A 69972-nucleotide genomic window follows, 5' to 3' on the forward strand; every position below is an offset into this window, starting at 1 on the left:
AACATTACTATTTTTAATCAGTTACCATTTGTTAAGATGCAATAAAAAATTTACCACTTTCTTGGCTCTTTGTTTTTTCTTTCTTTGAGGTCCATTTAGTATCATTTTTCTTTTCCTTGAATTACATTTTTTTTTTTTTAGAATATAGTAACATTCACAGCCTTGAACACATGGGCACAGGAGACCACTTCCTAAATATAACCCCATTAGCACAGACACTGAGAACAACAATAAGTGAATGACACCTCCTGAAACAGAAGCTTCTGTAAGGCAAAGGACACAGTCAATAAAACAAAACGTCAACCTACTGAATGGGAAAAGATCTTCACCAACCCCATATCAGACAGAGGACTGATATTCAAAATATATAAAGAATTCAAGAAACTAGACATCAAAATACCAAATAATCCAATTAAAAATGCGGTACAGATCTAAACAGAATTCTCAACAGAAGAATCTCAAATGGACAAAAGATGCTTAAAAAACTGCTTAGCATCCTTAACCATCAGGGAAATGCAAATCAAAACGACTGTGAGGTACCATCTTACACCAGTCAGAATGGCTAAGATCAAATGAAAACACCAATGACAGCTTATGCTGGAGAGAATGCAGAGTAAGGGGAACACTCCACCATTGCTGGTGGGAGTGCAAACTTGTTTAGCTACTTTGGAAATCAGTATGGCGGTTTCTCAGAAAATTGAGAATCACAGTGTAGTTTATGTCATATATATATATGTATATATATATATATTTTTTTTTTTTGAGTGAGTAAAAATAGCGTAAGCAAAAGGAAATACTGGGAACTAGTAGAAATCATGAAGTCCAGATACAAGATCAACACAATTTGTAATCTTTAGTAGATTGACCAACAAAAAAGAAGACCAGATTGCCAACATCCAAATAAGATGAAGGCTGGTGAAAAAGCTCAGAGCTTAAGGCAAGGGCCACTGAGCCACTGACCTAAGTGCAACCTCTGGGGCCCTCGAGGTGGACTAGGGAGTGATTGCTACAACTTGTCGTCTGGCTGCACATGTGACATGTGCATACACACAAACACACTGAAAATGTAGGGAAGAGTTAACAGAAGATGATCCAGGTGAGACAGTACACTCCTGTAATTCTAGGGCTTGGGAAGCTGAGACAAGGGTTGCCTCAAGTTCAATGCCAACTTGGGCTACAAAGCAAAACCTTGTCTCAGAAACCAAACAAAACAGGAAATGTGAGCTAGTCTAAAACTTTAGAATTCACATATTTACCCTCCAAAGAAATACTCATTTCCTAAAACAGTGCAGTGGCACATGTTTTTAGTAGCTTTCCTTAATCCTTCTAAAGGGTCCTAGCGAAAATCTCCTTGGTCATTGTTGGACAGAAGGAAAAATCTGTCTTGTTCAGGCCATGTTGCCTGCAGCAATTTCCCTCCCAACCTAGGGTCATTTTTTGGTTTGTTTGTTTTTTTTTTAACAAGAATGGTGGTTTTATAGATCATTGGTTTAAAAGGAGACATAAATTTATAAAAGAGAAAGGACTTCAGACTCAGCCCAGGGAAATTTTCTCCCTTCTCTGTGGCTGCTTAGAGAAGGCACAGAGCACAGCAGAAGAAATGCTCATCTGGGCGGGACTATTTCCCTCTTCCTGTGTGCATTCTGCTTAGCTGTCATGGGACCCTGGATGAGAGGAACGGCCTTTCTTGACCTCCACACAGGGACCAACCCTGACCCTGGATGAGAGGACCGGCCGGCCTCTCTTGACCTCCACACAGGGACCAACCCTGACCTTGAGCAGGAGTCAAGCAACAAAAGAAGCAAGTGTTCCTGCTCTCAGAGTGGGACAGGTGGGGGGTTTTTGGGGTTTCTCTGGGTAACCTGGCAGAGCCAAAAGGATTTGGGTCCCCAGTAGCACAGGTGTTAAGCCAGGAGTTCTCACATCAGATAAAGCCAGTGGTCAATACAGGAATACAAAACTGACAGAAATACACAGAAAGAAACATAGAGACACAGTAAAGACAACCACAGGTGGCCACCACACACCCATACACCTAAACAGACAGCATCCAGGGACGTCTCACTTAGATCCTGCATACTGCATCAGCAGTGTGTTGAGCTCTCCTGTGTGTCCAAATGGAAGGCTCCTTAACCAGACTAACCCCTGGGAGGTGACAGACCAGGCTACTTTCTAATTTGCTTTTTTTTGGGGGGGGGGCTGGAGGGTCAGATCCCTCTTAAGAGTTAGGCAGCAGCTGATTTAAGGGAACCCTGGGGATCTGGAACATTTCAGGTTGCACACCCCCTAGAAGCCTCCTGACCGTTGTACTCTTCCTTACACCAAGGGATTCTGAGACCCCTGGTATCTCCAAGTCTGGTCTCTGGGGTCTCAGTGGAACCTCCAGAAATGTTGTGGGGGCCTTCACCAGAGAAGACTACTTGAACATGGGTTTCAGTCAGTGGAAAGTCTTTATTAGCTGGGCAGCAACTAGACTGGGTGCTAGGCATCCAGTGTAGCACTGAGCCTTTTTTAGAATGAGTTTTTAAGCATAAAATCCATGTTCTGGGTTGACATACTTCAGCTAATAAAACAATCGAAAGTGGAACAACAAAAGTTAAAAAATTTAGAGACTTTCCCAGAACTATGTGGACTTTGCCTTGTTTTGGTTTTGTCTACGTGCTGGGATGGGCTTTTGTTGATACAACTCTGAGTCATTTCTGTTCCTGTAAGTAACTCCTCACCCATCTTCCTGTAAGGACCCCAGTAAAACTTTCTGGTTCACCAAGTTGGACTTTTCTTTTTCTTTCTTTTCTTTTTTTTTTAAAGACAGAATTCACTATATATCTCTGGCTTGCCTGGAATGTGTTCTGTAGATCAGGCTGCCTGCCTCTGCCTCCCAAGTCCTGGGACTAAAGGTGTGCACCATCATCTCTGGTCCCAGGTAGGACTTTGTATTCTTACTTTTGTCTGTGTCTGAGGCTCCTTACTTGGGGTGAGTAAATGTTTGTTCATGTCTCCCAAAGAATGGTGTCACAAAAAGCTATGACACTCTTAAACTGTTCAAAATGAAATACCGCTTTATGGGACTTACTGTTCCTCTGGGGTCCTGACTAGCACGCTAATGCAATCCAGAGCCTTAACTGGTGGCTTCCCTAACTTTGCAATTTGAGTTCTAGTTCCTCAAATACTTTCTTGGTTTCTTATTAAAGGGCTTCTATGGGATTTTGGGCCAAAACAAAAGAATCAGATCAGGAGATAACCATCCCCAAGATTTACCTAGCTGAAGGAGAGATCTGACCTCTGCTATATGGCATGTGTGTACCTCACTACAAACACACACAAAATAAGGAATATCTAATAAAACATTTTTAATAAAAGAAAGAGGAGCATAAGGATGAGGTGGGAGAGGAAATTGTTCAGATATGTATGAAGTTAGTGTAGACTACTGGTTCTTGATTATTGTGATATGATTGTAAAATAGCCCTTTTAGGCTGCTCATGTGTTTGACTATTGTCGTCCAGTTCCCAGTGCTGTTTGGGTAGTTTGTGAAACCTTTAGGAGGCGGAGCCTCACTGCAGGAAGTGAATACTTCTGGGTTTAGAGCCTGGCTCAGCTTCTTATTTTCTCTGCTTCTTTCCTGAGGATGCAATATGACCAGAAGCCTGTGCTCCTTCTACCACACCTTCCTTGCCTCGTTGGAATTTATGCCTTCAAACTGTAAGCTGGAATGGACTTTGTCTCTTTTAAGTTGCTTCTGTCAGGGCATCTTATCCCAGCAAAACGAATAATGCAGCTTGTGCTGGCAAACATGAAGTAACCAAGCAAAGCTGCCAAGTCATGGCCAGTTCCTTCTGTAAAGAGGAGGAACAGGAAGCTAGTCCTTCAGAAGGATAATCCCTGGGGGATTTTATATACTAGTGATAAGTGGTTTGTTTTTTTAAGTCTTATTAAATATTGTTAAATGTGATCGTTTCCACATGATGGCCAGTTGTACCTTTAAATGAAAAGGTGAACTTTACCTTAAAGGTCTATCATTTGGCACATACACACACTCAGGAGACTGAGGCAGGATGATATCAACTTTGAGGATGATTTGGGCTTATAATAGGACTCTGTCCCCAAAACAAAACAGAAACAAATGGAACAAATTAAAAACTTTATGTTGCTGAAGTTTTTGCAGAAATATAGGTAGTAGACAAATTTCAAATTAGGTAAGACAGATCAAGGCAGAGTATGTGAAGTGTTATAAAGAGAGTTTGTTCAACCTACCCAAAGGTATTGAACTAGCATAATTGAAATGCTGGGAATGCAGGCAAGGGTCTATGGTTAGTGGGGTGTTTGTAAGTTTATGCCTTTGGTTTAAGTAATGATTCATTTCTAGAATGAACTTTATATGTGACCCAGTTGTTGAGGAAGTAAATGAGAGAGGCTGCTGTAGACTAACTTGGTCATTTGCTCTGAATTGTGTGGAATGATGACCTGAAGGTCAATGCCATCCATAAGGAAGGAAACAACGAGAACAGAAAGATCTCAAGTCTAGTAAACCGGATGGTGGTGTTCAGGCGAATCATTAGACTTGACATCCAAAAAGGAGGAAAGAGATGGAGTTACTTCTGAAATTTCAGAATATGATAATTTATGCCAATGTTCCACCTATTTATAGTCTGTTCCACCAACTCCTCAGATTGTCAAAGCACCATAGTAAGTCTCTCATTTGTTACAGCCTTGTTGAATTAAAGAAACATTCTGGGGGGCTAGAAAGATGGCTCAGTGGTTAAGGGCACTGGCTTAACTTCCAGAGGACCAGGGTTCAATTCCCAGCACCCACCTGGCACATACCTGTCTGCCACTCCTGTTCCAGGATACCCAATACCCTATGCAGGCAGAAACTTTCTGATGACACCCAAACAGAATCCGCAGTCTCTTTACAACAGTTATGATGGGGTGCATGGTGGGAAACGCCCGTGTGAGGACTGCTGTGGACTCCCTTGGGTCCCTGTCTCAAATGCACACATCAGAGAAACAAAATACCCAAGTAGGCAGTTGTTCTGAGCGTGCCATGCCTGCTGCTGTCTTTACAGTGTACTAATGTACAGTGTACATTTCTTTCTAAATGAACTAAAACAATAAAGAATGTGATGTGATGAAGGTCTTGGGCTTGAAACGAGGACCTAAGGGCATTTGTAGTGATCTGTGTAAAACAGTCGGAAGGTAGTGAGAAAACTTTAATGGTGTGATTAGACCACTTGAACAGTAATGTGTACACTAGCATTATTCGTAAAATCTAAAACAGTATAATCAAATCAAATGCATGGATAAGTATGAGTGGATAAATAAGATACGACATACAGAAATATAGTATTTGACAAGGGAGTGTGAAGTACTGATGCATGTTATATTGCATGGATGAATCTTGGAAACATTACGCTAAGTGAATGTAACCAAATAGAAGGACTACATATTATAATTTAGTCTTGTGACATATCCAGGATATGTAAATGTAAAGAGACACAGTAAATTAGGGACTCATCACTCTCTGCTTCCTCACAATTTTACCAGCTACCTCAAGCTTCTGGGACCACGGTTTCCATGCTATTAATGACTGTTCCCTGGAATTGTAGAGATTTTAGCTTGTGCCCCTCCCTCCACATGAGGCTCTCCAGGGAAAGATCAGGGAGCCTCTCAGGGGGAGGGACTTCCCCCTTTTCTTCCCTGAATTTCGCTGTGCTTCCCGCTGGAGACTTTGCATCCTCTATCCCACAAATTCGTACTGTGACTCTAGCCTTCAGAGGTATGCTAGCTAGGAGAGACTCAGTCCCTTTCTGAAGAGCTTACACAGAAGACTTTAAAAGTTGTCCAGTTCAGGCTTCTCTGAGATGTAACCTGGAAGAAATCTTTTTCTCTAGATGATTCTCTTTAAAATTTTTTAATTATTATTTGAGAGTCTCAAATATATATTATATCTTTTTAAATCTTTCTAAAAATTTATTGGCTGTATATATTCTGTGACTTTGTGTGTTAAAATCTTAAAATTTGGCTATTTTCTTTAAAGCTTTTAAAATTTATTTTTTGAGTTTGTATACATGCATATAATGTATCTTGATCATACACCCCCTTAGAGCCATGCACAGACCTCATACAGTTCCCTTTCCCATCTTCATGTGTCTTTCTTTTTTTCCCATAATCAACTGAGTTCAGCTGGTGCTGTCTGCATGAGTGTGGGGAACCTACAACTGGTCACACCTCTGGAAAAAAAGACTGTCCCATAGCCGCCATAAACTGCCTATAAGCTGTTCAGTTGTGACCTTATGAGCCACTTCCCTGTCTGTGCTAAGAATGTTGACTGACTTAGTCTTATGAGGTCTTGTGCAGTTAACCACAGTTGCTATGAGTTCATGGGTTCAATGTCCATTTCAGAAAACATTTTACAGCTTTCCTCCTCATTTTTTAACTCTTATTTTCTTTCTCTCCTCTGGTCCATGATGTTCCCTAAGGTAAGGTTGATATAGCTGTCTCATTGAGGGCTGATCATTCTCAGCCGTAAGGTGAGGTTGATATAGCTGTCTCATTGAGGGCTGATCATTCTCAGCCCTAAGGTAAGGTTGATATAGCTGTCTCATTGAGGGCTGATCATTCTCAGCCCTAAGGTGAGGTTGATATAGCTGTCTCATTGAGAGCTGATCATTCTCAGCCCTAAGGTGAGGTTGATATAGCTGTCTCATTGAGGGCTGATCATTCTCAGCCATAAGGTAAGGTTGATATAGCTGTCTCATTGAGGGCTGATCATTCTCAGCTACTCATCCTGAGAACTTTGACCCAATGAGTATACATGGCTTCTACCCTCTACAGAAGGAACTTCTTTGACCAAGACCGAGAGCAGCACTAATGTATGGGAATAAACATTAATATTCAGAGAGCAGCTTGACAACACAACCACAGAGCAAAGCATCAGTAATATGTTTCTGCCCTGGTTGGCTTTGGAGGTCAGCTTGACACAGCCTAGGATTATCTGAGAGGAGAATCTCAGTAGAGGAAATTCAAGGATCAGATTGCCCTGTAGCCATGACTGGGGATATTGTCTTGACAGTTACTGTCAGAGGGCCCACTGCAGGCAGTTCCATCCCTAAGCAGGTGGTCATGATTTATTTAAGGCTAGCTGATTATAAGGTGGGCTGTGAGCCAGCTAGCAAGCAGCGTTCTGCACAGTGTATTGTAACAAATAATAAAAATGCAGAGACAGATATTGGGGTTCATCATGAAGATCAGAAAAGCAAAGCAGCCAACCACTAGAGAGACCTTTTACCTCTACCAAATCTTCAGACCTAAGGGACAAGATCCAGATCCTGTCTTCAGGAATCCTCAGACTTCACACTCCACTGAGTTCCTGTCTTTTCTCCTTTATATTCCTTTATATATATCTCTCCTGTTGCCACCTCCCTAGTGCTGGGATTAAAGGTCTGTGATCCCAAGTGCTGGGATCACCTTTGTGTGAGCTCTGTTTCTCTCTTTTTTTTGTTTTTTTTTAATATTTTTTAATATTTATTATGTATACAATATTCTTTCTGCATGTATGCCTGAAGGCCAGAAGAGGGCACCAGACCTCATTTCAGATGGTTGTGAGCCACCATGTGGTTGCTGGGAATTGAACTCAGGACCTTTGGAAGAGCAGGCAATGCTCTTAACTGCTGAGCCATCTCTCCAGCCCGAGCTCTGTTTCTCTTTTAGACAGATTCAATCTTGGGCAGCCCAGAGTGGCCTTGAACTCATGGAAATTCATCTGCCTCAGTCTCCCGGAGTCCTGGGATTAAAGGTGTGTGCCACCACTCCCTGGCCTAAATGGCTGATTAGTGTGACTGCTTTGCCCTCTGACCTTCAGGCAAGCTTTATTTATTAAAACACAAAGAATACTACTATATATCCCTTTTTTTCTAAAATAAAGAAAGAAGGCTATAACTAATAAAAGAAAAACTATATACAATAAGTACAATAACTATATGCAATATATACAGGCAATAAATACATCAACAATGTCTAGTTCATTTGCTTTTGACAAATTCAGAGAAAATACTCCATTATCTATCCTATCTTGGTGAGTCCAAAGTCTTGTACGTAATTTACTTACATAACTTGCTTTCTGCATCTGGTAAACAAGGAAAACTGTAACTTTCTAGTCTTCAACTCCCTCAGAGACCCAAGAAAAAAATAATATTAACTGAATAAGCAGAAAATACAAACAAGTGACTTCCAAAAAAAGAGAGTAATGACAGAAACAGCTGGCTGTCTGAACAGTCACCCTAAGTTCCTCTGCAACATTGGGGCATCTATCTTTGGCCTATAGGCCTATCCTATCTTACAGACTTTTCTGTGAAGCAGAATATTCTGAAGGGCTGTCCCTCCTTGTCTTGACAACGTTTGGTAATCACTTTCTTTTGTGTCCTGCTTGTCCAATTAGGGCAGCATACTGTCAGTCTATGCTGTCCTTATTTGCCTGTGAAGTGAGTTCCTTATTTGGAGGTGATGTTGTGTGCAATAGCAAACAGACCTGCCTTCAGGTTCCTGACTTGACTTTCCTCAATATTGGACTGTAACCTGCACTTGTATACTAAAATAAACCTTTCCTTCTTGAAGTGGCTTTTGGCTCTTGGTCATAGAATTCATTACATCATGAAAGAAAAGAATTAGAAAAAAGATGAAAAAAATTAGAAAAAAGTAATTAGAGCAGTTCCTCCCTAGGGTATTCTGCCTTGTGGTGGGCATGGCTTCAATCCCAGCACGCAGGAGGCATGGCTCAGCAAGTAAAGGCACCTGTCTGACGACCTGAGTGTGATCCCTGGGATACACTTGGTAGAAAGAGAACAAGTTGTCCTCTGACCTCCACACAGTTACCATGCATGAGTCTCTCTCTCTCTCTCTCTCTCTCTCTCTCTCTCTCTCTCTCTCTCTCTCTCTCTCTCTCTCTGTCACACACACACACACTTTCAAAATGTAATAAAAATGCATTAAGATATCTAGCATTTGAGAGACTGAAGCAGGAAGATTACCGTACGTTCAAGGCTAGCCAAGACTATACAGCAAGAACACAGTAAGCTCAGGGATATTAGTGCTCTGTTAAGGAGCTGGTCCATGCTTTCTTTTTTATTCCTATTTTAGAAGAACTTAAAAATTAAGCTCGGAAAGGGGGAAGGATGCCAATGTACATTTAAGATGCTCCCAGAGTACATTTGTTTATTTAGTATTCTTTTTTGGGGGGAGTGGAGAGTGGCTGTTTGAGACAGGTTTTCTCTGTGCAGCCCTGACTGTCCTGGAACTTGCTCTGTAGACCAGACTGGTCTCAAACTCAGAGATCTGCCTACCTCTGCTCCCAAGGGCTGGGAATAAAGGTGTGCACCACTACAACTGGCTATCACAGAAGATATTTAAATTCTCTTGCTTACTCTTACAAACTAGTGATGGAAAGTTTCAATTTGATTCAACGGGGAAGCACTGCTTCATTGTATACATGAATCCGAATTATCTAAGATTGAACTGAAAGGTGCAGTTAATAAAATAACCACTAGGAGGGGCTAGTTACAGGAGAAAAAAAAGACCTAAAATGATAAAATTTTAGGATTTACTTGGATTATTCTTAATAACCCCAATTTACAAAACTAATATACTAGATACCAGATCGAGATAAAGTTGAACAAAACTTGGCTAGGTTTTTTGATTCCTGGAGAAATTTTGTGTCATGTTTGAATTTTTTGGTAAACTTCTGTTCTCAAAGTTACTGGGGTTGGATGGGCAGGTGTCTGGAGAAAAGGAGTGAATTAATGTGTGGTTTGAATGATAACAGGCTCTGGTGGGTTCTGATGGAGCCGCACAACCTTAGTTCCAAGGAAGTATCAGTCACATACTTGTGGGTATGCTGGAGCCTCTTGTCAAAGACCATGACTGCCACCCCGGATGGCCACTGGGAGTCATCAAAACTGCTGACAGATCTTTTCCCTTGGGAAATCAGTTCTCAGTTTGTAATCAGACTTTTCTTCCTGTTACAGAGAGACACGAAATTCTGCTATGTGAAGTCCCATTGCAGGGAGCCACCTGAGGAAGAAGCAGGACCCTGACTCTTCTGAAGGTAAAGAATCTCAGGTGGCCACTAGCCAGACATCCACCAGAATCCTTAAAACTATGCGTGCGGCTGACTCAGCAATTCTGATTTCAGGACTTTATTCTGAGGCAATGTTAAAGCTTGGAGAAAAGGTTTTGTTTTGCATATTGGAATGTTTGTTTATGAAGAGAAAAATGGCAGTGGTCTAAATGATCTGCTGTAATTAGCCATTGAGAAGTGTTACTGAATTAAACAACACCAGCAAAACAAACAAAACCAAAAGCACTGCACAGAAAAGAGATTGCCTTGCAAACCTGAGTTCAGTTCCTGGATCCCACTGTGGAGGGAGGTTGGAGAAAACAGCTTCCAAAAGTTGTTGTCTGAGCTCCACAGGAACACTGTGGCTCAGGTGTGCCCACGTTCAGAAATCACAACTATGCTCACACAAAAAGTGTTAAGGGAAAATCAAGGTTTCCCTTTTTGGGTTCTTAAGTCTTGTGAATTAAAACATTTACAGAATCAGAAGGAAGCTCAGGGATCATTTGTTAGAGTTTCGGAGGAAAACAATGGGGCAGCAAGCTATAAATATGGCAACTGGCAGAAGGAGAGAAATGGAGAAAGTTATGCTTTTGAGTTAGGACCCTAGAGCTCAGACAAATTCAGCACTGGTTTTCGGTAAGCAGCTGCATGGGCTGAGACCTCCACAAATGCAAACTCTAAAGCAGCAGAAGCCCCTGCTTAGGCCTTAGCTCAATATCCAAAGAATAATAGGGAGCAAAAGGAAAAGTTACAGGTTTAAAGAATTTTATTTATTATTTGTTTTTACGTATGCATGCCTATGCAACCAGTTGTGAGCCTGGTGCCCATGGAGGCCAGAAGAGGGCGATAAATCCCCCTGAATCTGGAGTTAGACCATTGGGAGTGGTCACGTGGATTCCGGGAATGGAACCCAGGTCCTCTGGAAGAACATCAGTGCTTGTAACCATCGAGCTTTTGAATTAGAACTGAGAAAACTGGGGAGGCTTAGCAGAAAGACATGACGGAAGATCTGTAAATAACGTTATCCTTTGAGGAGATAATTGTCCCTTCATTTTCTTAGCATATCTTCAGGTGAATCAGATTTCCTGGGGAGTGGTCTCTTGGTTGGGTAACTGACAAGCCTGTTGGATTAGCTCTTAAAGTAGGAGACAGTAATATAGATTTTCTAATCTTTGGATAAGATCACAGTGTCACAAGGGCAAGGAAATATAAAAGGAAGAACTCAGATAAGGGAGTAAAAAATACACAAGTCCTGGTTGCAATGCTGTCTCTAGCAACTAGCTAGACAATGTATAAGTAGGTAGTGGGGAAATAAAAACAGTTTACTCTTGAAGGGGACCCAGAGTCTTGTGTCTCTATCTACTATTGCTCACCTTTCTACTTTCTATGTCTCTGTGACATTCATGGCTGTGCTGGCCGAGGTAACTCATGAGTGTGTGTGTGTGTGTGTGTGTGTTCTATCCTAGTATGCAAAAAGCATTGGGCTCAATCTCTAATACCCAACCTAGACACTGAAAGAGCTCAGGGCTTGGTTAATCCAAGCCTGGTAGCCAAAATAGAGAACCTGACCTCAATCCCCAAAAACCACCCCAGTACATTGCAGATTTATATTTGCTCATGGTACAATGTAACTTTTAGCTAAGAGAAAAATAGTTCATAAAATAAATTCTGTAGCACTTATAACAATAATTATGTACCCGAGTCAGAAGAATAGGGAATAGGGTGAGGAAGAGGCTCCAAAGTGATGTGGGATTCCCCTCTGTATGCTGTGAATACCATTGGTTAATAAAATACTGACTGCTTTGAGCCCATAGCAGAGCAGGGTGGAAAGAGCTAGGTGGGGAAAACTAAAGTGAATGCTGGGAGAAAGAAGGGCTGAGTCAGAGAGAAGCCATGTAGCCCCGTTAAAGACGGACACCAGAACTTGACCTGGTAAGCCATGGCCTCGTGGCAATACATAGATTCCTAGAAATGGATTAAATTAATATGTAAGAGTTAGCCAATAAGAAGCTAGAGCGAATGGGCCAAGCAGTGATTTAAATAATACAGTTTCTGTGTGATTATTTCAGAAGTCTGGGCGGTCAGGAAATGAACTAGCAGCCTCCTTGTAACACCAAAGATTAACATGAAAGGTAGCAGCAGTGAAGGACTGGAAGCCCTTACCCACCTGGGCTTCATTCCACCAAGGGAGCATGCTCAAGAAGAGCTAGCTTTGTAAGAACACTGGGAAAAGCAAATACTGTAGAAAATTTTGTGAAATGTCATGCAGATCTATCCCTTTCCTCTCTTGGATCCGGGTCACCATCAGGCCTGACATCATTCGTAGCTGGTCAGAATCTCTCCTGTAATAAACTATCTCCTTCATGTAACTATCCATGTGCTCTATACACAGCCATGGTAAAGCGGTATAAGAGCCCTGAATCCTAGTGGCTGCCTACCAGACTCAGATCCTCACCTGCAACAGTGGGGCATCTGGAGTTTGTAAGCCAGGGTGCAGTCAAGCCACCGAAATGGACCACTCGTGGGAGAAAGAAAAGTTGATTTGGGAAAGCAAACTGCCAGGTATTCCCACGGAGGGCAGAGAATAGCATCATGGGAAAAGCCTTGTCAATTTTAAGGGGACAGGTTGTAATGAGAGGAGAGGTGTGGGCCAGAGCAGCCTGGGAGTTCGTGCAGGCTGTTTGGGTTATCAGGAACTAGATGCCTTTGTCTCAGAGAGCTGACTGTTGGGGGCAGGTGGATAGGGAAGTAGTGGTTTCCCGGTAAACAGAAACTTGCCTTTCGAGATTCTTGAGGAAAGCTGAGTTTAGCTTCTGTTTACTCAGTGACCTTCAGTTTACCTACCTGGGTTAGGATGTTGATGCTAACATTATCATTTTGGGGTCCTCTTTGGACTCAACAGAGTTTAGATGCAGAGCACGAAACCGGAAAACTGTGCTCACAACACACAACAGTTTCAAAGAACTGAGTAATTTTATGAAATTGCCTGTACCAGCCTATGGAATAATGTATATATTTTTTCTGACATGCATTGTAAATAAATGCCCATGTCACAAAAATGATTTCATAATTAACGTTTGGCACTGGTCTTGGTGATGCAAACCTGTACAGCATTCTGGAAACTAAGGTTGTCTGGGTTGTGTTCCAAGAGACTCTTGGCCTCTTATTCAAACAACTGAAAATAAGGGCTCACGAATTTTTAAAAGAAGCAAAATAACTGTCCAGAGCAAAGTGATGTTACAGATTTAGAGAGGGATACACTGTCAGATCGACAAATGGCCGTGTGGACGAGAGTGCTGAAGGGCCCTGATCAGTGTTTGGAGGCTTTTGTTCATAGGGCTGAAGAAAAGGACAGGGTTTGGTCACTGGTAGTGAGAATAGTTCTCTATTTTGGCTGAAAGGCTTAAACTAACCACGCCTTTAGTTCCTGAGCATGTCCTTCCCATAATGCATCTGACTTTCTTATTATGCATACTAATTAAGCATAATTTGCATAAATGTTTACTTGAGGACAGTTTTACTTCCTTGCACATGCCCCAAACCAGTTCAGGCAAGATCAACCTGTTCATTCTTCCTTCCTAATACATTGTTGATACACTTGATTAGAGATTGTCTAAACTTGATTATTGCCAAGTGCTTTAGAGATGAGAGTAGTCCACTGCAGGCTGGTGTTGTACCCGGCTGCTTAGTCACTTGCTTGGCCAATCACTTAAGCGTATTGCTAGCTAGCTCTTTTGTCTTTGGTTAACCCATTTCTATTATTTTATATTTTACCACGAGGATCGTGGCCTACCAGCAAAGTTTCAGCTAGCAGTTTGTGTCTTTTTCCTCTGGTGGCTCCATGGTGTCTCACGACTCTGCCTTCTTTATATATCTTTTCCAGCCTGACTATATTCTGTTAAGCCATTGGCCAAAAGCAGCTTCTTTATTCATTAACCAGTAAAAGCAGCACATATATAGGACTTCCCATACCAGGCTTGAGTCTGAAGGAGGGGTGTGTGTAGTATATATAGGTTATTGCAAGAGGAAAATGTGCATAACCTAAACCAAACAGGGTCTATGGCTAAACAATATCCTATAATGCCTGCCTCAAGTTCTAGGCCGGCATGGGGTACATGACATGATTCTAATCCAAAATAACAAGCAAAAAAAAAAAAAAGAAGAAGAAGAAGAAGCCTTTATAAATGGAACCAGGTCTGTTTGTCTTGTTCATCGCTGGTCAAGTAGACAGCGATTATTTCTTGAGTAAACAGATGAATATTGATGTTTTATAATTTCCCAAACAACTTTCCTTTCATCTTGACAATCCAGGTATTTCTTCAATATATTCTGCCTTCTTTAAAAGCTGAGAACATGATCTGTATTTAAATTTTTTATTTCTTTTATTTGGTTGTGTGGGGCAGGGGCATGAGTATGTGTATCGCTGTGTCCATGTGGATGGAGGTCAGAGGACAACCTGTGGGAGTCAGTTCTCCTTCTACCATGTGGGTCCAGGGATTGACTACATGTGTCTTACCCACTGAGCCACTTCATGGACCCTGAATTCAAGCTTTTTGTACTAAAAACCGTCCTTGTCATCACCATCTGCTTTCCCTTTCCTTTTAGAAAATGGCTGCTCCCCTGGAGGCCTCTGAGGAGCGAGTTTCTGAATTTGATTACAATTTTCTCCCTGAGCTCTCTGCTCTTCTTGGTATGGACATGGGTCAGCTTGTAAGGAGTCAAGAAGAAGAAGAGCATAAGTTACGAATGAAAATGAAGAAAGGTTTTAACCCACAGATGCGCAATGAAGCCAAACGATTAAAGACTTTTGTGACCTATGACACATTCAGTTCATGGACGCCACAGGAGATGGCAGCCGCTGGGTTTTACTATACCGGGGTGAAGCATGGTGTTCAGTGCTTCTGCTGTAGTTTAATCCTCTTTGGTACCAGCCTAAGGAAAACTCCCATAGAAAACCACCAAAGATGGCGTCCAGAATGTGCGTTCCTTTTGGGCAAAGATGTTGGGAACATTGGCAAGTATGACATAAGGGTGAAGAGTCCAGAGAAGCTGAGGGGCGGCAAAGCAAGGTACCAAGAAGAGGAGGCCAGACTGGAGTCCTTTGAGAACTGGCCGTTCTATGCCCATGGGACATCGCCACGTGTGCTCTCAGCAGCTGGCTTCGTCTTTACAGGTAACTGGATTCCATTGTGTGATGTGTTTATATAAATATAAAGTTCAGTTTCATGTTTTTATTTGCAATATTTGTCAATTGTTAACTGTTGTATCAGGTATAAACCTATTTTATTAAAATTCAACAACTAGTATAGAATCACTAACTTGCTCTATATGTGTTGAAGGAGAAGCGGGTTGCTTGTTCTTCCTGCCAACTGGCTAGTTTAACCCCTGAAATAATCACACAGAAATGTATTAATTAAATTACTGCTTGGTTCACTATCTCTAGTCTCTTATTGGCTAACTCTCACATCTTGATTTAACCCATTTCTATTAATCTGTGTTCACCACGAGGTCGTGGCTTACCGGGAAAGATTCAGCATGTCTGACCTGGCGTCTCCATGGTGGCTCTCTCGCTCTCTGCTTTCTTCCTCCCAGCATTCAGTTCTGTCTTCTCTACCTACCTAAGTTCTGCCCTATCAGGCCAAGCAGTTTCTTTATTAATTAACTAGTGAAAGCAACATACAAACAGAAGGACCTCCTACACCATACATGTATAAAATAAAAGGTTACTTTTCTTTAAATGTGGACATTAGAAAATATTGCTGGCTTGAGGGTGTAGCTTGGTGCCAGACTCCTTAGCTAGCATGTGCAGGGCCCTGGGGTACGCCTATGTCAGAAGACCATGGCTAGAGGGTGGAGGTCCGATGTTCAGAGGGGGTCATTTACGGCAGTGGGATTCTGGATGTAGATTCAGCCTGAGAGGTCATGAGGAGTCCATCTTGTTTCGGTACAATATGATCATCTCTAAGACACCTCTGGTGTTATTGCTGGCCAGTCAGAACATGTCACTGCATTGTAGGTAAAAGGGACACTGTGCAGTGTTTCTCCTGCGCTGGATGCTTGGGAAACTGGGAAGAAGGAGACGATCCTTGGAAGGAGCATGCCAAGTGGTTCCCCAAGTAAGTGAACAAATATTTTATGATTAAAATTTCAATTTTTTAAAAGAGCAAAATAAATTAGAGACAAAGAGGCACATTGTTGGAGTAGTCCCTTGAGTTCTAATCTTTCTCTTGTTCAGTATGGGATCACCCAGAATTTTTCAGGCAAGGAAGAGCTGGTCACAGTGATAAGTTTGAATCACACGAACTTATAGGTGGGTCTCTGTGACTTTGAGGCCATCCAGGTATACAGAGTGAGTTCCAAGACAGCCAAGGCTTTTATACAGAGAAACCCTGTATCAACCCCCACCCCCAATTTATTTCGCTTTCATTTTAAAACATTTTTTTTGGTTTGATTTGTTGCATGTGTATATAGTGTAAGTGTGGGCACATATATGGACCACAGGTTGACCTAGCCTGTCTTCCCTCTCACTCTGTACCTTGCTTGAGACAGAATCATTGAACTGAGCTCATAGATTGGCTATTGTAGTAATATGAACGGCGGCGGCGGGGCTGCGTCCCCAACACCCCAGCCGCCTGCCCGGCTAGCTTTTGCCCCGAAATAATTACACGGAAACTGTATTCTTTTAAACACCGCTTGGCCCTTTATCTCTAGCCCTTACTGGCTAATTCTGATATACCGATCAACCCATCTCTAATAATCTGTGAGCACCGGTCTTACTGGGAAGATTCTAGGTCGGAGCTTCATCGCGTGTGTCTTCCCGGGAGCGGGGCATGGCGTCTCTCTCTGAGGCGTCTGCTCCCGAGAGGAGAGCTGTCGAGTCTGACCTCACTTCCTCTTCCTCCCAGCGTTTTGTTCTGTTTACTCCTCCCACCTATCTCCTAACCAATGAGAGCCAAGCAGTTTCTTTTTATTTAACCAATGACCTTCCTCCATCATTTCCCCTTTTTCGGTTTAAACAAAAAAAAAGGCTTTAACTTTAACATAGCAAAATTACATATAACGAAACAGTTATCAAGTAAAAGTTACAATAATCTTTATCATAACTAAGGAAAACTATAACTATAACTAACTATTCTTAACTCCATTAAAACTAACTATTCTTAACTCCATCAAAGACTCCAGAAAGATACAATACTACCTAAGCAAACAAGAAAAAAGCAACTTTTAAAACTCTAGAAATGACAGAGACATCTCGCTGCCTGGACAGTCACCCAAAGTTCCTCTGTACCATTGGGGCATCCATCTTCAGGCTTCAGGCCCATGGTATCCAGCAGACATTTCCATAAAGCAGGAAAATTCAAAGTCAGTTCAGTCACTATCTGTTGTGTCCTGCAGAATGTCTCGCAGACTCTTTCATGAATCAGGAACCCCGAAAGACCATCTCACCTTTAGGCAAGTTCAGCAGTCCTCTCTCTGCGGGTTCTCTTTGTCCAGTTTATGCAACAGTCCAGGCAAGAACAGTTTCTTGCCCAAATGGCTATCAAACTCCATAAGGATCCTCTTCGATGCCCATCTTCTTCTTGAAGTAGATTGGTGCTGCCAGGAGCAGACGTGTCTCATTGTCATGAAAAACCCTAAGTTATTAAAATATTTTAAATGCCATATTCTGCAGTCTTTGAAAGATATGAAGAATGTCTATCTAAAATATATCTCTGTATATCTAGAAAATCCAACTAACATGACTACAAGCTTTACTATTATCGATGATTATCCATTAACAACCTATGTTTCTTAATTATACAGTACATATTTAAATGAACTACACAATCACAATACCTTAATCAAAATCAGAAACACTTATACATATAACAAAATTGACCTTAAATCTCTATCAATAAAGCAAAATCTATACTAATGCAAATTATTCATATCTATATCATATCCCCCTTTAAATGTAAAAGAACATTTATAACCCATATTTGGGAACATGGGCGCAGTTTTTTCTCTCCAAACTGCTTCCTGCTGAATGGGGGCGTCGTTAATTAGGTCTTTCATGGTATAACCTGTGTGCTAGTTTCATCTCAGTTGGCAGTTATGCAAAGCAATTTTCTGAGGGTGTTCACAGGAACTTTTCGGGAGGTCGTGGTCTATCATACCATATCGGGATAAATGCAATCCATAAGGTCTGATCCTCTGTGAAAACAAAAGAAGAATCTCTTTTCCAAAGTATCATATCCTTAGATCCAAATTCTGAAATCATACCCTCATGATATCCGTACTGGTTCCACTTGGCAGCCCATATAATGAAATGTCTCTCTGTACTTAGCTCCTTCACAGTCAAAAATTTTAAAGAAAATACAATGTACATAATCCAGACTCTCTGTGAAATTTCCATTTTTACGTGGCTTATTTTTCTTTATTTCTTTTAATCTCTTAACTATCTGTACTCTGTCTCTTTAAAGACTTTACCTTTTTTTTAACATTAACTTTATTTTCTATATTCTTTTTCTTCTTTCTCCCAAGCCTACGTACATTCATCCAACAGTGTGACTCATTTAGTGGTCTGAATCTGTCCTATTGTGAATCTGCAATTTTTTACTATCCAGGAGCACTTTTCATTTGTGCCTTTAAATCACTAGGCGCTTAAGAATCTAAGCTGTGACATTCCTAGGTTAACTTTTTGCTTTTTGAGCGTATATCTTTGACTTGTAGACCAGGCTGTCTTTGAACTCTCAGAGATCCGCCTGTCTCTGCCTCCCAGGCATTGGGATTAAAGGTGTTTGCTACTACACCTTGAACTCACAGAGATCTGTTCGTCTCTACCTTCTAGGCACTGGGATTAAAGGCGTGTGCTACCACACCTTGAAGTCACAGAGGTTTACTTTAAGAATTTTAACTTTTAGTCTGCATATATTTTAACACTGTAAACCATTTAAAATTTTTCTTTCTCTTTGACGTTCTCTTTACTGTATCTGTTTTTCTGACCACATGAGTCTTTAATGTACCAAGCAATATCAGTAGGACTAAAGCCGTGGCTTTGCCGGCTAGATGTAGCCCATTCCTTAGCTTTCCAGCCTCATGGCTGAGGTACTATCTGTAGCCATGTTTATAGCCACACCTCTATGGCGTTTCAAGGTCCCTGCCAGCCAGCGAGCTACAACAGACAACACTCAAGTCCTCTCTCGGTAGCCGGCCCTCCTGCCTCAAACAGTCAGAGTTTGCCCTGGCAGGACAGCCCAGAAAGCCGGCATTTTTAAACGGCACAGCTTTTTTCCTGCTACAGCTTAAAACCGAAAAGCATGCGTTCAGCTTTTCGTCAACACCGTTTAAGTGTTTCGTGGCAGGACCTCTTAATGAGCTGCAAGCTTTGCAGCTGAAGCTGAGTCAGGACGCCTCTCTTATATGAGAGCGCTTGCTTGCCTCTAGCAAGCAGAGCAGACCCAAGAAATTGCCATAAGAAACATGCTTTACTCTATTCTTTTCCAAGCTTTCTCAGGCTTTCTGTGGACTCAGCCACACATCTAGGTGCCATTTGTAGTAATAGGGGCAGCGGCGGGGCTGCATCCCCAACACCCCAGCCGCCTGCCCGGCTAGCTTTACCCGAAATAATTACACAGACACTGTATTCTTTTAAACACTGCTTGGCTCATTTCTACCTAGCCTCTTCTAGGCTAACTCTCACACCTGGACTAGCCCATTTCTTATCATCTGTATAGCACCGGTCTTACCAGGAAGATTCTAGGTCGGAGCTTCATCGCGTGTGTCTGCCCGGGAGCGGGGCATGGCGTCTCTCTCTGAGGCGTCTGCTCCCGAGAGGAGAGCTGTCGAGTCTGACCTCACTTCCTCTTCCTCTCAGCATTTTGTTCTGTTTACTCCTCCCACCTATCTCCTAACCAATGAGAGCCAAGCAGTTCTTTTTATTTAACCAATGACCTTCCTCCATCAGGCTATACTAGCTGGCAAGTGATCCTCTAGGACCTGCCTGTCTCTGCTTTTGCATGGCTAGGGTTAAAGTTATGTGTGATCATACTTCTTCACCTTGGTGTGTGTACCAGGGATTCAAACTCTAGGTCACCATGAAATTTTTTAAGTATTTATTTATTTATTATGTATATATAATTATAAATTATATATAATTATAAATTATATATAATTATAAATTATATATATAAATTATATATAAAATTTAAAGTGGCAGATGTGCAATTATAAAAAAAATTCATGGGCTGGAGAGATGGCTCAGAGGTTAAGAGCATTGCCTGTTCTTCCAAAGGTCCTGTGTTCAATTCCCAGCAACCACATGGTGGCTCACAACCATCTCTAATGGGGTTTGGTGCCCTCTTCTGGCCTGCAGGCATACACACAGACAGAATATTGTATACATAATAAATAAATAAATAATTTTTTAAAAATAAATTTTATCTTTCTCCTCTGTATACTTTAAAATTTACATTTGTTTATTTATTTTTATTTATTTATTGTGTATATAGTATGCTGCCTGCATGTCTGCCTTCATGCCAGAAGAAGGCACCAAATCTCATTATGGATGGTTGTGAGCCACCATGTGGTTGCTGGGAATTGAACTCAGGACCTCTGGAAGAGTAATTAGTGCTCTTAATGTCTGAGCCATCTCTCCAGTCACATCACCAAATACTAAGATAATGTCTTGTCAAGCAGCACTTCCTGGATTTACCTTAACTAATAAATAAGTTACTCTATACAGGGGTGGAAATGGTGCACAAATGAGAGAAAGTAAGAATGTTTAAAGCGTTGTAAGCAGTTTCACATACTGCAGAATATGTACCGAATGAAAATGCTTGCTTGATGCAGTGCTCACACTTGTAATCCCAGCTCGAGGAAAGTGGAAACTGGAGAATTAGGAGTTCAAAGCCACCCTCTGCTAAAAGAACGAGAGGACCAGATACCTAGGTTGCCCACATCCCAGTGCCACAAGAGAAAATAGGTTTGTGTCCAAGATTCAAGGTTTTGTTATTGCAGTGGACAGTGGTCTTCAGATTGTACAGAGGGAACATGACCCACATAAGAAGAGAGACAGTCCAGGGGCTGGCCCCATAGCTGGAAGGAGTGAGGCTTGCTCACACAAGAAGTGCCAGATAGAGGCAGGCTTGCACATGCAGGCTGCCTGACTCCAGTCCTGAAGCACTGCCCTCTTAGACGAATGTAAAATACAGACAATAATCCGTAGCCATAGGCCTTGCAGAAGTCTACCACACGTTACGTGCAGTAACTGCTGTACTGTCTGTTTGTCAGCATGAGCCCAGGGCTGGCTTCAGAACTCAGCCTCTAAATTTCTTGTTGTTTCATTTATCCTTAGCTTCTTAGACTTCAGTTTTGAACACTGGCTTGATCACTTCTTTTATGAAATATTGGCAAAATATCTGAATATTTTCTTTTTGATTTTAGTATAATTTTAAGTTTTGAAACATGGACTTGCTATGTATCTCAGACTGGCATCAAACTCACGATTCTCCTTTCTCCGACTCCCAAGTTCTGGGATTGTACTTTGTGTCAACATGTCTGGCAATTGCAATTTTTTAAAAATACCATTTGAGAAAGTAACGTTGAGGTGGGAGTGACGGCACATGCCTGTAACCCCAGGCCTTGGGAGATGGAGGCTAGAGGAGCAGGAACTCAGGGTTTTTATCTTTGCTATCCAGAGAGCCTAAGGCAAGCCTGTCCCATATAAGACCCTATCTCAAGAGAAAAAAAAAGTACTGAAATGTTTTAAAAGCAAGTTGACTTATTATAATATTTGTAAAAGGACCAATAACCTCAGTTCACTATAGTCCACCCCAGGTGCTGTGTGCTACACGGGCTGCATTCAGGCCCAGAAGAATGCATGGAGAGGGAGGAGAAGTGGAGCCAGAATCCCTGGCCACCACAGACATCGAATCATGTGACCTTTTGAGTCATGTGATTGAGTTCATCTTCTTCTGTGATTAGAAGGGACCAGGGCATTTCAGCATCCCATTGATGAAAGAGCTCTCAGCCCACTCCTTACCACACCATCAGAAAGAAACGTTCGTGTCAGTTAGAGGAATACTGTTTAGTCTTCAAAGTACCTTAGTTTTTATGGAAAAGGAATGCCTTGCAGGAAGCTGTTCAATATACTTTGTAAAAAGTCAAAATTAAAAGGTTAATACCTGTTACTTTAAAAAAATTATCATGGTCTTTTTGTTTAGTAGGTGAAATATGGTACAACGAATTTTCATAGTTTCTCTTTACTATTAGTGACTGATCTGCCATGGGAACTAGGCTTATCCCCTCAGAAAGGCCGAGTTCTCCCCACTCTGTCTCTGTGCCAGTCTCTCTGATGCTTTTTTTTTTTTTTACACCACAGTGCTGTGGTGTGTGCTTACAGCTGAAGCCGCTCCTGAGGCTGAAGATTGCTTCAGGCCAGGAGGTTATCGCCAGCCTGGGCCACACAGGGACGCCCCATTATAAAATAAAAATAAAAGTAATCTGAAGATTCAGTTGTGAATAACCACATGTGCTGTCACTCATATAAATAAAAAACAGTGGTGCTTCTCATGAGAAACGTTGGAGTGAATTTTCTAACACAATATATTTTAATTATGCCCCCCTCACCTCTCCAGTTCTTCCCAGATCTTCCCCACTTCACCCCTCACACTGCTCAGCCAACTTTGTTTTCTGTGTTTCAGCACAGACACACACACACACACACACACACACACACACACACACACACACACGGAAACCAAAATAAATAAATAACTAGTAAGACAACCAAACAAAACCCCCAAATGAAAGGGATGCCCATAAAAATAATATGGAGTTTATTTTGTGTTGGCCAACTCTTCCTGGGCCTGGGGCCTGTCCTGGAGTGTGGTTGTTATACCCAGTGACACTTCACTGGAGGAAACCGATTTCCCTTCATCAGCAGGGATCATTTGCAAACAGCTTCTTGATTAAGAGTCAGACTCTGTGTCTACATCCCCTCTCAGTCCGGGGCCCCATCTGGTTTGGGTCTGGGCAGGACTTGTGCCTACTATTGGGGCAAGGCTTTTTTTTTTTTTTTAACAGTTTTGCTGATGTATAAAGTCCAGTGGTTTTATAGGTTTTATCAAATGCTCATTGTGTTTGAGAACACCTCTATTTATTGGGATGTATTTTAATTATAGGTGTGAATTTCTTCGAAGTAAGAAATCCTCGGAGGAAATTGCCCAGTATATTAAAAGCTACGAGGGATTTGTCCATGTTACGGTAATTCACAGCAGCAAACTCTTCCCACTGGTGTGGAGTCATTGAGGAGTTTTATTTTTTCATAGATTTCATGCTCCTACATCTCATCCGCAGAGTGGAGACGCAAAAGTCTTGCTAAGCTGCAACTATGTAGACGTGGTTTTTCAGGCAGACTTTGGGTGGCTTCTGCTACTTTCTCCGTCTTCTCTCTGACTGAGCCCACTTCCCCAGTTTCTTTTTGCTGCCCCCATCTAGGTGCCCGACCCAGTCTTCTGTCCTAGCACCTGGCGACAGCAGGGCTCTCAGAGCTGGCTCCCGCCCCTGGTTGTCTAGGGTCTACACTAGTAGGGACTTCCTAGTGGGAAGCGGTGGGAAACTTAGCCCACACAGAAGCCAAAGGAGAATGGAATGGCTGATGACCCAGAGGCTGTGTCTGCAGAGAGCAGGGCTGAGAGTCTGGGTGCAGTTTTCTCGCCCAGAAGGGAGAGTTGCTCAGTTGGAAAGGTCCTTCTGAGGGGAGCTTCCTTCCCATGGCGCAGTTCCCCCTGAGCCAAATGCATCTGTGTGTGTGACTGCAGTTCTGTTGCTGAGCTGCGTGTCTGTTGAGAGTGACCCCGAGAAAGCTCCCATTTGCACAGGTAAACATTCGCCGCTGGTCTGTACTGCATAAAATTCCCGAGATCAACAGAAATCGGACTAAAGGTCTGCTTTGCCAACACTTCCGCTGCTCTAGTGAAATGTCGCTTTAGTGCTGGGGGCAGGGGAGTCCTTCAGTTGCAGCTCACAGACAGAGGTCTATTTTATAAATCAGTCAGTAACCTGAATTTTTTTCCTTCAGGGAGAACATTTTCTGAATTCCTGGGTCAGAAGAGAATTACCTATGGTGTCAGGTAAAACCTCAGGCACTTTCTAAATGCTTTGCTTGTTTATTTCCTTTCCGTGAGTGAGTTGAAAGCCAGTCTGTTTTTAGCCAGTTCTGTTTCCAGGACAGCCAGGCAGGGCTGAAGGAAGGAAAGGAAGAAGAAAGGGAGGGAGGGAAGGAGGGAGGGAGGGAGGGAGGAAGGGAGGGAGGGAGGGAGGAAGGAAGGAAGGAAGGAAGGAAGGAAGGAAGGAAGGAAGGAAGGAAGGAAAGGAGAAAGAAGAAAATAATCAACCTACATTCCAAAACAAGCAAGCAAACAAACAATAATAAACAAACAAACAAATAAATGAGGCAAGTTGGTTGACTCCCTGATTGTGTTTTTTGTCCCCGTTCTTTCTTAAACAACACAAAAAGAGAGAAAAGAAAAATAACAACAATAAATAAATGAACAAATAAATATGCTATTCCCTATTATTCCATGGTTCGATAGAAGTAAAAAGTAAAATAAAATAAAGACATATAGACTGTAAAAATATTTTTCTTAGTTATTCTTGGATTGTATCTTTTATTCTTTTGTGCTTTTCTAACCACTCTCAATTATTTTGATGCAAGCACAGTACATCAGATCATTCCATCTACACACACAGCTAACTTGAACTTTTCAAATGCTGGTCTCACATACATCTGTTTTTTTCTCTCTCCCCACAACTCCCAAGCTTACTGCAATGATAGTGTCTTTGCTAATGAAGAGCTAAGGCTGGACACTTTTAAGGACTGGCCCCAAGAATCACCCGTGGCTGTTGAAGATCTGGTCAGAGCAGGCCTTTTCTACACAGGTGAGTCAGTATTTGCGTCCATCAGATGTTCTGGTCCAGGTGAGTCAGTATTTGCGTCCATCAGACGTTCTGGTCCAGGTGAGTCAGTATTTGCGTCCATCAGATGTTCTGGTCCAGGTGAATCAGTATTTGCGCCCATCTGTTGCTAAGGAAGAATGGGAGAAAGTAGGGTGTGGATCACTTTTTACCATATAGTGCTCACAGGAGAAACAAAATTCATTTCCTTAGTTTCAACCTATGAAGGATCTTCCACAAGTTCCTCATCTCTCTTTTGCTGCTGCCCCTCAGAAGCTCCACTTGGTAATAGACGAAACTCATTCCCCTCAGCTGGGTCACTGCCTAAAGTACAAGGAGAGGAAGGAAAAGATACGATACCCTCCCTGGTTATCTTGCTAATGTTCCTCCGACCAGGTGCACTCCTGAGTTGAGATGGAGTTTTGTGTGGCTCTGTCACTGTGGTAACTAACATAGCACTGTGTGGTTGTCAGAGCAGTTCAGAATGTGAATTGTGGAGACACTTTACCTAACAGACGTATTCCACTGGCACGAACGGTCTTTTTACCTCACAGTCTTAATCCTTTGTCCCTTCTTTATTGCGTTTCCTCTTGCCAGCCTTCATCAGGTCTCATGGGCAACGTGCTCCTATTTTTAGTGAACTAGACCTGGAAACAACGTGGGAAGAGACAAGGAATTCTTCACGATCTCACTTACAGAGAGCCCCTAAGCTTGCTCCTGTGTTTCTCCACCTCCTATCCTCACGTGTCTTCTTTCTTATTGTTTGTCTGTGAGAGTTCACCATGTCATCATTGTCCAAATCAGACAGAAATCTCTACTCCCACGGAGCTTCTGTTCTTTGAAAATCTCTTAGAATGACAGGGCTGAGATGGTCAAAATACACAGTGCACAGGAGCATTCAGTGACTGTTGCTGGCCACCCCATTGGAGGACCGAGAGTCCCCTGTGAACTGTTGCCCCCCATGACCCATGCATGACTTTGCCACACAATTCAATTGGGGATGCAAATAGGGTTTTACTCTCAAGATCTTGAGTTATTATCTGCGTGTGAGTTGATACGCATGTGTTGGAGTAACACACTGACCACATTTTCTTACTTCTAGGCATAAGGGACACTGTCCAGTGTTTCTCCTGTGGTGCATATATGTGGAAATGGGAGGAAGGTGACGACCCGTTAGAAGATCACACCAGATTTTATCCCAAGTGAGCAGGATGAATTCCCATAACTTTGAATGTACTTCAGCAGTTATTCCGTCACTGCTCTCAAACCTGCTTTCTCTGTGGATAGTCTCTGCCCATCTTCCAGTTCCCACTATGAAGGACACATACTTTATCTTCATCTCCTTCCTCCCATGACATCTTCCCTGTCTAGCTTTCCTCTCATAGTTAGACTTGGTTTTTACTGGAGATATATATATATATATATATATATGTTTTTCAAGACAGAGTTTCTTCTCCGTGCTGCTTTGGAGCCTGTCCTGGAACTAGCTCTTGTAGACCAGGCTTGCCTCGAACTCACTGAGATCTGCCTTCCTCTGCCTCCCGAGTGCTGTGATTAAAGGCGTGTGCCACCACCACATGGCAATACATATGCTTTTAAAGACGGGATCTTGCTATATAGCTCATACCATTCCAAACTGTCTATGTAGCCCAGTTGAATTTGAAGTCATGACTTTCTTCATCAGCCTCTAAAGTGATGAGTGTCCAGGGTGTGCGTGGCAGTTTCATACTGTTTCGATTCCTTTGATTAGAAACTACTTTCCCCCTCCTAGAAGCTTTTAGAATTTCCTATTTCCAATATCTAAGATTTCATACATAATATTTCTTTTTTTGTAAAAAAAATTTCTTTTCCCAATGCTGGGAATGGAACCAGTAAATTGGGCGACTCTCATTCCCTTTCTGTGCTTCAAGTTTATTTTTACTCATTTTCTACACATAAAAAAACTCTCTAGAAATGTTCAGTTGCAAGAAGAAATTTGTTATTTTTACTAAGTAATTCTCTTGAATTTTTCAGAACTAAATACCAGTATGTGCAGAGTTAAATGTGAGTGTTGTGACTGGACAGTGGTGCACACCCGCAGTCCTAGTTCACAGAGAAGGCACTGTGTGGTTTTCTTTCATATGAAATCATTTAGTACGAGTGACTTTAAAACCACTTTATTTCTAAAGTCAAGCAAGTGAATACAGAAAAGCACAGTTGAAGATGTCTTTTGGTTGTAGTAATATGGGCGGCGGCAGGGTTGCGTCCCCAAACACCCCAGCCGCCTGCCCTGCCCGGCTAGCTTATGCCCCGAAATAATTACACAGACACTGTATTCATTTAAACACTGCTTTGGCCCTTAGCTCTAGCCCTTACTGGCTAATTCTCACATATTAATTTAGCCCATTTCTAATCATCTGTGTAGCGCCCCTAGGTGCGCTTACCGGGAAGATTCTAGCCTAAGTCCATCCTGGGTTGGAGCTTCATAGCGTGCGTCTTCCCTGGAGCAGGTAGCATGGCGTCTCTCTTGCGTCTGCTCCTCAGAGGAGAGCTGCGGAGTCTGACCTCACTTCCTCTTCCTCCCAGCCTTCCCTTCTGTTTATTCCACCCACCTAAGGGTGGGCCTATCAAATGGGCCTAGCAGTTTCTTTATTGCTTAAACAATGAAATCAACAGATTGATATATGACACTCCCACATCACTTCCCCTTTTTCTGTTTAAACAAAAAAAGGAAGGCTTTAACCTTAACATAGCAAAATTACATATAACAAAACAGTTATCAAGTAAAAGTTACATCAGAAACATTTATACATATAACAAAATTGACCTTAAATCTCTATAAATAAAGCAAAATCTATACTAATGCAAATTATTTATACCTATATCATATCCCCCTTTAAATGTAAAAGAACGTTTATAAACCATATTTGGGAACATGGGCACAGTTTTTTCTCTCCAAACTGCTTCCTGCTGAATGGGGGCGTCGTTAATCAGATTATTTAGGGTGTAACCTGTGTGCCAGGTTTATCTCAGTTGGCAGTTGAGCAAAGCAATTTTCTGAAGATGTTCACAGCAACCCTTCAGGAGGACGTGGTCCATCATACCAAATCGGAATAGAAGAAATGAACAGGGTCTCATCCTCTGTGAAAACAAAAGAAGAATCTCTTTTCCAAAGTATCATATCCTTAGATCCAAATTCTGAAATCATACCCTCATGATATCCGTTCTGGTTCCACTGGGCAGCCCATATAATGAAATGTCTCTCTGTACTTAGCTCCTTTACAGTCAAAAATTTTAAAGAAAACACAATGTACATAATCCAGACTCTCTGTGAATTTTCCATTTTTTACGTAGCTTATTTTTCTTTATTTCTTTTAATCTCTTAACTATCTGTACTCTGTCTCTTTAAAGACTTTACCTTTTTTTTTTAACCGTTAACTTTATTCTCTATATTCCTTTTCTTCTCTCTCTCAAGCCTACGTACATTCATCCAACAGTGTGACTCGTTTAGTGGTCTGAATCTGTCCTATTGTGAATCTGCAATTTTTTACTATCCAGGAGCACTTTTGATTTACGCCTTTAAATCACTAGGCGCTTAAGAATCTAAGCTGTGACATTCCTAGGTTAACTTTTTGCTTTTTGAGCATATATCTTTGACCTGGAATAACCCTGTAGACCAGGCTGTCTTTGAACTCTCAGAGATCCGCCTGTCTCTGCCTCCCAGGCATTGGGATTAAAGGTGTTTGCAACTACACCTTGAACTCACAGAGATCTGTTCGTCTCTGCCTTCTAGGCACTGGGATTAAAGGCGTGTGCTACCACACCTTGAAGTCACAGAGGTTTACTTTAAGAATTTTAACTTTTAGTCTGCATATATTTTAACACTGTAAACAATTTAAAATTTTTCTTTGTCTTTGATGCTCTCTTTACTGTGTATCTCTCTTTTTCTGACCACAAGAGCCTTTAATTTACCAAGCAATATCAGTAGGACTAAAGGCGTGGCTTTGACGGCTGGATCCTTAGCTTTCCAGCCTCATGGCTGAGGTACTGGCTGCAAGGTCCCTGCCAGCCAACGAGCTACAACAGACAACACTCAAGTCCTCTCTCGGTAGCTGGCCCTCCTGTCTCAAACAGTCAGAGTTTGCCCTGGCAGGATGGCCCAGAAAGCCGGCATTTTTAAATGGCACAGCTTTTTTCCTGCTATGGCTGAAAACCGAAAAGCATGTGTTCAGCTTTTCATCAACACTGTTTAAGTGTTTTGTGGCAGGACCTCTTAATGAGCCGCAGGGTTTTGCAGCTAAAGCTGAGTCAGGAAGCCTCTTGGGGCTACCAGGTAGGAGCGGCACTCAGCACTTTAATTCTGAGACTGAGCGTGTAACACAGAAATTCTTTTCATCCAAGTTACATCCAAATCTGACACGCAGAGCACTGTGCAGTCTGAAAACACGTCTCTGTATGGCGGCAGGAATCTGCCATGCTCTTCCGCCTGCCTAAACCTGATTCTGCCTTCTTCCCAGGAGCAGGCGGGGAGCTCTGAGTCATCGCACGGTCTCAGAGCACTCTCCTTCCGATCCCAAGCGGGAACACAAACATAAAGCCAGAGTTTGCACTGGCGGCACAGCCCCAGGAAGCCACGCTTTGAAATGACACAGCGTTTTTTCTGCTGCTGTTGCCGAATCAGGAAATCTCTCTACATCACGCCACCAACAAACAGCAAAAATCTGTGTTAAACGCTCTCTCCCTTATTTTTAAGCCTTCTCAGGTTTTTTAAGTGGGTTTAGTCTATCACGTGGGCGCCATTTGTAGTAATATGGGCGGCGGCAGGGTTGCGTCCCCAAACACCCCAGCCGCCTGCCCTGCCCGGCTAGCTTATGCCCCGAAATAATTACACAGACACTGTATTCATTTAAACACTGCTTTGGCCCTTAGCTCTAGCCCTTACTGGCTAATTCTCACATATTAATTTAGCCCATTTCTAATCATCTGTGTAGCGCCCCTAGGTGCGCTTACCGGGAAGATTCTAGCCTAAGTCCATCCTGGGTTGGAGCTTCATAGCGTGCGTCTTCCCTGGAGCAGGTAGCATGGCGTCTCTCTTGCGTCTGCTCCTCAGAGGAGAGCTGCGGAGTCTGACCTCACTTCCTCTTCCTCCCAGCCTTCCCTTCTGTTTATTCCACCCACCTAAGGGTGGGCCTATCAAATGGGCCTAGCAGTTTCTTTATTGCTTAAACAATGAAATCAACAGATTGATATATGACACTCCCACATCATTTGGTATGGCAGCCTTTGCAGGCTTGGAGAGCGTAGCCGCATGGAAGCCCGCTGTTCTGTTCTGTTCCACAGGTGCCCTTTGGACATCGGAAGCATAAGTAAAGTTGTGCTACATTATTTTGATGCTAGAAGAATTTAAGTTTTATTTGTTTAACTTTTAAAGACAACTCTCTGTTTGTGAGATAGAATGGTGATAGCAGGACAAACCCTTACACATATTCTTCTAAAGGCTATTACTATATATTAGTTTTAAGTAATAATGGGTTTAATTTTGACATTTTTATACATGTATACAGTGTAGTTCAGTTATGTTTACCACCATCCCCCTGTTACCCTCACTTGTCTTCCTTTCACTCCCATTAACCCCTCCTCTTGGGAGCATGTGTTGGAGGCCAGCTGGGACTCCATAGTGAGATCCCATCTAAACTTCCTTAACTAAGACTGTTTTATTTTCATTGTGAGTTTGAAGATGCTTGAGAGCAAGGCTCACTTTTTTCTTTTTACTTGTGTGTAGTAGGTAGTAAATTGGGAAGACAGGGCCTTCTTAATCCTTGTGCTGATAAGTTAGGATGCAGTCTAGTTTCATTTAGAGCTTTTTCTAAAAAAAAAAAAATCTATCAACTCCATCTTTATGTGAAATTTTTTTTGTTTCTTCTGCCTTTTTTTTATTTTAAATTACCAACTGTCTTTATGTTAGTACCCAGAATATTTTCATGTACGGTTGTGGTGGTTTAGATGAGAAATGTCTGCCATAGCTCATATATCAGAACCCCGGGTCCCTAGTTTGTGGCATTGCTTGGGAAGGTTATAGAACTTTTAGGTAGAGGAGCCACGCTGGAAGAAGTAAGCCACTGGAAGTGTTCTTTGAGTGTGTATAGCCCTGCTATACTTCCAGTTAGCCCTCTCTGTTTCCTATGTTTAGTGGATTTTTTTTAATCTTTGGGGGCCCACCAGACAGCACCCAAATAAGTACATGGAGACTTAGTCTTACTTATGAATACCTGGCCTTAGCTTGGCTTGTTTCTAGTCAGCTTTTCTAACTCAAATTATCCTGTTTTCATTTCTCTTTAACTATGTTTTGCCTCTTGGATTTTTACCTTTATTTGTTCTATTTTCTTTCTTTCCTTTTTACTCTGTGGCTGGCTGTGTGGCTGGCCCAATGGCATCTTCCTCTCCTTTTCCTTTTTTCACTCCTCCCCTAGATTTCTCCTATTTATTCTCTCTGCCTGGCAGCCTTGCCTATTTCTTTCTCCTGCCTTGCTATAGGCCATTCAGCTCTTTATTAGACCAATCAGGTGTTTTAGGCAAGCAAAGCAGCACAGTCAGGTTCCTGGTGTGGGTGTGGCTAGGGGACAGCAGAGGCTGAGTGGAAGAGACTTGTAGGTTCTGTACTGCTTCCTGCTGGCTCTCTCCTGGAGGCCAGATGGATGTGGCTATAATGTCCACCCTGTAGTACTGGCTTGCCTGTTTGTGATGCTCAAATAAATGGAAGCATAGGGCATGATTCTTTAGAGGTTGGCTTGTTTTGTTTCACATTGTTTCTCAGACTAGCTTAGAAGTATGAACACGTTTTTAGTTCACTTGTTTTTTGGCACATAGCATTCAATAACTTATTTGTGCTGTTGATTTAATGCTTGGGCTATTTTGAGTGTTGCCCTGTGGATATTCGCCTATGTATTTTCTAATGCTCATAAGTCTTTCTCGAAGACACAGAAGAAAGTAAGGAATCTTAGTTGTACTGATGCACATTCCTACTAACATAGATAAGCTTACACTGCTCTGAAACTTTTCAACTTGACATTGTATCGTGGGTGTTGTGGTACAGGCGTGGGCTTAAGCAAGTCCGTCGAAAGAAGGCTCAGAGACACTTTGAGAATGAACTTAGCCTTTTGCAGCTGCAGGGGTCTCCAGCCTTGATGGACTGAAGCACTTCCCCTTCACCCAGGGCATTTTTACTTTTCTCAGTATTTACAATTATGCCAGTTGATCTCATATGCTCAAAACAACCTGATGAAGCTTCTAAAAATACAATGCCAAGCACAGTCTTGATAAAGGGTTTCTCTCCCAACCTTTGTATCTTGGGAAGCTCTCAGACAAGATTCACATAGAGCAACAAAAGGTATCTGTTTCTTGGAGTTAAATATTCACCTCTGTTCTTTGCAACCCTGCTTCTCGTCAGTTTCAATGGTTTTTCTCATTGTTGCTGCCATCTCAGTGATCTTGTCAACACTTGCTTGTAACTCTTTCCCATTTGTTTCCAAGTGCTTCCTCTCCAGTGCACCTGGAAGTGCTTTAAGGATGTGCAGAGATGTACCACGGAAGAGCCGCCTGCTGTTGTTGAGATGTGCTAGGCTAACCTTGACTGTGGCTCTTCTGACTGCAGTATCACATCTCGGTCATCATTTTTCTATCCCTCAGCACTCTATAAACTTTTGTTTCAGGTACTTGCTCATTCTTAGTTTTAGTGCAGACTGGTGTTCTTCCAAAAATGTCAGCTCTTTGTCCTCTTGCTGGATTCTCACAGCTAGCGTGACTGTGGTTGACGTCTGGCAACATCATTAAGTTCTTGATTATTTTCCCGATGCTGCTAATTTGCTTCCACTGACTTGCTGAGAGTAGTGAGTGGTCTGCTCAGTGAGAGACTGCTGTATTTTCCCGGTCTCTCAACCTTTCAACAAGGACTTTGGTGCCAGAAAGTTCCTTCCCTTTCTCAGTTGCAGAGAGGAGCTCCGTGGAGCATGGATGGGGGTGGTGGCTGGGCCGGGGGCAGGTCCCTGGACTCACTCAGGAGTGTGTTACTTCACTCACTTGGTTTTGGTACCCCTCAGCTGTCAGTGACAACAACAAGGACCTTCGAGACTGAGGAACCCAGAGGACTGTTCCTATGCCCTTACTCTACCTCTAGGGAGTGGCTGCACAGCCCTGGAAAGACAGCAGAGGTGACTGAGAGGCCCACACTCTGACCCTATTCCAGGCTGAGATAAGTCTCCAGGTTTTGTTTCTCTGTTGTCTCTCTGTCCCCTGCTTATCCACAGAGATGGCTTTTCTCTTTTTTTCACTCTTAGAAATTTATTTATTTTAGTGTGTGTGTGTGTGTGTGTGTGTGTGTGTGTCATGGAATGCCCTCCATCACTGTACCCTGTCTCTTGAGTCTCTCATTGACCTGGAGCTAGGCTAGAGTCCATCAGTGCTATGTGGGGAGCAGGAAACCTGGAGTGAAAGTACATTATTGACAGCTGCAGGGCCATGTCAAGCATCTCAGTGCCTCAGACCCTTCCCCTGCAGTGTGGATGTTGACAGTGTGTTAGTGTGTGCAGAATGCATCCACTGATGCTTCCTCCTATCTGATGTTTACAGCCCAAGGCTGCTTTCCTTTAGAGACCTCCCACAGAGACTAGCTAACCCTCCTCCTCTTCCCCATGTTGTACATAGTAAAGGGACTGAGTTTCTGAGTTGAGTAGGGGCTCACCAGAGCGAGCACACCCACCAGCTCCCAGCTCTTCTGTATCTGTGTCATTTCTTCCCCCCTGTGTTACCCCAGTCTGGTTTCCAGGGCCAAGCCATTTGGCAGTGCAGGCTACTAGTTTTGGGTCTCTATGTTCATTTTATCTGTTTGTATAGACAGACATTAACTATATGCACTCCCCCACCCTGTGCTCCATATATTCTCACCATCACTTACGAGCCACACGCACTAAGTTGTGGAAAGTCAAAGTGAAGACCCTCGGGGAGGACCTTCCCTCAGGAGGAGACCCCTAGACCTAAGGAACAGTCCGAGACCACTGGCTGCAACCGGCAAGAGGTTTCTTTATTGAGAGTACACAGGTACCTGAGGGCGGCAGAGTCTATTCAGAAGACTTGCCAGAGTCTATTCGGAAGACTTGCGAGCCCTCAGGCTAGGCAGGAGGTCTTTTATATGGAAACTGGCGGCAGAAGCAGGCATACAGAAGCAGACACGTGGTTACAGGGATCCCATTGGTCCTTTCAAATGCGGCCAGGGGTTTACTTGAGGACAAACCCCCTGGCTCTTGGCTGGGGACACAAACGTCTGATAACAGCTGACTAGGCTCTATCTAGGACATATGAGGTCTTCCCCAGAACTCTTCGTTCCCCTCCTAGGCCAGATATCTGACTGCAGATATCCTGTTTGGCAGCCTAGGAGTACTGACTTTACCCTGAACTTTACTTGTTTGTTTTAAAGCCTTGCAAAATGGCGTTACAGCAGCTAAGCTGGGGTCTTTCAAAAGTATATTATTATTATTATTATTATTATTATTATTATTATTATTATTTTGTTTAAGACAGGGTTTCTCTGTGTCATCCTGGCTGTCCTGGAACTCACTCTGTAGACAGACTACCTTGAACTCACAGTCTACCTCTGCCTCCCAAGTGCTGGGGTTAAAGTTGTTAGCCACCACTACCCAGCTGTGAAAGTCTTATATGATAAACACTGAAAGAGTCACAGAAAATGTTAGCTTTCTATTTCATTCTTATTTTTGTCCCTGTGTTAAAAACCCAATACAAATGCTTACTTGCATGGAACTATTTTTTGACTTTTTTCTCCTCTGCTTAGCTGTGTCTTTCTGCAAAACCTAAAGTCCTCTACTGAAGTGATTCCAGCCCTTCAGAGCGACTCTGCACTTCTGAAAGCCATGGTAATGGACCCCGCCCCTTCTCAGACTTGGCAGTTCTTGATCCTGTAGTTGAACACTGTTTTTGCCCATTGTCAGTATAGGATTAAATAAATTCTACAAATCTTTACTAAGCAACTATGATCTGATAGCTGCATATGGGACTTCACAGTGAACAGAAGACGCACCTAGCACTACCTTTCCAAGTGACAGGATTGTAAGCTTGTGTGCCAACATACATAGCTGAGTTTTTATTATTGTCTTGCTTTATTTTTTGTAGTTCAAATGCAGGCAAGGACTCTGTAACTGACCTACATCGCTGACCTGTAGATGTGTTTCCTTAACAAAAGCAATGTGTAGCAAAATTGTAATCTAGATAATAGTTTGAACCCGACATTACTCAGGGATGCAAACTACCAACTGAGTAGTCACACACATGTCCTCACCTGGAGGTGGTAAGACAGTAGACTATGGATGTCACTCCCCAGAAGAACTAAAGCTTGGCATGATGCCCCATGCCTGCAAACAGGAACTCTGGAGACTGAGGCACAAGGCTAGCTATAAGTTTAAGGCCACCCTTAACTATGAGTCTCCTTATTAAAAATAACCAAATGGGAGGGAAATCAAAACAAAAGGAAAAACAACTTGGGTCAATTGACTAATGTCTTGTATTTGTAATTTTAAAATGACATTGAAGTCACTGAAGATGTAGCTCAACTGCAAAATGTTAGCCCACTATACATGAAGTCCTGAGTATCCTCAGCACTGATCAAACTGGATGTGGTAGAATACCTGGAGTCATAGCAGTGGGAGGTGGAGGCAGGGGGATCAGATGTTCAAAGTCCTGGTCAACACAACTAAGTTTGAAGCCAGTCTAAGTTAAACAAGTCTCTGTTTGAAAAACAGAAACAAAAATAGAAAGCAAGACATTGAAGCCAGGCGTTATGATTCATGCATTTAATCCCAGCACTTGGGAAATAGAGGAGGATCACCGTAGCCTATGTTAAACCTTTTCTCAAAAAGAGAACACAAAAAACTGTGTGTATGTGCATGCATACATAATAACTTCTCTCTACCCTAGTATGTGGTATTACATATGTAGTTGCTAGTAACCAAGGATGGAGCCAATATACAATGCTTTTTGCAGGACCATTCTTGTTCTAGACGCTACAATTTTGATTACCCCCATAGCAATCACCCATAGAGAGGATGTATATCCCATGCATTCACCATCTAGGAACACACTCTTGCAGGCGTGTGAGATCAACTCTTTCACATCTGGAGCACTCTTCCTTCAGTCAGCACCGAGTGTAGGCTGTGTTTAGAAGATGTTGGGTTTTGATTGATTGTATTATCAATTTGGTTGATAATACTGATTATGTTATCAGTGATAACATAATATCCAATCTTGATTTAAGACCCAGTTTTGATTTAATGATGGATTCTCGTTCAAAGGACAGCACAGGGGAAAGCAATCATGAGGACCCAGCGGCAGTTCACTCCACCATGGCCGGTAAGCACTGGAAAGCAACATGGGATTGTGTGTGTTTGTACCTAGGGTTTTGAGAGGAAAGTGTATTTGTGAATGTCCAGGGAGCTCTAGAGAGGAAAGAACAGACACGGAGAGTACTGTGGAGGAGAGCGTGTCAGCATTCCTGTGACATCTTGAGAATTAAGGACTAATGACACAGTCCTTGTGTCAGGTCCCAACCAGACAGCGTTAAAGGCTTTGTGCAGCAAGCCGGTTTCCTGAGATCTTAAATAATAAGTTGAAATGGCAGAGTATTCTTGATAAGCACACATTATGTCTAAGTCCCCAGGTCAAAGAGAACACTTGGACACATGACCTCACATTCTGATGATATGAAAAGGTCTGAGAGGATCTAAAGGGAGATCATGGACATTGGAGGAAAGTCCTAATCTGTCCCTAGCAAACAGGCAGAACAATGTAACAGACACCACAGATTTAGGATTGAGGGGTTTGACTGCATCTCCTACAGGGTCTCCCTTCTTCCCTCCACAGATGATGCTCCAAGAGAAGCCCAGGGAAGTGAATGTCCATGCAGTGGTGCCTGTCTCCTCTCCACAGACCTGGCTCGCAGGGAAGCCCAGTGGTTTCAAGAGGCAAAGAGTCTGAGTGAGCAGCTGAGAGGAGCCTACACCAAAGCCACTTTCCGCCACATGGATTTGCCAGAGGTGTGTTCCAGCCTAGGCACTGACCACTTGCTTGGGTGTGATCTGTCCATCGTCTCAAAGCACATCAGCAGGCCAGTGCAAGAGGCCATGATGCTTCCTGAGGTCTTCACCAACCTCAGCTCTGTCATGTGTGTGGAGGGGGAGACCGGCAGTGGGAAGACAACCTTCCTGAAGAAAACAGCTTTCCTCTGGGCATCAGGATGCTGTCCCCTGCTGAACAGGTTCCAGCTGGTCTTCTACATCTCCCTGAGGTCCACCAGACCAGACCAGGGGCTGGCCGACATCATCGGCGCCCAACTCCTAGAGGCAGGAGGATGCGTTAGTGACGTGTGCCTGAGCAGCAGCATCCAGCAGCTAAGGCACCGGGTGCTGTTCCTGTTGGATGACTACCGTGGGATGGACTCACTGCCCCAAGCCATACAAACACTGATTACAAAAAACTACTTGTCACGAACCTGCCTATTGATCGCTGTCCATACAAACAGGGCCAGGGCCATCCGCCCATACCTAGACACAATCCTAGAGATCCAAGAGTTTCCTTTCTATAATACTGTCTCTGTACTAAGGAAGTTCTGCTCACATGATATAACCCATGTGGAAAAGTTAATGGTATACTTTGGAATGAATGTGGATTTGCAGGGAATTCACAAAACCCCCCTCTTCGTGGCAGCAGTCTGTACTGACTGGTTTCAAAATCCTTCTGACCAGTCCTTTCATGATGTGGCAGTTTTCAAGCTCTATATGAAATATCTTTCCTTACAGCACAAGACTACGCCTGAGCCTCTTAAGGCCACTGTGTCCTCGTGTGGTCAGCTGGCCTTGCGAGGGCTTTTCTCATCTTGCTTTGAGTTCAGTAGTGAGGACCTCACAGAAACAGGAGTTGATGAAGATGAAGATCTTACCACCTGCCTGATGAGTAAATTCACAGCCCAGAGACTGAGCCCAGTCTATCGGTTCCTAAGTCCATTGTTCCAAGAATTTCTTGCTGCCATGAGGCTGACTGAACTCCTGAGTTCCGAAAGGAAGGAAGACCAAGATCTGGGACTTGATTATTTGAGACAGATTAACTCACCTTTGAAGGCTATGGGTGTCTACAACAATTTTTTGAAGTATGTCTCCAGCCACCCTTCATCACAGGCAGCACCAATGGTTGTGTCTCACTTGCTTCAGTTGGTGGATGATAAAGAGTCGCTGGAGAACATGTCTGAAGATGAGGATTATGGGAAGCTCCATCAAAAAACTCCTCAGTTGATGAAGTTAATTAAAGAAATGTGGCAGGTATATCCTGAAGCTTTTTCCTCATTCATCTCAGAACATCTATTGAGCATTGCTCTAAACATCGCCTACGTAAGCAACACGGTCGCTGCATGTTCTCCAATCATTTCGCAGTTCCTTCTAGGGAGAACACTGGCTTTGAATGTCCTCAATTTCCAGTACTTTGAGGACAACCCAGAGAGCCTGCTACTCTTGAGGAGTGTAAAAGTCTTCATACATGGAAAGAAAATGCCACCCAGACTAGGTTACTCAGTCATGGAAAAATGTTTGGAAACATTACAGCCACCAACAGTAGATGAGGACTACGCTCCTGCCTTTGAACATATGAAGGAATGGGAGAAAAATTTAGCTGAAAATGAAGATAATGTGAGGAATTTTATGAACAGCCAACCTCTGCATCCACCCAACATCAGTGCTGGCTATTGGAAACTGTCACCCAAGCAGTACAAGATCCCTAGGCTGGAAGTTGCAGTGGTCAACATGGATCCTGCAGACCAAGCACTGCTCCAGTTCCTAATGGAAGTCTTCTCAGCATCACAGAATATCGAACTCATTTTGAACCACAGCAATGGCTTTCTTGAAAGCACCCGCCCTGCTCTGGAGCTGCAGAAGTCCTCTGTCACCAAGTGCTCCATGTGTGGACTGGAGCTCAGCGCAGCAGAACAGGAGCTGCTTCTTACCCTGCCTGCCCTGCAGTCTCTTGAGGTCTCAGGAACAAACCAGTTACCAGGTAACCCTGAGTGTCACATACCCATTCTGGCTGACACTGTGTTTTCTCGTTCTGAGTTTTAGATGAATGAAGCTTCTCAGGCACAAGGTCATAAACGTGTCTTGAAAGAAGAGATCTGATCACTTTCATTGTTCGGGGCAGTGTATAAATCAGTGAAAGGTCCTGAATGACAGGATGGGCTTGAAGTCACTCAGACAAAACTAGGAAAACATTATCATCCCTCTCGTCCTCATTCCTCTCCCAAGGTCGTCAATAAGTTTGGATTGCTTGTTATCGGTAAATGATGGTCTGTGGGTAAGACAATAATGTAGAATTGTCTGCACCCTGGCTGCATGAAGGAGGAGGGGATTTAGCTCTGCAGAGGATTTTTTATACAAGTAAATATTTATGTCTTCTTCTAAGATGGCAGCAGAGATAAACTGTGTGCCAAACGATTCCTCAGAGAAGTGGAACGACCCTTTCACAAAGATCGGTCTCCTAAGATCATCAGACATATCAGACCTTTGCATTATGGTCCATAACAGCAGCAAAATTACAGTTAGGAAGTAGCAATGAAAATAATTTTATGGTTGGAAGTCAGCACAACATGAGGAACTGAATTAAAGGGTTGCAGCATTAGGAAGGTCGAGAACCACTGCTCTAAGCAATGTTTAATCGTTTTAATAGACTTTATAATGATTTTTTTATATATTGATTTTATTTTATCATTATTTTTGTGGTGTGTATTTGTTCATATGCATGTATGTGGGTACCTCAGAGGCCAGAAGAGAATGGCAGATCCTTGGAGCTTTGGTTACAGGCTGTTGTGTGCTGCCTAATGTGGGTGCTGGGAACCTCACTGGGGTCCTCTGCAAAACAAGAGATCTTGATTTCTGTGCCATCTTTTCAGCTCCTAGACTTGACTTATCTCTCCTTTAGTTCATTTCCGAGTTTTTATACCACCGTAAATATTTGATTTGTAAATTTTGTAGTTGTTAGTAGCAAAGCTTTGATTTTCAGTAGCCTGCTATATGCTCAAGTATGCTTTGCTCTGCATCATCCTTTTTCTTCCTTTTTTAAACATAAGTTCTTTATTGAATCTTTGGGAATTTCACAATATGCACTTCCACTTGCTTACATCCCAGTCCTACCATTTGCTTACCACCAAAACAAACCTATAGTTAAATTTGGGGGGGGGGCGCCAACCAGCTCCCAAATAATGACACAGAGACTTATTAATTATGAATGCTCGGACTTAGCTTAGACTTGTCCCACTAGGTCTTGTAACTTGATTTAACCTGTTTCTATTCATCTACAATTTACCTGGGGCTTTAACCTTTCTTTCATTCTGTATGTTTTACTTTTCTGTTTCCTCTGTGTCTGATTGGCTGACCCCTTGTGTCTTCCAGTTTTCTCCTTTTCTTTCTTTCTCAAACCTAAATTCCTCCTCCTACTTACTCTTCCTGCCTGGAAATTTTGCCTAAACCACCTCCCTCTCTATTGGCCATTGAGGTTTTTACTAGACCAATCAGGTGCCTTAGGCAGGCAAGGTAAATTAGCAGTACAACTTTACATAGTTAAACAAATGCAACACATCTTTATATAGTAAAACAAATATTTTGCAACACAAACCAAACCAAAATAAATGAACCACAGAGAAAAACAAAACAAAACAAAAAAACAAAGAAAAAACCAAAACGACACCAAAAAACCCTCTTTACTCCTCCATCTTTCCCACCTCTCCAGTACTTCTTCATTTGTCCTGGTGGCATTGGGAGCCACGATGTCACCATTATATCCTTTTGTCCAATCAGCTTTACTTGCAAATGTTCATTGCTACGAGTCTGATCCAAGGCCTCTGGTTTCTGGTATACCATCACCACTGGTTCCTCACTAACAACTCCTCTCAGATATCCAGCTGCTGCCTTGAGTCATGGAGAGCCTGTGGTTATCACTACATAGGACCAGTCCCTTCACAAGCTCCAGGAGGGGTAGATGTTAGGGTGGGCCAACCCTAGGTGAGGCTGGGTAGTAGTTGAGCTGGTCAGTCCAGGTGGCCAGCTGGGAGTGACCACCTCAGGTGAGGAAAGGAGCCAGCTCCCCATGCCCATGCCATCAGGGTCAGCTCTCCCCTGCCTTACTTGAGTGATGTGGCCATCTCTGCAGAGGCCAGCTCTCCTATGAGGGTTAAGGCCAGCTTTCTTGCTGCAGCATCTGGTGAGGACAGCACCCGCTATCCCGGGGCCAGCAAAGGGCAAGATCAGCTCAGCATGGCCCTGTGATTCCATCATGCATGATCCCAATGGCTCTATGAGGCTACATGGGCCACAGACATCAACACAGACCCAGACATAGTTCTCGGCAGGAGCTTGGGCCCGCACCACATCTGGGCTCTGGGTAGAAGCACAGGGCACTCAGTTCAGGATGGCTCTGGTGGTGGAATGGCTCCTGGACACCAACAAGGCCATAGGTTGCAGCCCTAACCCCAGGTTTACATGTAACTTTGGTGGCAAAACAGACCCTGACTGTGGTGGGACCAGGGACCCAGACATGAATTTTGGCAGCAGCCTGGTCTTATTTATTTATTTATTTTTAAAAATATTTCTTTATTTATTATGTATACAACATTTCTTCCATGTATGCTTGCATGCCAGAAGAGGGCACCAGATCTCATTACAGATGGCTGTGTGCCACCACATGGGAATTGAACTCAGGACCTCTGGAAGAGCAGTTAGTGCTCTTAACCTCTGAGCCCCAGGCTACTCATTTTACCATGGCCCCAGGGCATGTGTCGCCCTTGGATACAAGTTTGGCCCTAGATCTTGGGCATCCATGTGGCCTTCGATGGTAACAGGAACCTTGTACATCAACACTGACCTTAGCTGAAGTAGGGCCATGAACCTAGACATAGCCTCCAGCTGCAACCCTGGCCCAGATATTACCATGACATCAGGTAGCAGCTCAGCCCACTCAGATCTGCCTGTCCCCAGCTGCAGCACGTCCCTTGGCCACTGACATGGACTCAGGTGGCTGACTGACCTCGGGCATTCACACGGTCCTTGGTGGCAATGTAGGCCACAGACTTCAACACAGACCCTTACTGTAAAAGGACCACTGACCCAGACATGGTCCTTAGCAGCAGCTCATGTCTGCATGCCACCATGACACTAGGTGCCAGCACAGACCACCCAGACTCACATGTTCCTGGTGGCAACTCATTCCTCAGACACAAACACCAGCCCAGACCCTGGAAATCTACATGCCCCTTGGTTGCAACAGGAGCCACAGACATTGGCTCAGATATTAATTGGTATTAGATAACCAATTGACGTGTTCTTCTCTAGAGAAAACTATTTCTCCCATTACTGACATCCCTTAGTTTTCTGTAGTTCTTTGTGTAGGGTTGAAGCCTTATGAGTTTTCATTTAATTTGAGTACTATTTTCCATACTTTTACTCTATATCAGTTCCCGTCTTTAAAGCTGACTTACTGATAGGCAACAGGTAGATGAATTATTATGATAATGGATACTACTACTTTGATTTTTTGAGACAGGGTTACTCTGTGTAGCCCTGGCTCTCATGAACTCACTCTGTAGACAGGCTGGCCTTGAACTCACAGAGATCAGTCTGCCGCTGACTCCTGAGAGCTGGAAGAAAAGTGTTCACCACCACTGCCCTGCAGGATTTTATTTCTTGACCCATTCAGTCAGCCTGCATCATTCGATTGGGGAATTGGGCCATTAAAAATTGAAGTGTGTGTTGAAGTTATTATTGAAGTGTTTGTGTTGACCTCAGTCACTGTGTTGTTGTGTTCTCAGTTGTATTTTGTAGTTTAGTAATTGTATCTTCAAGTTTCTTTCCGTGTTCTTAGCTGTGCTCATCCCGTCTTCTGCCTGAAGTATTGCCTCCTTGTTCTATTTAGGTCTAGTTTGTTGGTTATAATTTTTAGGGTGCTTATATCATGGGAAATGTTTTCCTACTCAACTATAGCAGATAGTTTTGTGTTGCAAGGAGCCGCTTGTTCGGTCCAGCCACCCAGAACCGAAATAATCACACAGAAACTATATTTTTTAAATCACTGGTTAGCCCATTAGCTCTAGCTTCTTATTGGCTAACTCTTACATCTTAATTTAACCCATTTCTATTAATCTGTATATTGCCACGTGGCAGTATCTTACCAGGTAATGTTCCCAGTGTCTGTTTCAGGTGGAGGATCCATGGTGTCTCTCTCTGACTCCACTCTTCTTTCTCCCAGCATTCAGTCCATTCCTCCCTGCCTACCTAAGTTCTGCCCTATCAGCAGACCAAGGCAGGGTTTTTTTTTTTTATTCAGTAATGGTACTCACAGTACACAGAGGGGAATCCCATATCAGTTTTGCTCATTAGTCTAGGTTGGATGTGGTTTTTTAAGACTTGGGAATCATTGCTCCAGGATCTTCTGCCATCTAAAACTTCCAATGAGAAATCAACTGTTATTCTTATGGGTCTTCCTTTATATGTGACTTGTGTTTTTTCTCTTGATGCTTTCAATATATTCTCTTATTTTCTGTATATTTAACATTTTTTTCATTTTTGTTTTATTTTTCGAGACAGGGTTTCTCTATGTAACAGTTCTGGTTGTCCTGGAACTCACTTTGTAGACCAGGCTGGTCTCAAACTCACAAAGATCTGCCTGACTCTGCCTCCCAGGTGCTGGGATTAAAGGTGTGCACCTCCACCTCCTGGCTATGTATACTTAATGTTTTTTTAAATATTTATTTATTTATTTATTTACTCATTTATTTATTTATTTATTTATTTATTTATTTATTTATTATGTATATAATAGTTTGTCTGTGTGTATGCCTACAGGCCAGAAGAGGGCACCAGACCTCATTACAGATGGTTGTGAGCCACCATGTGGTTGCTGGGAATTGAACTCAGGACCTTTGGAAGAGCAGGCAATGCTCTTAACCGCTGAGCCATCTCTCCAGCCCTATACTTAATGTTTTAATTATGTTATGCCATGAAGAGTTTCTTTTCTGGTTCTCTATATTTGGTGTTCTCTGTGATTCTTGCATCTTCTCTTAGCTGGGGAAGTTTCCTTCTGTGATCTTGTTGGAGAGCTGATCTATACCATTCATCTGGAATTCTTCTCTCTCATTTGATCCTAAAATTAAAAAGGTTGGTCTTTTCTTGGTGTCTCACATTTCCTGTATGTTTCTTTTCTGTTTTTATTTTCTCCACATATTCTTAGCTTCTTTCATCTAGATCTTTATTTCATCTTCAAGCCCTCAAATTATAAGTTCTGCTTGATTCATTTTACTTGTAAGTCTTTCCATTGAGTTTTCTAGTTCAGTTATTGTGTTTTTCAATTTCATATACATATTAACTTGAGTTCTCATCAGTGTTCCTCTTTATTGAATTTTATTTTTCAAATCCTGGATTATCCTCATTATTCTCTTAGCCTTATGTTTCTGTTTTCTTAGGTATCACTCAGGTGTTTATGCTCTTTCTTATTAAGATGACTGAGCTATGTCATCTTTAAGAGGTGACATCATAAAAAATATCATCTTTAAAACTTCTCAAATTCTCCATAAACTTCTTGGTGAAGTTTATAGTTGTTCTTCTAACTTCTGCGTCCTGGGGTTCATCCAGGACAATCTTATTGACAGACATTTCCACAGGATGGTAGATTTGGCAGTCGGAGACTACTGTCTTGATCTTTCAGAGTCCATATCTTTGCGATGAACTGTCTTTTGTTAGTTTTGTGTCTGATATAAATAGAGCAGGTAGGGAAAACGACAGGATGTGTGGATTGAATTGAGCCTGATGTTGGTTGAATATGGCTCATGTGGATCCAGGACTGGGTTGGTACAAAAGATGCTCTGTCTGGTCCAAGACTGGAGTTGGGAGTGTATGCAAGAGTTGGGGTAGGTGTGAGGATGCGAGCATCAGGCAAACTCACCTAGCTAGAACCTCGAGGAGGATGTGTAGGACCTGGCCTGATAGAGAGGTTGGGGGCAGGGAAGAAGGCAGAGTGGGTCACAGCATAAGCCTAGATGTTGGTAGTGCCATAGGCAGGAGTGGCTAGACTAGGGCCACGATTTGGATGTGGAACCCAGGCTAGATCTAGGGTGTTAGAAATGGGTGAGTGGAAGGGAGATGTCAGATTTATCTGGTACTTGACCTTGGAAAAAGATATGCAGCATAAAAAGGTTTGGTAGAGAGATTCTGAGTTACATTTTTATATATATTGGAGTCCAGCTGTATTCTTTTGCATGTGCAAAACCAGTTGGTCCCACACGTTTGGTTGGAGAGCTCTGTTATTTATTTTGTGAGTCCAGAGAGCAGCACAGGCATTCCCCTATATATGACCAGCAGATTCAGGATCTTCATGGATGTACTTCTTAATGTTAAAATCTCTGAGAAGTCTTCTTATGAAATGATCTAAAAATCAAAGCACAGTTGGAACTCCCACTTGGGACTCTTGAGTGACGGGAACTGCGTGCTGCTTTCCAGATCAACTCTTCAGTAACTTGGACAAGTTCCCAAACCTGAAAGAACTCTCTGTGAGACTAACTGGCAAACCAGATGTGCTTTCAGTCATCCCTGGAGATTTCCCAAGCCTCCACCACATGGAGAAGTTATGCATCCAGACTTCCACAGAGTCTGACATCTCCAAACTGGGTAAGGATAGTGCCTGGATCTCCCAAGGTCGTGTTTCAGCTGGAAAAGCTACTTAGCTGATAATTGTTAGAATCATTAAATCATCAGTAGCTAAAACATCTGTGGGCCATACAGCATGAACCATGTCCTGGGGAAGGTGTAGGAACGCGCTCTTCCTTTTGAAGAGGGCAGACAATCATTTGTAACCTCAAGATCTTGACGTGTCTGTGACTCTTCTGAGCTCTTCACAAAGGCTAACTCACCCTTCATCCCCCCCAATGATTGTTGCTGGTTTTCAACTGGGAAATTGAGGTCAGAGACAGCTCAGGTTTGTCCAGCTGAGAAAATGCTTCCTCAAAGGGGAAGATTTGAGTCCACGGCCTGAGCTTTTAAACTCCCAGCACACTTCCTCTCCACGGCAGTTTGTGTGGTTCTTTTCTTTTGCTGTTGTTTTAGTGGAATTGCAGATCTGCCTGCTGAGGGAGAAGGAAATCTGACATGGGGCCACCTGAACCTTTTCTCCATTTCCCTCCACCCCAGGCTCCTGTTGGTGGACAGCTGTGCAGCCATCTTTCTAGAACATGGCATTTAGCAAGTGACTTAGGCACCCTCAGATCCTTAATTTGGAAAACCCTGAACACTGAGTGCTAAAGAAATGTAAAAATGGGACCAGAGTGAGGCATGGTAGTTCATGCCTGTAGCCCCAGAATTTGGGAGGCTGAGGCAGGAGGATTATCACAACATCAAAGCCAGTTTATTTCTATAAATAAAGTTATTTCCAGTCTACCAGAGATACAATTTGAGACCTTATCTGAAAATAAACAAAAGAAACAAACAAAAATATTTTGTAGGTTGGGAAGATCGATCAGCAGAAAAGGTACTTGCTGCCAAGTCTGATGACCTCAACCCCACAGATCCATATTGTGGAAGGAAGCAGCCAATTCTCCCACTTTCCCCTGAACTTTGCATATGTGCTGTGGCACATGGATGACACCCCAAATACCGTAATCATGTAGACAAATAAATAAGTTTACATATTTTTTAAGTTGTGCTTCAGAGTTGTCTTCTCTTTTTCATTTCCCTGTTAAGAATTCCTGCTGTGTCAGGGCAGTGTGCAAACACAGAGACATCAGGGTGCTGATGCTGAAGGTGAAATATGGAGAAGAGAAAACTGATCCAGAGAGGGCCAGGAACTTGCCCAGGTCATCTGCTCTCCAGTCAGCTGCAGAAGCTGAGCACACGCCCACCGTGGCCTGAGCAGTAGATCACTGCGTCACTGCCTGTTTAATTGGTGTGGCTGGAGATTATGGATTGGGAGGCCAGATTGAATACGAATTTGTAACCTTCTCTAATTTCTGAAACTCCTTCATCTTTTCCAGTTAAATTGATTCAGAACTCTCCAAATCTTCATGTTTTCCGTCTGAAAGATACTTTCTTTTCGGATTTTGAGTCTCTCATGACTGCGCTTGCTTCCTGCAAGAAACTCAGAGAGATTGAGTTTTCTGGACCACGCTTTGAAACCATGCCATTTGGTAAGAACGATACAGTGTTGACTTCAGGTGCTCCTGTGTACAAAGTCATTAAATACTCTAGAGTTCAGATGCAACTGATGTCACAGAAACCATGATAGCACTGACTTCAGTGAGGCTTTCCCAGCAGTGAAGTGATCTGTGTCTACAATGTAAACATTCCCTGTGCCTAGTCATAGTAATTCAATCGGAATATCATATTACCTTCATCACTTTGATATACTCTTCTTTCCACAGTATTCCTCCATGTTGCAGAACATATCTGAACTAACTAAATTTATTTTCCCTTTCCTAGTCACTATTTTGCCAAAGTTTGTTTCACTGAAGATATTAAATCTTACATGTCAACAATTTCCAGATAAGGAAACATCAGAAAAGTTTGGTAAGTTTATAAAAGTGTTTCTTAATGTGTTCTTTATTCTCCTCTCCTCATCCTTCTTCAGTGAACCCACAACAAAGTGAGCTGTGTCCCCTGACATCCATGGCAGCTGGGTCCAGGACCTCTGCTGATGTAAGCACTAGAAGATCCTCCACTCTGTGGTATAAAATGGTGCAGTGTTTGCTCATGACCCCACATATCCTCCATATACATTAATTCATCTCTTGACTGCTTACAGTGGCTAATGCCATGTAAATGCTATGTAAACAGGTGTTACTCTATGTTGTTCTGGGAATAATGATGAGGAGGAAATGTCTGTACACATTGATACAGACACGATTTTTCAAAATTGAATCGTGGTTGGTGGAATCTACTGATACAGAGGGTTTGCTGTATCAGCCATGCTGGTCCTTAGGAGGACACCATAGTGATGCTCAGTATCACCCCCGGATGCCGTCACTGTGGGTCCCACACATGTCATGTCAAGTCTAACAACCAAAGTTAGATCCCTGGGGCTCACATGGTGGAAGGAGAGAAGCAGCCCCTGTAAGTTGTCCTTTGACCCCACAATGCTCTGTGACATGTGGGTGCCAATCCACCAAACACAAACCTGACATAAGTAAATGAATATAAACAGAAAAGGGATGGGGAGGATGAATATCCCAGGGAAAGGCCACACCTCAGAGTGCACCAGACCCAGTCAGGAGGAGGTAAGTGTCCAGATTCCTGTGCCAGTCTGAGAGCCGTCCCCATCTCATGAAGGTATGTCCTCCTTTTTAAAATTCATTGCCTTGTGTGGGCTGGAGAGATGGCTCAGTGGTTAAGAGCACTTAAGAGCACTGACTGAAATTCCAGAGGATCTGAGGGTTCAATTCCCAACACCCATATAACATTTCACAACTGTCTGTATCTCCAGGTCCAGGGGACCCAACACCTCACAGGGGCATATATACAGGAAGACACCAATGCACATGAGATAAAAATAAAAGAAATAAATTTATTAACCAACCAGGCAGTTGTGGTGAATGCCTTTAATCCCAGTATTTGAGAGGTCAATCTCTGTGAGTTTCAGGCCAGCCTGGTCTACAAAGAAAGTTCCAGGCTAGCCAGGGCTACACAGAGTTGGGGAAAGCCAAAGATTAATCTGGAATATTACTTCATGCCAGAAAGTCTTCTAATTAGTTTCTGTGAGGCCACAGAAGTAGAGACTCAGTGACCTACAGAGTATACGCTAAGGGGAATTGGATGAGGGGTGGAAGGCTGTCAGAGTAGTGGACCGTGCTTTAGTGAGGAGGGTGGATGTCCTCAGAGTGATGGCAGGAGGCAGATGGCAGGGGAACAGGCTGAAGGCGCTGTGCAGCTAGGAGAGTGACCTGCAGTGGAGGCCGCAGTTAAGAAGAGAGAGCAGAAAAGGGGAGACAGCCTGGACTTGTGCTGAGAGACAGGTTAGGGAGGATGGAGGAGCCAGCTGCAGAGAGAGGCAGGAACAGTCATGTCCTGACCCCTTCTCTTTTCCGTGAAGAGGAAGTGACCAGGAGGGTGGGGCTCCTAGACTGTAGACATCCAAGTCATAGCTGCTCACGATGGGACAGCTGCTGAGGATGGCTTTGTGGTGTCTCCCTCAGCCCAGGCTCTGGGTTCGCTCAGGAACCTGGAGGAACTGCTCCTTCCCACTGGGGACGGGATCCAGCAAGTAGCCAGACTGATTGTCCGGCAGTGTCTGCAGCTTCAGTGTCTCCGAGTTCTTGCCTTTCACCACACCTTGGATGACGACAGTGTGATGGAGATCGGTGAGTTTCCCTGGGAAAGGGTTCCCCTGTGTGGAAGCAGTGGCGTCATTGGAGCTGTCTGCTGCAAATGTCTAGGATGGGAAAGTCTTCTAAACTGTTCCTCATGTCCACAACCAGTGTTTCCTCTCGTGTCCAGCCTCAGGTTCACCCTGGTCGAACTGGCAAGGTCGACAACCTCTCTTTTTTGAGGGGGTATAGAAGCCATCCACCTGTTGTTTACTTTCCTAGTGCTCGGAATTGAACTCAGTGACACACACACACACACACACACACACACACACACACACACACACACACACACACGACCAATAAATCTGTGTTCTGACACCTGGTGTTTCAGACACCTGGCAGATCCTCCGTTGGTCAACTGAATATTGATTATATGTAAACAAAGTGCAACACGCTGGAGAGTAGAACTGGATCAATTTTCCTGTTCACATTGCTGAAAACGTTATACAAGTGACTGTAGATCAGCCAGATGCTGACAGACCTGCACCCATGCCCAGATGCTCAGTCAATGTTCATTCTCCACTGTGCCCTCCACTTCCTCTACAGATGACCCCTGCATTGCTCTCCTTCACCAGAGATTCATTTGCCACGAGACTTTTCATGTTAAGAGGATCCTATGCCATAGGCGCTGTCCGTGTTGTCTGAAAATGTGTCTATGTTTTATATTCATAGTAACACATGTGACCAGAGGACGTTTATTTCTCTGTGTGTCGTTACTCCATTATCTGACCATGTCTGCACTCTATGTGTCCATTCAATAGACACTTGAGTTGTTCCTAGCCATGGTTTCTGTGGACTGTTTCTAAGAACATTCTCATACAATGTATGTGTTTAGTCATTTCTAGGGGTGGAATTTCTGAGTTACCTCACATAGATTATTTAAAACCAAACTTTTGGTTAGATGTATCACATGCTTGTGATTCAACACTTGGGAGGCTCAAGAATTTTATGGTTCAAGGTTAGGCTGGGTTCCATGAGATGTTGAGCACAAACAAATAATCAAAGGAGCAAAGATCTCTGTGGTATTGTGTCCATTTTCTCCCTCCACAGAGGTTGCTTCACATTCTGGGTGCAGAAGATCTTGTCCATTCCTTACATTAGACAATGATGATTCTTGTGGGTACGAAAACCCAAAGCTTTAGTTGAGGAGTGTCTTTCAGATTGACCAGCACCTGAAAGAAAAAGACAGAACTAGGAGAAAGAAATTTTGCCCCTTTTTGATGTGGATTTCAGAAAGCTAGGAAGACCCCACCAAACCTAATGGAGGCTTGGCTGGTAGACAATGCTCTAGGAATTCTGGGAAGAAAAGCTCGTTGTCTTAAGGTGAACCTATCCTCCTAAGTGTGGTCTCCTAGCCAGGTCCCTTACCTGCCCCACACGATTAACCCTCAAAGGAGGAGCTAAGAGCATTCTCCACTAGAGGTAGCTTCCATTCCTTCTGTCATAGTTAATCCCAGAGGGTGTGTCTAAATCTCCACTTGAGGTAGCTTCCATTCCTTCTGTCATAGTTAACCCCAGAGGGTGTGTCTAAGTCTCCACCTGAGGTAGCTTCCATTCTTTCTGTCACAGTTAACCCCAGAGGGTGTGTCTAAGTCTCCACCTGAGGGAGGTTCCATTCCTTCTGTCATAGTTAATCCCAGAGGGTGTGTCTAAGTCTCCACCTGAGGTAGCTTTCATTCCTTCTGTCGTAGTTGACCCCAGACGGTGTGTCTAATTCTCCGGCTGTGGGGCTGGAGATTCAGCACAGCAGTACTCATTTAGATTTTGTGAGGTCCTGAGTTCAATACCAACTACCACAAAAAGTCATTCAATCAACCAATCAGTTAATCAATTAAACTCTGCTACCTTGTCTACCTTCCTTATAGTTCTAGTTTGTCCTTCTGTCTCCAAGCTGGGAGCACAGCACGTGCAGGGCTGTGAGATCTTCCTGGTAGACCAGCTCTTGTGATGGCGACTCCTGCCTTACTCCCACTTCCTGTGTATTAGCATGGGTGTCCTGCATCCTTTTCATGTCTTTCTACTTCCTTTTACTTTTCCCCTATCTAGGCCTGACCATTTAAGGTATGTTTCCCGTACAGTTAGGTGGTTAGATTTTGAAAATCCAGGCCAGGCAGAAAGCAGTATTGTATTAGTTCAGTCCCAGCACTGGAGAGGAAGGCAGATCTCTGTGTGCTCCCAGGAATCATGGTAGCACTAATAATAAAACCCAGAGACAGATATTGGGGTTCTAACTGAAGATCAGAAAGGTAAAGATTCCAGCCACTGGCTCTTACTTCTACCTCAGAACAAAATGGGTGGTCCTGTCTCCATGAATCCTAGACAGAGACTGAGCCTGAGACCTGTCTCCTCCCATCTCACATTCCTCTCTAGTGCTGGGATTAAAGGCATGTACCACTGCCGCCAGCCTCTATGGTTAATTAGTGTGCTGCTGGGACTAAAGGTGTGTGCCACTACTGCCTGGTCTGTATGGCTGACTAGTCTGTCTGTTTTGCCCGCTAATCTTCAGGCAAGCTTTATTCATCAAAACACAAATAATAGGGCTGGAGAGATGGCTCAGTGGTTAAGAGCATTGCCTGCTCTTCCAAAGGTCCTGAGTTCAATTCCCAGCAACCCCATGGTGGCTCACAACCACCTGTAAAGAGGTCTGGCGCCTTCTTCTGGCCTTCAGGCATACAGACAGAATATTGTATACATAATAAATAAATAAATATTTAAAAAAACAAATAATATACCACTATATTTCCACTTTTGTCTTAAATAGAAAAGAAGGCTATAATTAATATAAGAAAAAGTATATACAAGAATTATAAAAACTTTATATAATAGATACGCAATAAATATATCAACAATGTCTAGTCCATTTGCATTTGATAAATTGAGAGAAAATACTCCATATGTATCCTATCTTGATAAGTCTAGAAGTTTGTACCTAATTCACTTTCTATTCAAATTTACATCATCGAATTATCTTTTATGTCTCTTAATCTTTTACACTTTACACCTCTCTGGTGAGATTGTTTTCTGAGTCTGGTAAGCAAGGAAAACTTTAATTATCTAGTCTTCAACTACCTCAGAGACCTGAAAAGGAAATACTATTAACTGAGTAAGCAGGAAGTGCAAGCAAGCGACTTCCAAAAGAATGTGAGAAATGATAGAAACATATGGCTGCCTAGACAGTCACCTAGAGTTCCTCTGCAATATTGGGGCATCCATCTTTGGCCTACAGGCATAGAATATTCAACAGACTTTTCTGTGAAGTAGGATATTCTGAAGGGCTGTCTAGCCTTGTCTTGATAATATTTGGCTATCATTCTCTTTTGTGCCTTGCTTGCATAGTTAGGACAGCATACCCTCAGCTAGTCAAGGTAAGGGCACTTTCTTGCCCAGTGACCTACTTTTGCACTAAGAAAGTAAACTCTAGGGGCTGGAGAGCTGGCTCAGTGGTTAAGAGCACTGTCTGTTCTTCCAGAAGTTCTGAGTTCAATTCCCAGCAACCACATGGTGACTCACAATCATCTATGGTGATATCTGATGCCCTCTTCTGGCCTGCAGGTGTCCATGCAGATACAACACCATATACATAAATAAAAAAATAAATACTTAAAAAAAAAGAAAGAAAGTAAACTCCATAGCTGGGTGGTGGTTGTGCACGCCTTTAATTCTAGTGCTCAGGAGGCAGAGACAGGCGAATCTCTGTGAGTTCAAGGCCAGCCTGATCTACAAGAGCTGGTTCCAGGACACACTTCCAAAGCTATAGAGAAACCTTGTCTCAACAAACAGAAAACAAACAATCAAAAAAAGATAACGTAAACTCCATGTGGAATTTCTTTGATGCCCATCATCTTCTCTGAAGTACATTGGTGCTGCCGGGAACAGGTGTATCTCATAATCATAAAAAGAGTCTTTGTTATTAGAACAGTGTAAATGCCATAATCTGTAGATCTTTGAAGTGTTTGAAGATGACCTGTCTATCTAAAACATATTTTTGTTTGACCTTGAAAGCTTACCTAATATGACTAAAGTTAAATTGTAGTAGGCAATTACCTACTAAACTACATCTCCTTATTATCCTAAGCAGTTGGTAGTAATAATTTTCAAGGACTAGAAATTTGTATCACATTGTTAAATGACTTGTATATGTACAATACCTTGGACAAGAATAGAAATGTATCTATAGTTCTAACAACTATAATACTATATTACTATACTACAACTATCAATGTATGTATGTATGTTCTAACAAAATTAATCTCAAATTTGTTTCAATATATATGGCAACTACATCACCTGGAACTGCGATTGGGCAAGGGTCTGGGGATAAAAAACACACAGAGACACGGGTCACTCCTGAAACAAGAATGCTAATTTTATTGTGTCTCAGGGCAGCTTATAGTGCTCTCCTTGACTAATGGCCACACTCTGGCTCCCAGGATTTTTCAGCTGCAAGCCCACCAGAAACCACATCCCAGTTATCAGGAACTCATGAGAGTCTCTTGTTCAGAGCAGCTGCAAGCATAGGAAAACAAGTTGTTTACTCCAGCAGGCAAGGGGTCATAGAAAGTTCAGGGTCTTAGGGCCCATAGCCCCTCCCCCCCCGACAAATACACAAAATGTATATATAGTCTACAAAAGTACGAGCCAATGTAAAACATTTAAAACTAGTAGTTGCTTTTAAGAGTAGATTCAATAAGGTACCTTTTTATTTTATATCCACATCTTCCCTTTTTTCTTTTTAGAGTAGATTCAGTAGCCTACTCGTTTATTCTATCATATCTATATCCACTTTTTTCTCTTCAAAGCAAGAACTTTGAATCTAATTTCCTTTTTCAGCTTTTTTTCCTGACCTTTACCAATAAAAACTTGTAGCCAGTTCCCCTAAACAATGAAAAATATCCATAACCTAATAAAAGACCAAAAACTACCCACACCACCTCTTGGGAATCTGGGCATGGTGTTTTTAAATTTACTTCCTGCTGTCTGGGGGCAAGGGCATCTTTAGGGGATCCTGAAAAGAAAAAATTTGGGATAATTGTCAACCAAGTAGCTCTTTAGTGCTGTCTAAGAACAACAGTCTCTAAGACATCGTGTTCAGAATGTCCCACTTTCGTCGTGGTGTGGGAGTGGTACCCATAACGTGTCACCATTATTGAAGTCCTTAGGATTTTGTTTTCATGAATGTTTTGTTTTTCAGCCAAGGGAGCGACCAGCGGAGCTTTCCAGAAACTTGAGAACTTAAATCTTTCAATGAATCACAAGATCACAGAGGAAGGGTACAGAAATTTCTTTCAAACCCTGAACAACCTGCCAAACTTGAAAGTTCTGAGCATCTGCAGGAGTCTCCCAGAACGCATCCAAGTTCAGGCCACCACTGTCAAGGCTCTGAGTCAGTGTGTGTCCCGACTGCCCAGCCTCACCAGGCTGGAGATGCTCAGTTGGCTCCTGGATAAAGAGGATCTGAGGGTGATTAATGCTGTGAAGGAAAGGCACCCTCAGTCCAAACGCTTGACTGTCTTCTGGAAATGGATAGTGCCCTTCTCTCCTGTCATCCAGAAGTAGCAGATGCAGCTGAAGGCTACTGGCAGTTCTAAATACCTAATTTCCTAATACATTCTACTCTTGTTGAGTATGGTGATACACACCTGTACTAAATACCTAATTTCCTAATACATTCTACTCTTGTTGAGTATGGTGATACACACCTGTACTAAATACCTAATTTCCTAATACATTCTACTCTTGTTGAGTATGGTGGTACACACCTGTACTAAATACCTAATTTCCTAATACATTCTACTCTTGTTGAGTATGGTGGTACACGACTGTACTAAATACCTAATTTCCTAGTACATTCTACTCTTGTTGAGTATGGTCGTACACACCTGTACTAAATACCTAATTTCCTAATACATTCTACTCTTGTTGAGTATGGTGGTACACACCTGTACTAAATACCTAATTTCCTAATACATTCTACTCTTGTTGAGTATGGTGGTACACACCTGTACTATCATCTGATGTGGGATTCCCCTCTGTATGCTGTGAATATGTTTTATTACCATTGGTTAATAAAGAAGCTGCTTCCAGCCTATTGCAGTGCAGAATAGAGCAAGGCGGGAACTCTAAGCAGAGATAGAGGAGAAAAGAAGGCAGAGTCAGAGAGACACCATGTAGCTGCAGAAGGAAACAGATGCCTAGGAACCTTACCAGGAAAACTACAGTCCCTGTAGTAAAATACAAAATAATGGAAATGGGTTAATTTCAGATATAAGAGCCAGCTAGCAATATGCTTAAGTGATTGGCTAAGCAGTGCTGCAATTAATATAGTTTCTGTGTGATTATTTTGGGTCTGGGTGGCCAGGAATGAACAGCCTCCACCTACTTTCACTTTTTGGGAGACTGAGGTGGGAGAATCAAGAGATTCAGGCCAGCCTTAGTTATACAGGAAGATCCTGTCTTAAATCCAAAGACATAACTATCATATTAAATGCTATTCATTAGCTGTGTAGGCTGATATTTTTTTAAAGCTTCATACTCATCACTGAATATATGATGCACTATGATGCGCAGTCCTTGCATGGTCCTCCTGTCTATTGAAAGTCTGCAGGGCCCCACTGAGCTATGACAAGCAGACCTTGGCAATCCTTTTATGGTCCTCATGTCTAAAGACAAGAGCTAGTCAAGTTCATTCCTAGAACCGTACATTGTCAAGGTCAACAGGAAAGGATGGGGAAAGGAACATGATCTGTGTAAAAGTCACAACATAGATGGAGTATTTGATGGAGGTGAGAAATGGCCAGTTTAAGGATGAGTCAGTCTCACACACGATGAAGCACAAGTCGACTTTACCACAGGACGCAGACGACTCTTTTCAGAGATGTTCTTTGTCTTCTGTGCACTCAGCAGCCTCGGTGTGGCCTTGCTTGCTCACACCATCTCTCATTCATGGCCAACGTGAGGAAGACTTTGGACTTAGAGAAAACTGCGTTTGTTCCAGAGACTTTTGAGTGTTTTGCATGTACTGTAGTGGCCTTAAGTTTTTCTTTCTTTTTTCTTTTTGTTGTTTTGAGACAGGGTTTCACTATGCAACTTTCAATGACATGGAACTGAGTACATAGACCAGGCCTACCTGGAACTCACAGAACTCTGCCTGTCTTTGCTTCCTGAATATTGGGATTTTTAAAATAATAGTTATAAATACATTAAGGATTTCATGGGTCTGTTAACTTGACTATGATAGTGATTTATCATTTCATGTTTATAAGAATCTCATGTCTATACTTGGTTCAACTTAAATATCATGTGCTTTTAATTTATCTGTTATATCTCAATAAACCTGGACAAATATTATTTACAAACAGCTTTATATATTTTTAAAGCTTTGGTTATATCTGGGTAGTGATTTGGGAAGTATTCTTACTTTTAATTCTACCCATTTCTGTGCTATTATTATTTTACAATTCTCTGTGTTATTTTCATGCTTAAAATAAAAATTTGGGACTTGAGAGATGGCTGGGTGGTTAAGAAGACTTGTTGTTGTCACAGAGAACTTGTATTTGTCTCCCAGCTGTCTCTATAGAGACAGCCCTAGATAGCCTATATCTATAGGAACACGTATGTTGTCTTGTTTATTATCTGATTTGACAGTTGATACGTTTGTAGTCAGAAATGTTTAGACATTACATCAGACTCCAGTAAGAAGACAGAAATGGCAGGTCATTCTTTCCAGGTAGCAAGGTGAAGTTATGCTTGACAATAAGCTATACAAGCAGTGCTTTCACTAACGAGATCGACAGATCAGTAATTAATAATTAATATTCTGTTATTCTACTTCATTGCTAGTAACTCTGATGGAGCTCACTACTGACCTCTAGGAACCACTTGTGTCATCTGCTCTTAGGGCATCACTCCTGGTTTCCTCCTCAGAGAGCTCCTATTCAGCCCTATGCTGTTTTTCTTCAATCTACTAGGAGAATCTGAGTTCTCCTGACTCTGTGTAAGTGCACTTCCTGGGAGACCTCCTCAAGCTGAGTGGCTTTAAGTTCCATGCATGCACTACCTCCTCTATCTCCAGCTCTAGTCCTGAACTCTACTATATAACCCTATTAGGCATCGCAGATTTCACATCTGCAACGCTAACCCTAACCTTCCCCTTCACTGCAGTACTCTCATTGTGCACTTCCATCTTTGAAACTCCCTCTTGACTCCTCAAGTTGCTTAGGGAAACCCTTGAACTTGTCCTAAGCTTTTCTCTTTCTTAGTCCATATCTAAGCTAGTGACAAATCCTGGCACTTACTTGCAAAATAATCTGATCTATCTGGGCAGTGGTGTCTCACACCTTTAATTCCAGCCGTTGGGAGGCAGAGGCAAGTGTCCATTTGTGTATTAGAGGCCAGCCTGGCCTACATGGTGAGCTCCACACTAGCCAAGACTACATAGTGAGACCCTGTCTCCAAAACAAACGAACACCTCGCAGATTCTGTCTGGTTGACCTGCCTCCTTTTCTGAAAGCAGTGGCGTATTTTCATCATGCTGTCAAATGCTCTCACTGGAAGTCAGATCATGTTCTCCCTCTGCCTTACTATTCTTCATTGGATGCTCAGCTTAAAGTAAACACTGTCAGCTCAACAGTGGGCTACATAAGGCCCGAACCTTGACCTCCCTTTATGCTGTCTCCTTAATTTCTCCTCTTAGCCTGAATACACTGGCTTCCTTGTTCTTCCTGAATATTCCATATATATTCTTGCCCAATGATTTTTGTAGCGGTCCTCTCCCTTTCTTAGAAATTTCTCCCTTGCTATATTTAGATACAGTTTGTGTTCCCCACAGGTTCATGTGTTGACATGTAATGCCATTATGAGATCCTAGGAGTGGGAACTTAATCTATTGCGTTTAGAGGTGGACCTTTTGGAAGGTGATTAGGAAAATACCATTAGGGTAAATGAATACCAGTGGCTTGCTAAAATAGATCAAACACACACACACACACACACACACACACACACCTGCCTTGTTTCTGTGAGATGGAATTTCTGTCTGAATCTGGAGTTCTCTCTCTCTCTCTCTCTCTCTCTCTCTCTCTCTCTCTCCCCCTCCCCCCTCTCTCCATCTCTCTTTTCTATTGGTGGCCAGAAAATTCCAGATCTCATTCTGTCTCTGCCTGCTTTAGTCCCAAGTTCTCGTGACACATACATGCGATGACACCCAACTTATGTGGGTGCTGGGGATCTGGACTCTAGTCCTCATGCTTGTGCAGCAAGAATTTTGCCCACTGTGCCGTCTTCTCAGAGTCCCCTATTTTCTTTAGACCCCATCAAGTGTCCTTAGTGTTTTCACCTCTCAGCCTAGGGTCATCTAATAGAGACTCAATTGAGGGATTTGTAGACCGAAGCTTCTGTCCTGCCTGGTCCTGCAGCCATTTAGTCCCAAAGAAACACCCTGAGGCTTATATTGATTATAAACTGTTTGTACTGTTAGTTCAGCCTTATTTTATTAACTGGATCTTAAAACTTAACCCATAATTTTTTCTATATTTAGCCATGTGGCTTGGTACCTTTTCTCAGTAAGGCATTCTCATCTTGCTTCCTCTGCATCTGACTGGTGACTGACTCTCTGCCTTTCCTCTTCCCAGAATTCTCCTAATCTAGTGTCCCTGCCTATACTTCCTGCCTGACTACTGGCCAATCAGTGTTTTATTAAACCAATATGAGTATCAAATCTTCACAGTGTACAAGTGCTTTATCCCACAGCAGGATTGGCTTGTGTCCATGTCTGTGAGAAATTTTCTTGGTTTGTGATTGATGTGTATGGCAGTTTGATGTAATTGACGCCCATAGGGAGTGGCTCTATTAGAAGGTGTGACTTTGTTACAATAGGTATGGAGTTGTTGGAAGAAGTCTGTCACTGTGGGTTAGGTTTTGAGGTCTCATATGAACAGTGTCCCAATTCACTTCCTGTTGTCCTCGATCAAGATGTAGAACTCTTAGCTTTTTCTCCAGCTCTGTGTCTGCCTGCACACCACCATGTCCCACCATGATGATAATGGTCTGAACCTCTGAATTGTAAGTAAGCAAATCCCTCAAATTAAATGTTTTTCCTTATAAGAGTTTCTATGGTCATGGTGTCTCTTCACAGCTATAGAAACCCTAACCAAGACAATGTGGGAGCTCCTATCTACTATGGGTGGTACCACCCTTAGGCAGGTGGGCCATTGCTGCATAAAAAGTCAGCTAAGCATGAGCCAGAAGGAGAACAAGCTAGTAAATAGCATTCCTCCATGGTCCATGCTTCAGTTCCTGCCAGGCTTCTGCTTTGAGTTCCTTGACTTCCCTCAGTGATGGATTGTTATATGGAACGGTAAACTGAAATATATAAACCCTTTCCTTCCCTAAATTTCTTTTAGTTATAGGGTTTATTACTGCAACAATAAAAAAACCAAACTAGAACAGAACTTAATTGGGGTGGAATCTTGATGTGATGGACCTGGCTATGTGGCTTTTTACAACTTTGGACTATGCTGCCAGAATATTTTTTTATTTATTCTTTTCAATTGAGTTATACATTTCCCTCTACTCCTCTTCATTCCTCTCCTCTCCCCTTCCCCCTGCTCCCACAGTCCCAATATGCTCGGGAGATCTTGTCTTTTTCTTCTTCCTTGGTGGATCCATTTTTGCCCCTTCTAGGGTCTTTTTGGTTGTCTAGATTCTCTGGGGTGGTGGATTGTAGGGTGGTTATTCTTTGCTATGTGTAAAGCCATTTATGAGTGAGTACATATTATATTTGTCTTTCTGAGTCTGGGTTACCTCACTCAGTATTTTTTTTTTAGTTTTGTTCCTTTGCCTGCAAATTTCAAGGTATTTTTTTTTAATCACTCAGTAGTTAGTACTTTATTTTATAAATTTACCACATTTTCCTTATTCATTCTTCAGTTGAGGGACATCTGGGTTGTTTCCAGGTTCTGGTTATTACGAATAATGCTGTTATGAACATAGTTGAGCAAATGTCCTTTTGGTGTGATTGAACCTTTGGGTATATTTCCAAAATTGGTATTGCTAAGTCTTGAAGTAGATTGATTCCTAAGTTTTTGAGAAATCACCAAACTGATTCCCACAGCAATTCTACAAGTATGCGATCTCACCAGCAGTGGAGGAGTGTTCTCTTTACTCCACATCCTCTCCAGCATAAGCTGACATCGGTGTTTGTGGTTTTTGGCCATTCTTACAGATGATATTTGCATTTCTCTGATGGCTAAGGATGTTGAGCATTTCCTTAAATGTCTTTCGGCCATTTGAGATTCCTCAGTTGAGAGTTCTCTGTTTAGATATATATTCTATTTTTTGTTAGATTATTAGTTCTTTTGATGTCTAGTTTCTTGAGTTCTTTGTATATTTTAGAAATCAGTTATTTATCAGATGTATTGAGGAAGATCTTTTCCCATTCTGTAGGCTGCTGTTTTGTCTTGTTGACTGTGTCCTTTGCTTTACAGAAGCTTCTCAGTTTCAGGAAGTCCATTTATTAATTGTTTATCTCAGTGCTGTGCTACTGGAATTATATTTAGGAAGTGATCTCCTGTGACAATATGTTCAAGGCCACTTTCTTTCTCTTCTGTAAGGTTCAGTGTGGTTGGTTTTATGTTGAGGTCTTTGATCCATTTGGACTTGAGTTTTGTGCATGGCAATAGATACGGATCTATTTGCATTCTTCTACATGTTGACATCCAGTTATGCCAACACCATTTGTTGAAGATGCTTTCTTTTTTCCATTTTATAATTTTAATTGAAAAATCATATGTTCATAGGTGTGTGGACTGATATCTTCAATTTGATTAAATTGGTCCTCCTGTCTGTTTTTGTGCCAATACCAAACTGTTTTTATTACTATAGCTTTATAGTAGAGTTTGATGTCAGGGATAGTGATGCCTCCAGAAGTTTCTTTATTGTACTGGATTCTTTTGGCTATCCTGAGTTTTTTTTTGGTTTTCTTTTTTTTTTTAATTGAGAAAAGGAAAAAAAAAACAAGTTTCTGCCTCCTCCCAGCCTCCCATTTCCCTCCCTCTCCTCCCACCCTTCTCCCCGTCCTCCCACCCTTCTCTCCCTCCCCCTACTCCTCTCCCCCTCCCTCTCCAGTCCAAAAAGCAGTCAGGGTTCCCTGCCCTGTGGAAAGTCCAAGGTCCTCCCCCCTCCGTCCATATCTAAGAAGGTGAACATCCAAACTGGCTAGGCTCCCACAAAGCCAGCACATTAAGTAGGATCAAAACCCCGTGCCATTGTCCTTGGCTTCTCATCAGCCCTCATTGTTCGCCATGTTCAGAGAGTCCAGTTTTAACCCATGCTTTTTCAGTCACAGTCCAGCTGGCCTTGGTGAGCTCCCAATAGATCAGCCCCACTGTCTCAGTGGATGGGTGCACCCCTCGTGGTCCCGACTTCTTTGCTCATATTCTCCCTCCTTCTGCTCCTCATTGGGACCTTGGGAGCTCAGTCCAGTGCTCCAGTGTGGGTCTCTGTCTCTATCTCCATCCATCACCAGATGAAGGTTCTCTTAAATACACTTGATTTTCAATCTGTTGGTGATATGAGGCCTCTTGATCCTTTGAGTTGCTTTCTCCCCTTCCCAAATTGCTCTTCCAAGTGCTTATGCGGATCTAGGAGGACTTTCTCACATCATCTCAACACATTTTCCTGTGCAGGGCTCTATTTGGTGAACTGCAGCTGCTTTAGTCCTCTTGGGTCCTAAATGTTCAGCTCATGGAGTCCATCATTCTGGACATCTTCCTTTCACTGATCATGTAACATTCTCTCAATGACGAACTTTTCAGGATCACAGCGACTTCACGAGTGGTTTCCATGCTGCTACTGTTGATGCTGACGGTGTTTGTTTAGTCATAGACTAAGATTAGATAATTAATCTCAGTTGCTGCTTGCTGCTGTCCAATATGCTCTACCTTGAAGGCTGATGAGGTGAACTCAGTACTATTTTATCTCTTTCTTTTTGACCTAGCAAGCCGGGTCCCGCTGTCTTCCAGATTCCTGTTGCTTGTCTCCTCAGTCTCCCTCAAGACACTCTTCCATCCCTTGGTTCTTAATGCATAATTCTGATTGATGCTCTTGAAGGACCAGGGCACCATTGGGAAAGAAGCCGGGAAAGATTCAGCATGTCTGACCTGGCAGCTTGCTCCATGGCGTCTCGTTTTTTTGGTTTTCTATATGAAGTTGAGTAATATTCTTTCAAGGTCTGCAAAGAATTTTGCTGGGATTTTGATGGGTATTGCAATGAGTCTGTAGATTGCTTTTGATAAGATTGCCATTTTTACTGTGTTAATTCTACTTATCCAAGAGATGGGAGATATTTCCATTTTCTGATTTTTTCTTTGATTTCTTTCTTCAAAGATTTAGAGTTCTTGTCGTACAGGTCTTTCATTTGTTTGGTTAGAGTTACACCCAAGATATTTTATATTATTTGTGGCTATTGTAAAGGGTGAGGTTTCTCTGATTTCTTTTTCAACCTGTTTATCATCTGTACGTAGGAGGGCTACTGTTTTTTTTTTAAAGTTTATTTTGTATCCTGGTACATTACTGAAGGTGTTTATGAATTGTAGAAGTTCCCAGGTAGAATTTTTGGGGTCACTTATGTATACTATCATATCATCAGCAAATAATGAAAGTTTGACCTTCTTCTTTTCCAGTTTGTATCCTCTTAATCTCCTTTTGTTGACTTACTACTCTAACTAGAACTTAAAGTACTATATTGAATAGATATGGAGAGAGTGGACAACCTTGTCTTGTTCCTGACTTCAGTCTGATCACTTTGAGTTTCTCTCAATTTAGTTTGATGTTGGCTGTTGACTTGCTTTATATTGCCTTTATTATGTTTAGGTATGTTCCTTGTATCCTTGCTCCCTCCAAGACCTTTTTCATGAAGGGGTGTTGAATTTTTCAGTCTTTTTCAGCATCTATTAAGATGATCATGTGGTTTTTCTCTCTCAGTTTGTTTATATGGTGGATTACCTTGATGGATTTTTATATGTTGAACCATCCCTGCATCTCTGGGATGAAACCTAGTTGGTCATGGTGGAAGATTTTTCTGATGTGTTCTTGGTTTTGGTTTGCCAATATTTTATTGAGTATTTTTGCATCAATGTTCATGAGGAAGATTGGTCTGTAATTCGGTTTCCTAGTTGTGTCTTTCTGTGGTTTGGGTATCTGAGTAACTGTTGCCTCATAAAAAGAGTTGGCAATGTTCTTTCTGCTTATATTGTGTGGAACAATTTGAGGAGTATTGGTATTACTTCCTCTTTGATAACCTGGTAGAATTCTGCACTGAAACTATCTAGTCCTGGACTTTCTTTTTTGTTTGTTTGGGAGACTGTTGATTGTTTCTATTTCCTTAGCCATTATAGGTCTATTTAATTGTCAATTTCGGTCTATGCTGTTATCTGTCATTTTGATTGTGGGTGTTGTTGGCTTTCTCTGGGTTGCAGTTAATTGTCTCTTCTGCTGTCCTTGAGAGTCCTGAACTAAAATTACCAGTAAACTGAGGTGAAAGTGGGCATAAAGAGTTAAGAATCTTTTGAGTGGGGTAAAACCAGAAAAGTAACTTTCGGCTGGTGGCAATTCTATGTCCTTGGAGATCAGTGACTATCTTAGATGGGATGCTCTATGCCTGGACCCTAAGCACTGACCAAATGGCCTGCTGATAAAGATAATTGCAGAAAGGCAGATCTTCGTGCTCACTTAGGAGAGAGGAACAAGGCTTGGCAGTGGAAAACAGTTCTGAATTAGGGAATTAATCCCCAGATATGTAACAGAAAGGGAATTCAGCTACAGCAAAAAAAAAAAAAAAAAAAAAAAAAAAAAAAAGAAAATCTACAGCAAAGGACAGCCACTTATTCACAAAATAGTAACACCAAAAAGCCTTGCTTTTTGGTTTAGCCTTTACCAGATCTCTTGGTTCTGATAAGTTGCTTGTGAAACGGTGGCTGAGCAATTACTATACAATGTTGTGACTTGTAGCATGCCTGAAGATCAGAGAGTAAAACAGTCCCACTGGACAGCCTTACAGACCAGGCAGTGGTGACACACACCTTTAATCCTGGTAGCCACACTAGTTTGCTACAGAAACCAGGCCCAGGTGGTAGTAGTACAGGCCTTTAATCCCAGTGCTAGAGAGGAATTTAAGACGTGAAGAGACAGCTCTCAGACACCGTCTCTTTCTAAAGATTCCTGGAGGCAGGATCACCATTTTGGACTGAGGTAGGGGTAAAAGCCAGTGACTGGCTATTTTGTTTTCCTGACCTTCAGGTAGAACCCCAATATCTGTCTTTGGGTTTTTATTAATCACACTACAGTTTAGTCCATTGTCCATCACAGGAAGCATGGTGGCATGCAGGCGGAGATGGTGCTGGAGAGGTAGCTGAGAGTTCTACACCTGGATCAGCAGGAGCAGCAAGAAGAGTGGGTGACAGTGGGCCTGGCTTGAGCTTCTGAAACCTCAAAGCCCACCCCCTGTGACATATTTCCTCCAACAAGGCCACACCTACTCCAACAAGGTTACACTTTCAATCATGCCACTCTCTGTGTGTTTATGAGGGCCATTTTCATTCCAACCGTCCCAAAGGGATTTTCCTAACTGCTCCACTTTGCTTCTGTAACCACACTGGCTGACAGAACCTCAATCCTCTGCTTTTACCCTAAAAAGAGACTTGAAATACTGGCTCAGGGCTGGTTTTTTTGAGCCCCGTCTTAGGGGAGAGAGTCACAGACCTTTTTAAAGCTTCCTTTGATTTGGCCATAATTTGTGGAAGGTGGTCATTGACCTCATGTCTATGGGATCAGCACAACCTCTTAAATGTTATGATTACACATATGAGTCACCGCATCTGCCGTATGAGTCACATGAGTCTTGCCCATCGTTTATTAAAGGAGATATTTCAGGATCACAGTTCTCACTAAGTGGGGTTTTAGTTATCATCTGTGAGGAGTGTTATGTAGACTTCTTACTGTCACTTTCTAGAGACCCAAATTTTGAGTTTGCTTTCATTGTAGGAATGTTATAATTTTATAATTTCTAAGGTGTTTGGTTCAATTTTTGGTTTTATTATATTATACAGAATATTCCTTATACTGTTTTTTTTTTGTTTTTTGTTTTTTGAGTCAGGGTCTATGTAGTTTGGCTGCCCTGGAACTCAACCAGTTTGCACTCAAACTCAGCGATTCCCCCTGCCTCTGCCTTCTGAGTGCTGGGATTAAAAGCATGTGCCACCTCACTCAGACTAAAAGAGGAAGCTGAAGAGACAATGCTCTTTTGGGCGCTGGGAACTGAATACACTTCTGCCTCTTTATGTCTAAGTCTGAACCTTTAGCAGCTGATCTATCTCTCCAGCCCATTATTTTAATAAAATAATTAACACATGATTTTAATAATTGATTTCAAGTATGTTTTATTCATTTAATAACAAACAGAACAAAAAAAGAAAAAATGAAACAGCATATATGGTTCAATGTCCAATCTTTGGGATTCACTCATAATCTTCTGGGATCCAAATTTCTGAGCCCAATTTCTCTGGCTCTGCCGTTCACAACATGCATAGCTCATCTGACAGACTCAGGCTGGCTCTGCTCTATACCTACCACTGTCCTTGGCAGGTGTGCCATGGCCCTGGCATCTCTAGTATCATGGTATCTCCAGTGTACTGAAGAGTCATCATCACCAATGATCTCTCTTTGGGGACTCCTGTCCTGCCACACAATACCAAGCTTTCCCTTCTATCTATTGTCTCTTCAACTCTGGAGTCTCCACTGTAATTGAAGGCACACCCTCACCAGTGGCTGTTTAGGGACTCCGGGACCCCTGCAAATTGCCAGGTCTCAATTGTTCTCCATGATCACTCCATGCCTTCAAAATCAGCACTGTGAGGGAGGCTATTACATAGTCTTGCCAAGCCTGCTGCCAACTTGGTGTGCAGCCTCATCCCTCCTGGATGCATGCTGACCTGGAGGAAATACTTTTTAGTAGACTTCACATCAATGGTGCTGATCTCTTACCAACAACTGATTTCTTTCAGCCCCATGGACCAGCATTATCCCAGTGAAGCACAGAGGGTTCCATTTCAGCGGTGCTGCTTTTTTGTTAAGCACAGCTGACCAGAAAACACAGACTCTTAATGTAACACATCACATGACGATCCCGATAGAGTCTTTGCTTTCCTTTGAAACTTCACAGGTCAGGCTCCATCATCTGCATGTCTCCCAACATTCTTATTTTCTAAGTTTCACAACAGCTCCTTAAGCTCTAAACACTCAGTGACTTTTCCAGCTCCAAGCTCCCAAATCTTCCACAATACTCCAAAAGCAGAAGAAGCATGAGCAGCAGCACACGGGCCAGGCCAGGGTCCCGGGAGGAGAAGAGAGAGGACAGGCACGGTGAGCCATGAGGCCAGCAGTGGATGAACAACCATCTGAGCCTTGGGCCCATAGGCACCTGGAGGAACGATCACCAAAGGGTCTGCTCTGCCTACTCCTAGAGGAACATTCAACGAAGCCACAGTCCCCAACTACACCAACTATAGAAAAAAGGAAACCTCTGAAAAACAGGTTCCAGCTGTTCCAATTGGAAGAAGAGATGTGTAGACAAGAGGGTAAGAATACACTCAACAACATAAAGAGCAATACAGCACCACCAGAAACTGGTTCTATAACATAAGACCTGAACCTCCCAATGCAGATGAAACAGAAGAAAATGACCTTAAAAATAACTTTATGAAGATGACTGAGGTCCCTAAAGAGGAAATGAAGAATTCCCTTAAAGAAATGGAGAAAAAGATAGCGAGCGAGCGAGAGAGAGAGAGAGAGAGAGAGAGAGAGAGAGAGAGAGAATATCAACAAATCCCTTAAGGAAAACCAAGAAAAAGGAAATCAAACAGCTGAAAGAAATTGTTCAAGACTTGAAAATGAGGCAATGAAAAACACAAATTGAGGGAAATCTGGAAATGAAAAATCTGGGTAAATAAATGATCAGGTATTACAGATACAGGCATAAACAACAGAATATAAGAGATGGAAAAGAGAATCTCAGGCATTGAAAATACAATAGAGAAATAAATTCATCTGTCAAATAAAATGTTAAGTCCAACAGATACTTAACACAAAACATCCAGGAAATATGGAATACCATGAAAAATCTGAACTTAAGAATAATAAGAATTGAAGAAGAAGTCCTGCTCAAAGGCACAGAAAATATTTTCAACAAAATCATAGAAGAAAACTTTCTCAACCCAAAGAAGAACATGCCTATGAAAATACAAGAAGTTTACAGAACACCAAATAAATTGGACCAAAAAAAGTCCACTCACCACATATAATCAAAACACTAAATATACAGAATAAAGAAAGAACATTAAGAACTACAAAGGAAAAGGCCAAGTAACATAAAGGCAGGCCTATCAGAATTACACCCAGCTTCTCAGTGGAAACAATGAAAGCCAGAAGGTCCTGGTCACATGTTATGCAGCCACTAAGAGACAATGGGTGACAGTCCAGGCTACTATACTCAGCAAAGCTTTCAATCAACATAGACAAAACAAGATATTCCAGGACAAAACCAGATTTAATCAATACCTATCCACAAATTCAGTCCCACAGAAGTAGTAGAAAGAAAATTCCAACCCAAGAAAGTTAGCTACACCCACAGAAACACAGGAAACAGATAACCCCACACCAGCAAATCCCAAAGAATAGAAACACACAACATCGCTACCACCACCACCAACAACAACAATAACAGCAACAACAACAAAATAAGAGGAACTAGCAATCACTGGTCAATAATATAAATAGCCTTATTATAAATGGACTCAACTCACCTATAAAAAGACACAGGCTAACAGACTGGATATGAAAACAGAATCCATCCTTCTGTTCCATACAAGAAACACAAGTCAACTACAAAGACAGACATTGCCTCAGAGTAAAGAGTTGGTAAAGGATTTTCCAATCAAGTGGACCTAAGAAACAAGCTAGTGTAGCTATTCTAATATCTAATAAAATAGACTTCAAGCTAAAATTAGTCTAAAGAGATGAAGAATGTCATTTCATATTCATCACAGGAGAAATCCATCAAGAGTAAATCTCAATTCTGAACATCTATGCCCCAAATACAAGGGTACCCTCATATATAAAACAAACATTAATAAAGTTTAAATTACATATCAAACCCTACACACTAATAGTGGGAGACTTCAACACCCCGCTCTCACCACTGGACAGATGTGCCAGACATAAACTTAACAGAGAAATAAAGGATCTAACAGATGTCAAGCTGCACATGGGCTTAACAGACATCTATAGAACATCTCACCCAAACACAAAAGAATATACCTTCTTCTCATCACCTCATGGATCCATCTCCAAAATTGACCACATACTTGATAACAAAGCAAATATCAACAGATACAAAAGAATTAGAATAACCCCCTGTGTGTTATCAGATCATCATGGCTTAAAGTTAGAATTCAACTGCAACACTAATTTCAGAAAGCCCACAAACACGTGGAAATTAAACAATGCTCATATGAATCACCAATGAATCAAGAGAGAAGTAAGAAAGAAGTTAAAGATTTCCTAAAATTAAAAAAAAATGACTGCACAACATACCCAAACTTATGGGACACAATAAAAGTAGTGCTAAGAGGAAGCTCATAGCACTCAATGCCCACATAAAGAAGCTGGAAAAAAATCCCACACTAGCAAATTAACAGAACACCTGAAAGCTCTAGAACAAGAAAGAAGCATACTCACTCAGGAGGACTAGACATCAGGAAATAATCAAACTAAGAGCTGAAATCAACAAAATAGAAACAAAAGAAAATAATACAAAGAGTCAATGAGACAAAGAGTTGTCTCCTCAAGAAAATTAACAAAATAGACAAACCTTATCTAAACTAATCAAAAGGCAGATGGACAATACCCAAATTAACAAAATCAGAAATGAAAAGGGGAATATAACAACAGACATAGGGGAGTTGATGGGGAACCTCTTTCAGCCAATGGCCTTGAGAGTCTGGACTATGTGGGGCATGGCTTTGGATACCAAAAGGTCAGTGGGACTGCCCTCTCAGCCTCTTCCTGCTAGCCACACCTGGATGTTGGATCCCATTCCTGTTTCCTCCTTGTGATTTGTGAGTTTCCCTTTTAATAAAGAAAACCTTAGTATACCCTATTCGGAGCTAGTGTGGGATTATTTGATTCATGGTCCCCCCATCTGAGGCATTCTGGCTGCCCAATTCGGGGCCAAATCCACTTACTGGAACCCCCTCTCCCCCACAATCCCCTCCATGCTCCCGGTTCACCAGCCTGGGCATATTTTTCACCCACTTGTGTCCCACCTGCTGCTGCTTAGGAACCTGACTTTCCCAGCCCAATGGCTCACTACTCACTGGCGGCTGCTTCTTCAGCTAGCACCCAGATTGCCCCTCCCACACCATGCTTCTGCAATCTCTCCTGCCGCCCAGGTTTTTTTTTT

At 42.4% G+C, this 69972-nt stretch overlaps 1 protein-coding gene across 2 annotated transcripts; it reads left to right on the forward strand.

Moving 5' to 3' along the window:
* The first annotated feature begins 3619 nt into the window (after window positions 1-3619).
* Window positions 3620-56942, forward strand: LOC142851962 (baculoviral IAP repeat-containing protein 1a-like). 2 transcript variants are annotated; one of them, XM_075976207.1, is made up of 16 exons: window positions 3620-3699; window positions 10017-10096; window positions 14714-15281; window positions 16125-16224; window positions 23272-23353; window positions 24171-24222; window positions 24911-25030; window positions 26148-26247; window positions 34866-34947; window positions 36379-36436; window positions 36947-39124; window positions 45607-45774; window positions 47133-47285; window positions 47578-47664; window positions 49287-49451; window positions 54652-56942. In XM_075976207.1, exons 3-16 carry the CDS (start codon window positions 14717-14719, stop codon window positions 55014-55016), a joined length of 4275 nt encoding a protein of 1424 aa, XP_075832322.1. In that variant the 5' UTR covers window positions 3620-3699; window positions 10017-10096; window positions 14714-14716; the 3' UTR covers window positions 55017-56942. The 2 variants fall into 2 exon arrangements, with proteins under 2 accessions (XP_075832322.1, XP_075832323.1); XM_075976208.1 differs by having other exon boundaries at window positions 37013-39124.
* The last annotated feature ends 13030 nt before the right edge of the window (window positions 56943-69972 follow it).

Source organism: Microtus pennsylvanicus, chromosome 6 (genome assembly GCF_037038515.1).
Source record: "Microtus pennsylvanicus isolate mMicPen1 chromosome 6, mMicPen1.hap1, whole genome shotgun sequence".
Classification (NCBI taxonomy): domain Eukaryota; kingdom Metazoa; phylum Chordata; class Mammalia; order Rodentia; family Cricetidae; genus Microtus; species Microtus pennsylvanicus.

Coding starts and splice junctions, on each gene's coding strand:
- LOC142851962 (XM_075976207.1), top strand. CDS start 14,717: ATGGCTGCTCCCCTGGAGGCCTCTGAGGAGCGAGTTTCTGAATTTGAT. Junction 24,223..24,910: donor AGAATTACCTATGGTGTCAG/GTAAAACCTCAG, acceptor ACAACTCCCAAG/CTTACTGCAATGATAGTGTC. Junction 47,665..49,286: donor GGAAACATCAGAAAAGTTTG/GTAAGTTTATAA, acceptor TGTCTCCCTCAG/CCCAGGCTCTGGGTTCGCTC.